We start from the raw sequence: 72,089 nt of genomic DNA on the forward strand, positions 1-72,089 counted from the left end.
TGCCCTCCAACAGGTCAGTCCCCATCCTACACTGGTACCTGAGGTTGTTCTTGCCCAGATGCAGGATTTTACACTTGTCTTTGTTAAATAGATGTAGAAACATCGTTTATTAATTAAGATCTCCCTACTTAAAACATACTCGCTATCTTTAAAACCATCATGCTGTGAGCCTGCAGTCCCTACAGACTTGGAACTTTCTCTTGGGAGAAGCCTTCACACCACAGTGTTATTCTAAACTGTCTTTGAAATGCCATAAAAAGCATCTCTGTTTTGTGTCTTTATTTTCCTCTGAAGATTCAAAATCAGTACTTCTTTGAATAAGCAGCTTGCTAATACTGGTGCTGCCTGAACCTTGAGTATTCAACTCCTAACTCAAACAGTAGTTAGTTTCAACTAGAACTGTGAACTGTGAATGTGTATTTTCTAGTTAGGAAAATATCACTTCCTTCTCTGCAGGGATCAGGAAAAATGTTTCCTTTCCTTTCCCTTTCTCTCTTCCCTCCCCCACCAATATTTATATTCATCAGAAAAATTCCTGTTTAGTTTAGTTCACACCGGCTGAGTTTTGACAGTCTTGAAGCTGTTAACATTTCAACCAGCCTTTCTAACTGCTAGATAATAGTGATTTTCTTTGGAATGTGGGGATGTGATAACCAGAACTGCACTACAATTTTAAAATTATTTATAAAATGGAATCTGTAGAGTTTGTCTGTTGTGGCTGGAGTTAACAGCAGCATGATTTTGACTCCAACTTATCAATATTAGACTATACCTTGTAAATACAGTGGTGGGTGAAGGCTCTTTAAGACTTCCATGCTGTGCCTTAAGACAAATTATTTTACCACTATCTAAAGATTTGAGTCTAGATCATATTACTATTAACACCTTGGCAAAAGCACATGCCTATGAAAATGAAGAACGGTGACTCTGGCCATTTGTAATTTCCTTTGAAAACAAACATGATTAGTAATAAATCAGTAATTGCTAATCAATAATTCATTAAAATGTAATTTCATTGAGCATGTGGTAAGAAACCAGGGGTGAATCATGTTAGTCATGTCTAGGCCTAACTCAGAAATACCAGTTTCTTTTCTGTTTTCCTATCAGGTGTGCTTGGTAGCCCATACCAGATTTTGCAGCACCATTTTAATTGTTTCTGAGTATTATTCCTTGCTTTCACGTCACTACTTGCAAAGTTTGGATGCAAACAAAAATCCTGGCAACACCATGAGTTGTTGTGTTGCCAGTACTGCTCGAACTTGAGACTCCTACTGAAGAGCAAACACAATTGTTCAGTGCCTCTCAAGCACCACTTTATTTGATTTGTCTTCTGGGAGTGGTCCTTGGAGTCAGCCCTCTTTCTGATTGTGTCCAAGCCTTGCTTGGGAGGGAGCTGGCTGGGGGAGACCTGAGCTGAGCCAGTGGTTAATCAGTGCAGACAATCAGTCCGCCAGTGCTCAGACTCACTCCTGGCCTTCTTCTTTTTGGCGGACAGGCATAGCCTTTGACTCATCTTCTAAAGATGCCCTAGGGCTTATGTGGATTGTTTCTGCTGCTCTGATACTTAAAACTAGGTTAATGAGATTAAGTCTTTGTATTTCCATTCAGACTGAACCCTTCACAAATTGTTGAGTTGTAAATGATACTGGCTGCAGGCCAGAACACCTTAAGAGGCTACACCTGGAGTGCTGTGTCCCTAGGCACAAGAAATCAAGCATCTACTGCACCAGGCCCATCAAAAGGCCATGAAAATGATGGAGTGAGAGCAGCTGAAGTTAAAAGAGAGGCTGACAGAGTGGACAGGTCTACAGCTTAATCAACCTATATCACACACTGGAAGTACATCCACAAGCCTGTTAGATGTAGAAGCGTCTGATAACTAACATATAAGTGTAACTGACAAGTAATGAACAATCTGGCTGTAATACTCTGCTGTAAGTTCTGCAAGACTTTATTCTCCATTCCTCTTTCTGACAGAATTTCCCTCCACAGACAGCATGTTCAACCATGCAGAAATGAGGAAGTAACTGTCATAAATACTAGGCCCCGTAAGGAGGAATGAAGAGAAGCCATATCTGCTCTGATGTCCCAGGTGGTGCAACAAGCCCTGCCAGACTTCCTCTCCCATGCTCAGGATCTGTCTGCTTCCAGCAGCCAGAAAGTTGTGCTCTCAGCTGTAAGGGGAAGCCTGTGTGAGGTTTGTACAGGGTAGCTTTTGAAACTGGAAGCAGCAACTGACTGTACTGCTACTTCTTTTCTCTGAAGTTCTCCTGGACAGAAATTTTTGAAGGATTTATTGTGTAAGGATTTAATGTGTATGCATGCATTTCAAAAAGTTAAAAGGCTGAGAACTGAAGCTGACTGAAGCCTTCACAGGCTGACTGCAAGGTCAGTTCTGAAGGTCATAAACCGTAGATATGTTTTGCCCAGAAGTGATGGACAACAGGAACAGGAAATGTCAGACCCAGAGAGACAGTCAAAAGGAAAATAATGAATGATTTTCAGAAAAATACAAGGTGTAGGAACTAGGAAGGCTGATTCTGATACTAAAAACAATGTGGTCTTGTGTAGGAAAACGTCAGGGATAGAAAATCTTTCTAATTACAGTCATGTGCTTTTTCTGTGTTTTCCCTAATGGCAGTGGAGTATTTTCATAAACCTATGACTAATTTTTGAGCTCTGGATTTCAAGCCAATTCTACAATTAGCTAAACCTTTCTCTATTTTTAGTAAGAGTACTACAGTATGCTTTCTGCCAAGTTAGTCACACACGATTACATTTTTTTCTACTAAAAGCTCTATCATTTATGAAAGGTTAATAAACATATTTGAGAGATATAGAAAAAATTAATTCTTCTTACTGTAGTAGCAGTGATCATATACTTGATATGATAAGTCAAAACATACTCCAAACTAGGGCAAAAAAAAAAAAAAATTGTTTGCAAACATATCTGTTGTCAGATGTGAAAGACTTGTCTTATCCCACAGCAGCACTGCAGAAGATGGCATATGTGGTTATAGTAAAGCTTCAGATTTCTGTTTTCATATTCATATTTTCATAACTACTATGTGAAGACAACAGTGAAGATACTGCTGAAAGGAAGTGATGCAACACACAGGTAGGTTGCTGGCTGAATGTGAATCTGGTTAGGATGTTGGTCATTTTGGCAAAATGACTTCAATACTTGCTTTATCTGATTTCTGCAATGCTATTTTGTTCAATGTTTGTATTTTTGTACTTAATGATATATCTCACTTCTGATTTTTTTTCTCATCTTCAGCTTTTTCTAACACTGAATTTTCTTCTAAGTTTTTTTCAAATCTGTGGAAGTTCTATGAAGAACTTTTCCTCATACATGTGTTGAAGAGGCTGAATTATGTGTATCCTGAGAAGTTTTAGGAACTATTTCAATAAATGAAAGTCTTACCAGATGCACATCTTCCATTATGCTGAGAATCATTATGCTGTAAAATATATAACCTCATGGGTAAGCAGTGCAGTTCTCACGGTTAAGGCATTTAAAACATATTACAGGACAAAGCACTAACATTTTATGTTATGCTGTGTCTTGGCGAAGACAGCTTATGGATTTAGTTGCTATGTAGCTGTGATTTATTAATTTCATGTTTCTTGGGCTCCTTTGTTGATCTTTTTGGCATTTTATACTGTTACTAGCAACCCTATATCCCATTAAAAGCAATTGTTACAATGGTAGTTTCCTGATCAGAGTATTCAGAGGCACCTATTTCTGTGCTCCTAGTAGAAAAGCAACTAGGCTTGAGGGCTGTAAAATTTGAGCTTTAAGCCTTTTTTATCTGTATCATAATAAAAACATGATCCAGAGTTTGAGTTCTGTTTACATAGAGTTTCCAAATTTACTTTCTACCATTAGGATATCCTATATCCTCTTGCTTTATTCTTAGTTTGAAACTTACATTACAATATGGGAATTTAGAAAGCAGAAAACCTGTGGCGATGCTGATACCTGGCTATAAATTCAGAACCTTCAAGCAATTAATTAAAACTCTTCAGCAAACTGACATTCTGTCTAGAGAGGGTTTTTCCTACATAAGCAGGAAATCTGGCACCTAAAAGTAGAGCCTTGATATTCCACAAGCCTTGGGTAAGTACACTGTGCCCTTCTAGGGAAGACAATATAGGCACCATAACAAGGTCAACATGCTAAGTGGAAACATAATCAACAGCCATGCTTTTTGTAAATAAGTTCTTGAGCAAATGTGGGGCCTGGACTACAAAACACATGAACTTTTGCCTATATAACTCCTCCCAGTGGAACCCCACAACCACCAAAGTCCTCTTGCAAGCACTGAACATTAACACAGTGTGTGTAGTATTAGATTAGATTTTAATACATATACCAGTTCTTGTAATAAGTAGGCACTTTCTGGAAACTCTACGAATACTCACATGTTGAATGTATATTATCTTTGTGTTTTAACTCCAGGGTGTGCATGTCAGGAGGAGAGATCTCCCATGCATACAGTGCTGCAGTATAGTAATGTCACCTTTCAGTTCTGTAACTCATGTCAGTGAGTTTCATTCCTAGATTTTGGTGACAATGTATGGACTCTCATAGCAATTTAAGGGACTGTGCCATTACAGTCTTTGTTACTTTGGTCCTCTGTTGCCAAGTAGAGCTTGGGACTACCTCCTGACTTGTAGTTTCATGGACATCAGACTCTCCTCGAAACATAAATCCTAAGTGAAAGTGAATGGACAACTGAAGTCCTCTGTTACTCTCTCATGATGATTAAATTGAAAGACCAGACTTCAAATACAAAGACCATGGTATGTTTAACAGATGTAAATGAAACACAAAAGGTTCTTCACAGCAGGAAAAAGGTTTTTTTTTTTTTTCTATTGTTTTTGTTTTTCCTATTGACAGTATTTCCAGACCTACATGGTTGCTTTTCTCATGACCATGTTCTGATACTCTCAATTAATCCTTTGTTCACACTGATGAGGATGAGGAGAATGATGAGTTGACTTTAATAATTGTTATGTTCCCTCCGCTGCCAGCTGGGCTGGTCAGCCCGAGGCTGTGGTGTTAAGCTGATGATATAGCTGGCTGTATAGTTGGTTTTGCACATCCACAAAAAGTGATTTCTTGATCTAAGATGAAAGCTTGGCTAACATACCGCCTTAGTGTTGAAAGGTGCTTCCTGACATTTAAAGCACAATAGATTTATTATAATTTACAAATGGATTAAAGAAGAAAATATTGGTTTTACACACTGGTTTTACTCAGAAAGGAATTTGCGAGAGCATCTTTCTTAAGAAAAGTAATGAGATAATGTAAGCAGTTTTAAAAGTATTTATATGGAAATGACAACAAGCGTGGGACCTGTAAGAAATAAACCATGAGTCTGTCACCTTATCTTTAACAAATGTTATCCAAGTAATAATTACCCAGATATCAAATTCATTCTACTCAAACCACACGTTAATCTGTCACACTGTAGTGATTGTGTAGCATATTTTTCTGATCCATTACCCAAACAGACATTTTTTTTGGTCCACCAGTCTAGGCCTAGATGTTTCCTGGTGGATCTCTGCTGGACAAACCAGTGGAATAAAAATGCTGCCAACTAACTGGCATGAATAAGAATGACACTTTGTAAGAAAAACTCCATAAAAAGAATTAGTTTTAAAATATACTCTTTTACACACTTGCCAAATCTTTTAACTTATTTACAAAAAATCTCATCTTTCCTGAAAGCCTCTACTTTCCTGCAGATCCCAAAAGTTGTGTGTAAGGATGTGTTAGTCCCACTGCTATCCTGATTCAGTCCCATCTCCTGCTGAAGATGTGCGTGAATCACCAGCAGGTCCAGCTGGATACCTCCTTAATAGCATCAAGGACCTGACCTGCAATCTTGTCCTTCAGTTCTTGCCACAATGCTTCACAGTTCCAGGAGAGCATGGGCTGGAAGAGATCCTTTTGGGAAGTCAGTGGGAGAACTGGCTGAACTGGGGCAACTTGGTTGTAGGTAAGCATAAGTTGTCAACCAAGTATAGCATCTGTCTTGTCTTTATTTCTTATTCAGTGTAATTTTTATTCGTATTGTTAAATTTAATGTGTACTTTGTAAATTATTTCATTCCAAAACAGAAATCTTTAGAAACATCATGATTAATTATAATTATATATTTTTCATCTCATTTATGTTTTTTTGTTTGAAGTCAAAATATTCATAGACAATTGTTTAGGAGAAAATCTCCCCTCCTAAAATATTAGTTCTGGTGTAGAATCCCTACCTTAGATGAGATCTGTTTTCTATTGGTGTGGCAGCATTAGAAATGAATTGTGGAGCAAACATTTGAAGTCCAGAGGAGGGCTGGAAGCTCTGGTCTGTTCTTAACCTCAGTGATTTTAATGCAATACAGATGGGCACCCAGGCTTCCCTTGCTTTACCTGTCTAGTGCTACCAGCCAACACAGCTTCCACCAGACTGCAAACTGCTCGACTTTAACTCATTTTTCAAACTGTGGGAAGGAAGCTGTGTTTGGTGATAAGATTGTGTCCTCTTCGATCCCAAGTTCTTAGGAAAACCATTTGCCAACCATTTAGACTATTTCCTGATGAAAATAAATGTTTTAATGACTTCTACAAACATCACTAAAACCGTTACTAGACCAATGTAGTTTAGCTAAATCTATTACTACTGATGTTGAGCTTCTATTTTTTCTGCTCCCTAACATAACTCTAGCTCACCTTATTCGTTTTACGAATTAACTGAACTCATTAGTGGAACAGAGATCAGAGCCAGCTGGATTTCACTCCAGCTGGATTACTTCATGGGTACTTGCAATCCGTCAGATGGGCTAAAGTAAACACTCTGTTGGGTCAGAGTCTTCATGCAGCCCAGCCCATTTAAAATCCTCTGTGAGATCCCTGCAATGGCTAAGCAGATTATACGCTTACCATTGTAAAAGGGGGGACTGTGTCAGGAGCACAAGTATTGTATCCAGGAAATCTCACCCTGGGCAGCTCAGCTCCTCAGTGCTGCAGAATCCTGAGGCATTTAGATCATTCCCCATCTGATAGCATTGCATCTTTTAAATAGATGCAGGATATTCCTGTTTCAGTTTGTTGTTTATTTATTTAATATTGAAGTACTTTAAAGGATTAACCTGTTTCCTAATCTTCTGTCAATACAAGGCAAATCTCAAAAAGTGTATGACCAAATACCTGCTAATCAAACCCCAGTGGCAAATGGAAAGCGAACAGATCAGTAACTGCTGTGAACACTTTACTAGCAAAAAGTACTGTGATCAGTGAGGCTTGTCCTGCCATGTCAGGTGCTCCGGTCGGTATCTCCCCCTGCACTTGCAAGCCCTCTGGAGTCAGCGGAGCCTCTCTCAAGGCACTGTCTTGCATCACCAGCAACAGCTCTGAAGGGAAAGCCCCATTCTGGCCCTCCTGCCGCACCAACATTCATGTGCATCATTGGCCTAATTTGCTAAATTGTCCATAAATAATGCCTACCAGCTGCACATTGCTCAGCACCGCGCCCTGGTATCTATGGAGCTGCTGAAGGCTGCAGTGTGAACACGGTCTGTGTGGGGCCCTGACAGCCATGGTGGGAACTGCTCTACTGTCTGAGTATTGCACTGGAAAATACCATGCTGGCATTTAGTAAGAAAAGATTCTTCTTAAAAACATACTAAAATTATTGTAAAAATCAATTTCCTTCACTCCTCTTTCCACACTGTTGTAATTACAGAGAGCAACAACTTGGGGAAATCTGGAGCAATGAGACGTAAAAGATCTGCTTAGAACTCACTGGACAGACTGCAGAATAACGTTGCTCTGCAATGTGCAGCTGCAACAGAATACTTTATTAAGGAAAAAGGGTGCACAGGAATTGTTTAAAAATGGAAAAAATGTACTTGTTTTCACTGTCTTTTTGAAACAGCTTTTGAAAACTATATTACATCGAAACCAAGCAGCTTGGAAAATGCTCTGGCATTTTACTGGGAAGAAACTTGAATTTTTGGGCTTTCATCCAGTTTAAAGCAAAGTCAAACTTCAAGATGTGAAAAACTTTTCTAGTTAGAATTTCCGCTCTTCATAAAACTGTTGTATTTTTCGTGTCCTACTTATACTGCAAGAACAGAACATGAAGGCAGTTGCAAGCTAAGATTTTTCTAGCAGGAAACCCAGGAAAGTTTGTTCTTCCATACATTAAAATTGCCTAATTCTCTTCTTTAATTACTTTTTCCAGCTGATGAGAGATTTTCTACCGATTTCCTATTGGTAGGGAAATCCTGTTTGAATATGGAAAGAAGGAAAATTAGAATAGGAAGCCAATGTCAGATTAAAGAAAACATTTTGTCAGTATTATGCATGTGGCAAAGGAGCATAACCCTTTCTGAGCAGCAAGTCCAGGGGAGATGCCATGTCAAGCACATCTATTATGAAAGCTTCCATGTGAGATATCAAAAGGCAACACAAATCTAATTCAGAAATAGCCCTTTTAAAGGATCTTTTTTTAACTGAAGTCTCTGGAAACAAAAATTTGTATGTCTCTTTTATCAGGTTGACTACATGATAAGATAGCCTTCAATACACATTTATCTTTGCATCTGTTTTAATCACCTCCCTTGTCAGCTTAATGATCTTGTTAATTGCTTTACATTGTTCTTGTTTTTTATTGCTTATTGTCAGCCATTGCAATCAACACCGAATGCAAAGAGATGTGCAATATCGTAACTCCTTGCATAAACAATGTGGGCTCTGTGTCTTGGAGATGTCAAAACTCCCTGGGTACTTCCAGCAGCTGCAGTAGTTTATCGTAGCCCCAAAGGGACATTTAATCTCTAGAGATACTCCCGTGAGCGGTGACGAAGGGTGGGGTTACCACTCTATTGAACATCTGAGTTTGTGCAATCTGATTAAATTTAGGAGTAAAGTTGTATCCTAAATATGCTTGCAGGCCATTTGCACACTAGAGATGGCTCTGCTGAGTTGAACTTTTGTTCCGTATATGTAAATGCTTCTCTCTATAGACTCTCATTTGATAGAACACAGACAACTTGTCTTTTTAATCTGCTCTGAAAGTCCAGGACCCTTTGTTCTTGTTGGTGCTTTTCTTGCTGGTGTTGCTTCTCTAATGTTCATTCAATATATAGACTGAACGGCTTGGATGCCCTCCCTTCTCGGGACACTTCAAACATTTGACATATCCTGCACATTATCAACAAAGTATCATCCAGTTGCCAAAGATGTCTGTTCTTTTGCATGACAACATTCTCTGCATCTGCCTCTGGTCTAGGGCATGAACTTAAAAGACAGCAGTATCCTGACTCCTATTCAGTCATCTGGAGCATTGTGCAAGCCAAATGAACAATTACATAAATCATCCTTTGTTTAACATTAAATGATAATCTTTATTGATCTTTTTGATTCCAATCTTTCTTTGAATAGTCTGTATTCATTTCTGTACTTAATATCTCTTTTGGACACTATTATAGAAATCTGCCTAATAAAGGTCCTGTAATAATCTCATTTTATGATGTCCGTCCTCAAAACTCAGCTCAATCCATTCACTGCTAAAACCACAAAGGAACATTCTTAAAATCAGTGTAAATCAGATGAATGTGGGGGTTTTATTTAGTTCTTGACTACCTCTCTATCCTCTGGTATTGCTGTTGTTACCAGCTGAACCTTCCCATCACAAGGACTGCCTCGATCCCCACTGGTGAGCGTGTTTGGTCTGTGTGGACCCCACCTAGTTAGGTCATTGTTACAGCTGTAATTCACTGCAGTTTCATTGTGTGGGCAAAACAAACACAGCAGGATTTAGATCACAAACCTCACCTCAGCTGTCCAGAGTCAGCTGTGGATCCCTGAGTCAGCAGCATCCCTGATTACAGGGAACAAGCTGCCCTACCACCTACCAATATGCTGCCCCACAGCAGCTAAACCCACAAGCTCCAAATGTGCCTCACCTCCTTAGAGTTGTCCTGCCTCTCCTGTACCTGCTGAGCATCCAGCTGCAGGGTCTGATGCACTGTCAACAAAGTGAGCTCATTGCAACCAGCCATTGTTGAAAAAGGACCTTCACCATCTGTAGGGAGATGGATCCCATCTGTCTCCGAGCAGCATCATGTTTGGCCTTTGCTTAGAAGTTGGATGCATTCTGATGCCAGATGTTTTGTTAGCTGGACTGGTGAGCTGGAAAAAATTTACTGGATTCATGGGGACTGTGATAGTTCTTCCATCAGCTGGGTCTGTTTGCATACCACAGGCAGAATTTAATCAGTGTCAGTGGCACTGAAGAAGAGCCTAGGAAATACTACCTACTTTCTGGTCTACCTATTCTGGTTCTACAGGTTCAATCTGATATGCATGGAGTCTACTGAATTGCTTTAATGAGGTAGCATTTGTATTTCAAATTTGACCTCAGGTGCTCTTGATATACTGACTTTAAATTCCTTGCCAACAGCCAACTCATAAAGTAGTTGAGCTCTAGTTTATTGTGAACTAGGAATGAAATGAACTCCCTCCATTACACTGCCTCATTTATTCCATCACTCATCTCTTGCAGAGTAGTTAGTGTCAAGACTCTTTTGACATATTTCATGTCTCTGGCCACGGCACATAAAATTTGTTTTGAAATAGTTATCGTAAATATATTCAGCTCTATCCTTGCTGTATACATTCCTGAGAACATTCATTTCCAGTGTCCTGCATTAATATTTTCAAGAAGTGTTTCTGAATGGCTAGAATCTTCCTATTATCTTTCTGAATTAGTTCTCAAGTAGGGAAGGCATTCAGATAAGATGAACTTACGTAAAAACTGAATATGCTTGATCTGTATGGGTGGCACAAACTGAAGTTGGACCTTGTCACCTCTTAGCACATCGTAGTTTTCTATATGAGAAGAGTTCTCAGGATAAGATATTGAAACAAATGGAATAATTTGGTAAATGGTGGTAGTCTTGGAGAATACTTATTATAGCAGTAATTTCAGGTGCCTGGCAGTGCTTTCATGCAGCAGTGAACCAGACATGGAAGAAGCAGTTCAGAGAGCAGAATGAGACTTGTCAGCTGCTTGGGGCTTCAAAGCTGCAGTTTGCTAAGAAAAAGTGTTTCTAACCTCTACATGTATACGACTCTTCACAGGCCAGCAAGGGGGTTCTTGCACTTTCTCGGCTTTCTTTTCCTTCTCCATTGCAGGGGAGCACTCTCGTTGCAGATACTGCTGGAAGGATAAAGGATCATAAGAAAATCACAAGAAATAGAGATTGAGGCCTAGACCTCACATGCTCTTTCTGGTGTATGACTGCATACATCTTCATTCTCTACGCATATTAACCAGGCTCAGTTTGAATGGTGAGATAAATATTAATAAACATGAAGTACTCCCACCTAAGGGGCAATGTGATTACATCTGCAGCACAAGGTGGAGCAGGGCTGCTCTGGCTCCTGAAGTCAGCCAAATTGTCTTGCACTTAGGTCTGCACTGGAGGTGAGCTCCCACTCTTAAAAGGCCCTGTTTGAATGTAATATGTAGTTGATTTCCCTCACCTTTGCTTCCTCTTCTTCTTCTTCTTCTTTTTTTTTTTTTTCCGGTTCATTTAATTGTCTTTAAGTTTGAAATCTCTCTCATATATATTTGAAATTCTAACCCTACCCATATCTCAAGTTACATGCCCTATAATTTTCCAGATACTTGGTTTCATCCGTCATGTTCCAAAATATAAATAAGATATATGGAAATGTATTTAAATTCCTGTAATGTGGAGTTAGCATTAAATTGTGACTAATCCAGTAGATTGTGTATTTTAACCTAATGGATCAACTTCAAGGAGAGGATCTTCCAGATGCTGTATATTCATTAATGTTACTTTAGAAACACATAGAGGTAATAGTGTTATGCATTAATGTTGAAGAAAAGATTAAAATACATCATTAGTTTTTATTTCTCTGGGATAAAGAGAGCTGAAGTTGGAAATCTGTCCTGTGTATCAGAGGCTTTTGCAACTTGCTGAAACATGGTAGTTTTGGAGATAGAAAACTGGTCATTTTCCTTATCAACTGGTAAAACTAAGAAACTGCTTCTAGGTGAAGCAATTACTTACTCACAGTATTTACTAGTCCTGTGCTGAGGAACTGTGTCTCCTCTTTTTGTGCAGAATGTGCTGCTTTCTTCTACTTCTCCTCAGAGGACTTAGATATCTCTGTGGCACTAAGTGGCACCTACAGAGGCAGGAGGGCAGGAAAGAAAAGTTAAGAGCATCCCTGCCTGCAGGGGCAAAAATTATTGGACTTAGCACAGGGTGGGTTTTTCATTTCACCCAGTTAACATAGCAGCAGCCAAAATATTTTCTTCTTATGTCAACTTATGCACATCAAAATGCTGTTTAGTGCACTGCCTGAGTTTGGTTGGAGTCTGGTTTGGTTTCTGCTTAGTAACACTTCTTACAAATACTTCCCAAAGTATTCAGTTTTCCACTTAGAACTTCAGAACTAGTGCTATGACCTTACTGAGCAAACATCAAGTTTTAAAACCTGTAAGGAAAGTGTTCGCAATTAGTTTCGAATTAGCCACTGGTCCTCTGATATTTACAGCAGCACTACAGCATTTCTTAAATTTGAACTCATTCTAACATATAAACACATATTTTCCCAAATGGAACCACAGCTCGTTCACCTATGGACAAAATTTCTTTTTAATTACCTTGTTGTGACTTCAGCATCTTATTTTTTCGTGATAAAAGAAAGTTGGTTTTTTGACCTGGAGGTATTTACATGGATGATGGCTCTCATTGCAGAACTGTGGAAGTGACAAAACCTTTTGTCTTCCAAAGATCCAGACAGGCAGCTCCTTGTGCTGTTCAGTGCATATCTTCTCTTTCCTGAAGAAAAGTGTTGATAGGATTATTATAGGAATATCTGCTGGCTGTGGTCTCACACTAGCCAAAATACCAAAGATAAATGCCTTTCTTTCTGCATCCTGCCCCCAAACACCCCAGCAGCCATAGCTTTTCAGGGCAGCTCACAACTGGAAATACTGAGCTCTGACACAGCCGTGCAGTGTCTTCCTTAGCACTGGCATTCTTGCAAAACACCAATAAAACTTTCACTTTCTGTCCATAAATAACAAATCATTATGCTCAAAGCCTTGTTTGTGGGCAAAGGGGAAGCATGTCATATATCTAAGTAGAGCCAAGAACATATTTTTGTTATAATGTAAATCATAGTATCATGGAATCAGCAAGGTTGGAAAAGACCTGCAAGACCATCCAGTCCAACCATCCACTGATCACCACTAGTTCTCTGTAAACCATATCCCTCAACACAATGTCTAAATGTTCCTTGAACACCTCCAGGGTCGGTGACTCCACCACCGCCCTGTGCAGCCCGTTCCAGTGCCTGCCCACTCTTTAGGAAAAGTAGTATTTCTTAACATCCAGTCTGAATCTCCCCGGCACAATTTGAAGTAAGTCATTCCCTCTATTCCTTGCATTAGTTACAAGAGAGAAGAGGCTGACCCCCAGCTCACTACAACCTCCCTTCAGGTAGTTATAGAGAGCAATAACATCTCTCCCGAGCCTCCCCTTCTCCAGACTGTAACACACATATGTAGCTTCTGTTCCATTTCCTGCAGGTGCACTCACTCTTCCACATTCCTCCAGATCCTCAGGTCAGGAGCAGCTCAGAAGAAGTTCAGACAGAACAACCTTGACAAACTGCAAAGTTTGTGGCCTCTTACTAGGAGACAGTACTACATTGCAAGGCTATACAAAGTACAGTCACACAAAAACTAAACCAAATACAGTTGTCCCTGGAGGTACTTTTGTTTCCATAGTAATTCTCTAATAGCAATAGGTTCCCTCAATATGTGAAACATTTCAGAGTGTTATTATCCAGCTGTGATGCATGTGCAGGAATGGGGAAAGCTCACTCAGATGTTGCCAGCACCCAAATCCTGAAATGCAAAAGCAGAACTTACCCTCTGAAACCATGACTTGGGAAGAACTCAACATGAATGGAGTGTCCTCCATCCAGAAGCAATGGCACAGTGTGGCAGGGATGTACTCTGAAGTGGAGCAGCTGCACTGGGAGGGAAGTGGAGGCAGGTCCATAGCATTGAACAAAGCTATCTCTAATAAAGACCTGCTTTACTTTTTTTTTTTTGCTTTTCATGTGCTTGAATGCTGCCCTTTGCTCCAACTTAATAATGATAGTAATAATAATAATAAAAAGGCCTTCAATAATTGGTGTATTTTCTTTTTTTTAACTGATAATTCATACAGAAATCCATACAGTGAATTTCACTTCTTTATCCCTAAAAGATTAAACTTAGATCTTGCTGATAAAATGACTGTGGGCTAAGATGACCCTAAGATATGCCATGGTGGATTTTGCATGGTCTGGGATAGTCTGGCAGTACCTCCTGCAGAATCTGCTGCCCTCTGTTTTCATCACAGGACGTTCCTTGCATTTCTCAGTCACACCTTCAGCATGTTGTCTGTGTCACTTCTAGAGAAGTCTTTTGTAGTTAAATATAATTATGCTAAGGCCCTTTCCTGTTGTTTTTATCCCTCACGAGGTCAAGTAAGAATATTTTCTAATAGCGGTGGTTTTTTACATGTAAGAAAATCTATGACTTACTCAGAAAGTACTAAGATTTTGGAGAAAGATTTTTTCCAAGATCACTCGGCTTGCCCTCTCCAGCACATTTTGGACTTTTCATGGGAAAAATACTCAAATCCTTCATCTGTATTTGCTGGCACTGCTGTAGGAGGGCAGATCTGTGCCCCCCAGCTCTGGCTGTGCTCCTAGACATGGCCTCCCCAGCGATCTGCTCCAGTCTTGTTTTGGGGAGGATAGGAGAGGGAAAATCATTGTGGAAGGGCATTACCTGCCCTGGTACCACCAAAATGGCATTGAGAGTGTCACTGAAGTGCTTTCCAAAATAATCCTCACTTCTGTTCATCCATTTGACTCTTCTGAATTTTTTGTTAAACAGAGAACCTATGCCTTCAGCTCTTGTTTGTATGTCTTTATTATTTTCCCACAAGCTTAAAATGAATACAAACTCCATCCATACTTAGAACTAGCTTAAATCGCTCTTTCGTAACAAACATGCTGGAGTCTGTGCTACTTCACATCATATTTGAACTTCAAGTTGTCTTATTTATTTATCATATTATTCAATTTCTCTGGATATATTTAATACATAACCTTTTAAGATGTAGAACTCTGCTCTCTACTGCTGAGAAGATCCTCGTAATTAACAGCTAGAGGAAAGAGAAAAAAACCATAAAATATTTAAATGTGTTGACTTCTAATGAGGATGCAATATGTGAAAGGACCTCTGAAAGAAACATGCAACAGTCTTGAATGTGTTCAAACATAAATCACTTGAAAAATGGTAAATCTGTTACTTCTTATTCCACTGCAGATGTCTCTGAAGACATTTCTCATGTTATAGTTGCCACATAATCACATGCCTCCAAAAAATTTCAAGGGAGGAAATGTAATTTATTACCCCAGAGTAATACATAACGTGCTGATTCATCTCATCTAGAAGCAGCTGCTTGCTTTGTGATCCATGTAAGTCATATTCATTTTCCTGGCATGGGCACAATTTACGAATTCATCCCTATCCCTCCCAGATTCAGATTGCACCATTAGCATGTAGTTAGCAGCAGCAGCAGAGCAGCAGGTACAAGCAGCTTGATGAGCTCGTACTCTGGGCAGTTTTCCAGCTTGTATGATAAGAGGAAAATGTACCACTTCAAAGCCTGCCAGCAGCAAATCAATCAACAGAAATGAGTAATAAAGTGACCTAAAATTTCAGGTCTGAATGAGGGATATATATATATGGAGATGTTATCAAATGCATAGGATCTAGCCAAGACAAGAACCTTCCACCTGAGTGAGGAGATGTTTTATCACATTTTCTTTTCATGTAGCCTTTTTGTCTTTCTTTTCAGTGAGCTGTCAGTAATAGAAACATACTATGCATATGCTGCCTGCTGTCACTCTGAGCAATAAATATCCAACAAACCAAGCTGGCAGACCCTGCAGTCAGTGTGGATTGGCTATTTTTATTTTAGCAAAGGACTTCACATTGTAACATATGCTGAAAAATAACAGTACAAGATGTAAGCAAGTGTGCCCCTCCTGTTTGTTCTCCTTAAAGATTAAAGCAGAGGTGATGCCTGCTGTTGAAGGACAAAATCCCTTTTTCAACAAAGAGAACTTCAGTGAGGAGCTCGGAGACCTACTGATCCACACAGCTCTGGCACAGCAGCAGACTCCATATAAAATTGTGTTGATAGAGTTAACCCTCTGGAGTCTCAAGAAATGCACCTACAGTGTGCGTTTTACTCTAATCCATTTTCTAATGACTGTGACATGCTGGCCAATAAAACATTTGGTGCCCAATGCTTATTAGATTTGTTCAGTCTGTGCATTTCACTTCCATACCAGTGAGCATCTCCTGACCAAGCAGGACCTAACACCAGTGACCAAGCAGGGAAGTCTGAACAGGAGTTGGAGTTTGTTTTGCACCTGATTTTTTTTCTTTCTTCTTTCTTTTTTTTTTTTTTTCTATCTTTTTTTTTTTTTTACTGTAAGAACATTTCAAATATATATACTGCCCTCAGGTAGCTGGAAGTCTTCTTTCTAGAGGAGATTACTTTTTGGAAAAACTTGAAACTCTGCTCACTGGTTTCAGATGTATCTGCTGTCAGCATGAGGCAAGATCACCACACTGCATGCACGTAATACTGGGTGTGACTGTAGCTACCACACCGTGCTTGGCAGCTCTAATCATTACTTGACAGTAACAGATGCTAATGACTTCATTTTATTTTTTCTTCTTTGCTTTGAGAGATGATTTCAAAAAGTCTTCATCTAAGTCTTACCCTGGACAAGGTGAAGTGAAAATTTGGTACAAGCACTTGCCTTCTTGGAACAAAGGAGTGGACACTAACCTGACATAATCAAGGCTCTTACACCAATCTCCAAATTGGTACACTGCTTCAGATACCCACAGGCATTTCTATGTCACATTCATGCTCTTCCTGTTCATCAGATTACCTCTCGAGAAGAAAGAAATCTTACCAGCATTGTTTCCACCTTTAATAAATGGTCAATCTGAAGCAAAATAAATAAACAGCATAAATAACAGTAAACAGTCTTCATCTAGCTGACTGAGTTCAAACGCACCCTCCATTTTGAATCCCTTGGAGAGAAGCTCTATGCTCAACGCATGGCCCTCAGGGCTCTTTATCCCAGGGGAAAGCTTACAGCAAGTCTGTAGTCATGGCACCCAGGGACCACATGCTTAAAACAGAGTATCAGCATTCCCATCCTAACTCGAAGGACTTTGGCACAGAAATGCCCTGCACAGAGCCTCAGAAGCATGCAAGGCAGGGAGCTGTGTGGCCATGCAAGGCCTGAACAGCCTCTGGGGAGGTGCACTGTGTCCCTGCAGCAGCCTGAAGAACACTCAGACCCTGAATATGCAGGTGGCTATAGATGAGGTGCTTCCAGGACTGAGCGTTGGCTGATGAGGGTTTTTGAAGTACATAATTTAGGAATTAGATGCCTAATTGCCTCCTTGAATGTTGTTCCAAACATTCTAGTTCTGCAGCTCACCCCTGTGCACTGGCTTTGCTGCATCATTGCTCTGTGATCTGGGACACACCTCACTCTGGGGTGTCTGGTGCACATTAGTGCCTTGAAATAGGGAATAAAGCTTCAGGTGTGCTACCTTCCTCTTTACTGATAGGAATTAGGTTCTGCTCATTGCCAGACTGCTTTCAAATTACAAATCAACAAGCAGGAATTAAAAACGAACTACAAAAGATTTCACACTCACTGCTGCAACAATATCTCAATGATGGTTATTTGTGAGAGAGAAAATACTATCTGACAGAAAATAGGTTTCATGAATGCTTAATGTTAGTTTTAAGACTGTTGCCTGCCAAACCAGAGGAAAAAAAAAAAAAAAAGCAAAAGAGATACTGATAGAATAAATCACATGAAAACATGCCACAGCCAGAACTTATACACCAATAATAGGGAAAAATCTGACACCTCTACCCAAAAAAGAGTAGGCAGCTTTGCCAGATGCTACAGACACATATCCTGTAGGGATGGTGATTGCTCTGTGGGAACACAGGGGTTGTACCAGCAGTGTGAAGTTGTGGTAGGAAGAGCAGAATGTGTATCATGGCTTAGATATGAGGCAGTGCTGTATAGAGGAATGTTAGCCTGAAATTCCAGTTCAGGAAAAGTGCTCAGGTTTTGTATAAATCACAGAATACATGGCAAAATACTTGTGGGCTTTTCAGTGCAGGGATTTTTAGAATACAGCTTTCTACTAGCAGTATGAGTTCATACTAGCAGTATGAGTTTAGAAGCTGCAGTATGAATTGGAGCTGCATAGCTCCCTATGGAAACACTGGAAGTTCTTGTTCAGAATTAATGTAAACTTGATTTGATTTACTTCAGTTCATTAGACAAGTAAATGAAGCCAAATGAAAATAACATTAATTCTGAATGAGAACATGAACACAAGGCCCTAACATGGTTTAGCTAATCTACTTAAGATCTAATATGGACAAAATTTCTCAAGTCTCCAAGTAGACAACTTGGTAAGGCTAGAGCCCCTAAGGAATGCAGACCCTGTAAGCCTGTTTGTCTGTTGGTGGAGGGGACCTCTGTGTCAGGAGGCTTGGCTCCCCACACAGTTCACATACACAGTCCCCAAGAAGACAAGCAAAGGGACAGATAGAAGCAGCCAGCAATGGAACAAGCGCTGAGATCATGGCCTCAGCACCTCTGAGGGCCCGTGGCCATTTGTGGCTTCAGTGGATATTTCTGTTACCTCATGACATCACCTGGAGTTCTCTTAGGTGGGTGGGCACCTCCAGTGATTCCTTTTGAAAAACAGTAACCCCGAGTCCATGGTGAGAGCTCCATTGCACTGCATGGCAGTGAAGCAGCTTTGCATTGGAGGGGAAGCCCAGACCCACCTCTCTGAGAGGCTCAACCATGTATACATCCCAGGAGAAAATAGCTGTGCTGAAACTGTAGTGATGGTTCCTCCTTCCCTTTTTGCCTCACTGTGAAGTGTGCAAAGGAGGCTGTCAGGTGAGAACATGGCATTGAGGCCTACTGTGCTGTGCTTTTACTGCCACTGATGCCTGCTCCAAGGGCTGCTCCTCTACTTTACATCAGGCTAAAGGATTTTAAAGAGGTGTCTACATCTGCCTTTTTCAGGAGGCTTCATCCTATGGGTCTCAGAGCAGTCCATGTGGAAACCTACCTTGTACTCAGCTTCCACCTGGACCATCAACACAACTTTCCAGCCTACTGCCTGCTCAGAAAAGAACACTGCATTCTCCTTCCCATCCTCCTGCCCTAACCAGTTCCAGCCATTTCTTGCCACAGCAGTATATTGCACAGTGCTCCAAGAGGTACAGCCCCACATCTGGCCGCCAGTGGAGCTTTCCTCCCCACCCACAGGCATGGGACGCATGCTGCACAACCCTGCTGCTGACCAGACACATTCTATAGCTATGCTTCAAAGCGTGAGTGACCAGTTCATGGTCCATGAGTGCTTCTTCATTGTCAGGGACTGCCAAGGCTGGAAAACCACCTTTGTCAGACACTGTGAGACTCCATTCATCCAGGGGGGAGACCAGCAGAGCAGGGTGACAGTGCTGCCCATGAGTGCCACAGGTAGATGTACAAGCACTGCTTTGTTCAGGGTTCATCTCAATTGGTGGCAAATGGAAAAACAAAAAAGAGAAAATGCATATGCTGAATTTGTCATATTAAAGACTTCAAAGAAGGCGCTTGAGCTAGTAGCCAGGCTTACAGTTCTTCATCAGCACTGCTAGACTTGTCAGGGCAAATCCAGAAGATGCACTGTGTTTCTGGACTGTAGCTTTGCAGTACAGCACAGCACAGCACCTAGCTGGGATAACATCACAGCATACTTTTCCCTGAATGCAGATTCCTTCATAGGTGCTGAGCAAAAAGCAGCTGTGCTGCATCCCCAGGGCATGCTCCTGGGACAATTAGGAGATCCTCAGCTGCAGAGGAGGGTCAAAACTTTTCTTATTGTCGAGTTGGTAACCAAAAGAAGATTTTTAGTGAAAAAAATATTTTTTTTAAATTCCTTTTTTTTGAAGAAGAAAAACCTTAAAAACCAACATGGAGGAATCCATACCAACCCTGAGAAGTACAGTCACCCTAACTCACTACAAATAATACCCTATACTACTTCACCACTGCCTTTTTTGTGTGTTTATGTTTCCTCAAATATAGTGTTATTTCATCAGTAAAAGGCTAGTTGTTAGGATCAATTATATGAATCAAGAAAGAAAATTACTGACTCTAAAATTCCTGATTTTTGTCTTCTAACAGAGAATGGTATCCTGTTCCTTGGAAATGCTTTTTAAAACTAAAAATAGTGGAAAAAAGCCCAGACAAGCTAAATTCCTCCAAATGCTTCATTTAAAATTGTAACTTCTTATTTTTCAGAACAGTCACAGGTTTTTATTTATTTATTAAGAAATGAATGAAAGTGCCTTGTAACAGGTAACTTCCTAAATTTCTGTAAAATTCTGTAGCTTAGATTAAGCAAAGGAGGGAACAACCTGGGCAGGAGACTACCTGGCTCAGCCTGGTGTTCTTCCCAGAAGAGTCAAGCAGAAAAAAACCTCCCCTGGATGTCAAAGTGAGACCACGTTAATTGTTCAGTTTTAAACAGAATTGCAGAGCAGTGAAGCTACTGGACACAGGATGGAAAATACCTTTAACTTTAGAAAATGAGAGCCTCTTTACTGTATCCAAAACTCTTTATGTATTATCTTCATGCATGCCTGAGCTCTGCTGTCAATTGAATAACTCTGAAGCAAAGTGAAATCACATTTCTTTTATTTCTTCAACACATACTACCAATTTATAATTTTATGTGTAGTGCCCACAACATCACATTGTGCTGCACTGAGAGATCACCAAAACTACAGAAGCAGTGTCTCAAAAACTAGGAAATGTCAAAGTAAGGCAACCATTGCACTTCAGTTGAGCTTGCCTGAGAATATGCGTCCACACTGCCCAGCAATGACACAACCACATAGGATTTTTCTGAAAACACCTTCCCTTCCTTCAGTTCACTGGATGAATAGCAACCAAGCGAGCTTCCATTGGTGTTCTCCACACATGGCCTTGTGTTTTACTTCCCCAGTAATACTTGCACCTCATACATATTTTTTACAAACGTAATAATTCAGTGTCTGAAAGCTATTTCAAGGAACTTGTCAGCAGCATTCCAAGCAACATGAGCTGGGTTTGTTTTTCTCCTTTTGCAGCTGATAGAAGAAAAGTCCCCTCTAAATTGTGGTTTGCTTAGAGGAACAAATTCCTTCGCATTTTGCTTTATTTTCTCTATTTGAGGAAGAATGTCTGCAACATGCCATGAAAATTGAATGCACAGCACTTCTTTGTGTTCTTGGCTATCAACTCAAGTCAATACAAAAATTGGTGTAAGTGGTACAAATTACTTTTGTGGGTTGTATTGCACAGGAGAACAGGGATAAAGGCAGGAATGGAGCCTGCCTGAGCACACACTGCAGACTGAAGGAGAGCCTCTTCATTCTTTCTCATTCTGCACTGTAGCACTGAAGCTGCAAGAGGTAATTATGATGAAGGCAACACCTTCCCTGACAGTCCCTAGCTGAGCAGCCTGCTGCTTCTCTCCTCCCATTTCCAGGTACTGAGCAGCTGTGCCAGAGTCTACAGGCAGCTTTTTGCTCAGCCTGTGCTCTGGGATGCTCAGCCCCCTCTGGATGAGGGGAAAACAGTTACAGAGGATCTCTGCTGCTAACCAAGGTTAGAAAAAAAAGACAGCCTGAAGTAAAAAGGAGCTACAGAAAAATATCTGTCAACCTTCAGCATAAACGGTTCTGAAGAAACTTTTTTAACTTGGAAATATTAGGGCAGATTTTCATAGGTAGTGCAGGACCCAAACAACAAGTCTGCCAAACATCAAGCGCTAGGTTCCAAATATAAGAGAACTAAACCAAACTGCTCAGAGGATCCAAGAGGACAAAACAAAAATCAAAACAAACCAACAAAAAAAACCCAAACAGAAAAACAGCTGTCAGCTTTTCTTTTAATTTAGTTGTACAATCTTCTTCTCAGAAATATCTTTCATTTAAGTTTCCCAGGCTGGAGCAGACAACCAGCAGAGAAGTTGTTAGGTACATCAGTGGAAATCTGACAAAACAATAAGGGAGTGCGAACAGGGTCTGTAATCATCAGAAAGACACCCTGTGCCTCACAAAATAATGCAGGTATTTTCTGTGTGGGCATTTCATGTCTTCTCAAAGCATTACCAATTCTATATGCAACATCTACTTCCACTCTGATCTTTTTTCTTCCAAATTTTGTTGGTGTTTGTCTTGAATGTTTCACCATCACAACTTTACTGCTCATCTCCAAGCTGGGTCATGCAACACTCCCAAATCAAAATGCAACACTCCCAATCAAACTCTGCCTTTGGACTCCGAAACTGGTAGGGAGAACCTAGAAAATGTGCACAAGCCACAAAACAGAGGCAACTGTTTTCTTTGCAAGAACCATGCAACTGAAGAGCTGAGACGCACCTATCTAATCACTTCAGCAGGCTGTTAATGTCTAAATCAAAAGCCTAAAACTTGAACAGAAACATTATTTACTTTCTGCTTGCAGGTTATTTTATGTACCTATCTTCCACTGGTGGGTTTAGTCTACATTTTTCATTGGATGGAGCACTTTCACCAAAAGCAATACCTCAGAGAATTTTCTTACAGCTTTCAGTTTATCTTCCCTAGCCCCCAGCAAATGTAATGTAGTACCATCAATGCAAAAATTGTGATGCATCAAATACAACTTATAGGAATAGAATAAAACAAATGCATTTGTCATCTTGATATGGAACTACCTTCCTCTCCTCCACATTTATTTATTTAAAAGGTTTTGTTAGATTTCCTTTGATGTTTCCGCAGCCCCATACAGTACACATTCACCTTCCTGCAGAATACATTCAGACCTCAGATCACACCACTCTGTCTGTCATGGGAGATCAATGTGACTCTTTTTCCAATTAAAACTAAAACTGCAGTTCTCACAGAGTGCAGTGAGCATGAATGGAGTTCAGGCTCTGCTACAGTTCAACCCCGGCTTTGTGTGAGAAGATGCCAATGTGGAAGTGAGTTATTTTTTCAGCCTACAACAATTCAGATCCAGGATTCCTGCCATGCTTTATTGGTACATCAGGTTTAACAATTACCACACTCCCATTCTCCTCAACCCCAAAAATAACAAGTGAGAAAGTAAGGTGAAGGCCATGACAGTTTATTTGGGAAAACTGTACCTGTCTGATAATGTTGTATACATATCACAGCTTAATATCCCCATGGACATGTACATTTTGTTAATACTAACCACCTATAATACTTCAACTGGACCAAGATCAATTCCTGATCAGGTCTTAATACCATCACACATAATTACTTTGATTGTAGTCTGATCTAATTACTGCAAAATCATTTAACAAAACAGTATCTGGCTTAAGCAACCGTAAGCCATGTAACAGCTCAAACCTGGCTCATTGCTGGCTCAGGTAATTGAACAACTCAGGAAGCTGGAGCTGTTACAGGAAGTTCTGAATGTAGAATGAAATACCATGAGAAAGATAAAGAGCAAGTCAGCCCTATGATTATGGTCCTTATGTTACAGTCAACACGGATGTTTGCAGCACTCTTCCTTTCAGTAGCCTGCAAATGGATTCGTTACTCACTGATTGTCCTTTCTTTTACAAACACTGTGATTTTTTCCTCTTCATCATTCTGTATTTTACTTCCTAGGGTACTACTAGGAGCACTGCCAAACACAAGTGGTCAATATAGCAACCTGCCAAACACTCTGGGGTGAATCTTAAAACCAAAATCACATTCGAATATGAAGGCTGCTTCAAAAGTAATGCCTCCTGTTTTATTATGTTGGCCCACAACATTGGAGGTGAGTGTTGGTGGTACGGCAGTAGAAACTGAACCAATATTCTCTTACATGTCGTTGCCATGCAAAGGATGGCAGCACAGGCCCAGTCTGACAGAATGACGTCTGATGTGGAAGTGTGGATGAAGCAAAGGTGTGTCACTGAATTCCTTCATGCAGAAAAATGGCACCCTGACATTCATTGATGGTTGCAGAATGTTTATAAAGCCTGAACAGTGGAATGAGCATAGAGAGGCAGTGGGTGCTGAGTTTCAGCAGTGGGAACAGTGACATTTGGTCATCCGTTTGTTCCAATGTATATGAGTGTAGTATGAAGGCTCCTATTCCTGGTCACCAAAAATGCATGGCAAGCCTTGGTGACCGTATTGAAAAGTAAGAGTTCTCTAGCTTGGAAATTCCTCTAACAAATAGTGTTATTGTGCTCTCTGTATTTGTTATAGTTTCAATGGAATAGAAGGCATTACTTTCAGAGCAACAAACATATTTATTCCTGTGAAACAGAGGTGTGGGGTTAAAGCTACAGAACCCAACACGATCAAATGAAATAAGTGGACATCTCTGCTGCATAGGTGAGAAATGATTTGTACTTTAAAGTAACTATTGCTTAACTTCCTCTTCCAGGTTTTTGTTTGTTTAATCTATCTGTGATTAATGTAATTAAAAAAAAAAAAAAAAGGAAAGAAACATTTTGCCTCCTTGGAAGGTTTTGTTATTTTTGTTTAGGAGAAAAAGAATAGGATAAATAAAAAAACCTTCTGATACTGACCTATAAGAAAGGAACCAATATGTTATAAACACAAACTTCAGACTTAATTCAAGGGAAATAAGCCAGAAAATTCTTTAAAATATAGTGTTTACATATATATAAATGCACCCTGCTTGTCAAAAATATTTATACAAAAATTAAGACAAGCGTTATAAACATAAACATGCCACCTGTTTTCCAGGTCAGTTCAGCCAAGACTTATTTCAGATCATTTATATTACTGAACATCCCTGAAAATTTGTAACCTTAAGACTAATGAATCACAGTGGAGTCCCAACTTAGACAACAGGCAATGTAGATGCAAGTCTGAAGTTAAACTGAATTAGCAACTGAACAATGAGCAAATAATTTTCTACTTACAAAAAAGTTCTATCAACATAGCCTGCGTTTATATCCCCATGATAAACATCACTGTTATTAGGCTAGTTCAAATTTCCACTCACAGTAATGCTTTATACTAAAATCCCCCTCAGTGTAATATTCATTTTTGAAAGGGGGTTCAGTGGTGTACTGTTGTGTATGTGCTTAACGTCCTAGTACATGTAACAAGTAGTCTCCACTTTCAGGGAAAGTCTGAATAGATTTAAGTTCTAAGTTTTGAGCCAACATTTGTTGTAAGACAGTACTTGCTGTGCAAACTGGATGGCAGCTCATTTCTTTCCAGTTAATATGAGGTTTCATAATCAGTTCTTGTCATAGGCATCAACCCTTCATTCATTCAATCATAAAAATGTGACTTACTAGAAAAGGAAAAATAGAGTCTAAAGGCACAGAATCACATAGCTGCTCTAGTAGGAGTCTGTAAACAGAGAATCGTTTGAATTCAGGAAATCCAAATCTAGGAAAGTAAAAAGGCAGCTGAAGCAGGCTTTTATCTTGCCAACTTCCTTAAAGACCCAAAGGGTTTTGAGGTCTACAAAGTATGCACTAAAATACCATGTTTCAAAAAGCAATAAGGCAAATAGTATACTCGTTATTTCAAAAAAGTTACAATGGTAGTGTAGGCATACACAGTATAACTTAGTTATAATGCGTGGTACTGTTTCTACTACATAGCCCTATAGCTGTTTCCTTTCTACATAATCAGAGATAAAATCCTGATCCTGAGTGAACACAAACCATTCTTGTACCACATCTACCACTGGTAATAGCTCTTCAAGAGCAGCAGAGTTTGTTCTGCCACTTAAGTCATGTTCATACTGAGCAAAGTCCACACATCAAAGTTCAGAGATTAAACGCTGTCATACTTGTGAAGAGCTTCTTCTAGCTTTTGTGTCACTTTTTGAAAAAAGAGTATCTGCTGTTGCAAGAAATGCTGCATCTGTGACTTAAAGTCCCTCACACGGATTTTGTGGAAATGATTAATTTCTGCTAGGGTTGCAAAAGAGATAATGTTACAGCGTTCTTGAATGCCCTCAGCTTTTTGGAGCTCCATCTTCCCCTCTTCCACATGCCGCTTACTTTCCTTCACTTTGGTGAGGGCTCCTGTGTAAAGAAGAGAACACAAGAGTTTAACCACAAGAACAGCGTACACTGTGCTGAACTTCAAAGCGATTTAATAACAAGAATGGGTATAAAGCCTATTCTGAGTGCATTTATGCGTATGAATGATGAACTTCTCCAGACTAAAAGATCACAGAATATTGTACCATTTTAAAAAAGCAAGGCTTTAGTTTGCAGAAGTCAATAAGTGAAAAACATGCCTATTTTGCAATCTTAAAACATCAGATCATGTCTTCCAGAGAGTAACTGATAACAGTGCGAAAAAAGGTAGAAAAGCTAGATTTAGACCTGCACTAACACCAGAAAAATAACATCATTCAGAAGTCTGTCTTTCTAAAACACTGAACCCTTCCACAGTCTTTGTGAAACATCAAAAGATCTCAATACACAAAATAACTGTGAATCGTTCTGCTTCTACAGTATAGGTACCCCAAAATTATTATTGATGACCAGAGAATCTAGAATTTTATTTCTGCATCTTTGAAGTCCAGGCAGAAATAACAGTCTTGTAAGAGGTACTAAAAGATAGAGCAAAAGAGCCTTCCTCTTCCAAACAGTTGATGTTAGTATCAAAAACTTCACCAAACGCAGCCACATAGAACACCAAGATTAATCTTAAATAGTAATTTTCATGAGCTCAATTTCCCAGAAAAGTAATTTATTTGCCTTAGTTATTATGTTCTTATTCATAAAACTAAGAGCAGTCAGACCAATACAGTTTTAGTCTTCTCCAAAAAGATGTTCATTATGGGTATTTGTCATAACTTTTATCCCTAGAGGTGTTCTAGAACAGGTTGGATGGGGCCCTGGCCAGCCTGATCTAGAGGCTGGCAAACCTGCCCAGAGCACAAGGGTCAGAGATGGATGATATTTAAAATTCCTTCTAACGTAAGCTGCTCTATGTCTCTATGATTCCAGCTGTAATGTTTCAAATGACTTCCTCTTTTGTACTACTCTTTATATCATACAAATGACTACAGTTCACGGACAGGACTCTCTTTACACTGCCTTGAAGAAACGCTTTTCTGTACTTCCTGCAGTGAAGGGAGTCAGCAAGCTTACATAGAAACCCCCTACCTCCGTATTTAAAGGAGGGTAACCTCAGTATTTCTACTGGGGGAGTAATTTTGTCTTCTTATCAGCCTGAATCCCTTTATGTTCTAAACACTATTCACCAATGAAGACATTCTTCTGTGGTAACACCATCTTCCATTCTTTCCTTCCTATGGCTATTAACTAGATATTTTGAACACCTATTGCTCCAGCATTTCTTACAGCCCAGTGCAGTTTGCTCCTTTTCCCATCCCTATGGTCACAGACACACAGAATCTTCTAGGTGGGAAAAGACTTTCTAGATCCCTAAGTTTAACCACTGTGTTCAGCACTAAACCATGCCCCTAAGTACCACGTCCATATGCCCCTTAAATATTGCCAGTGATGGGAACTCCATCACCTCCTTGGGCAGCCGGCTGCAATGCCTGACCACTGCGTACTCTTTCTAGAGGCAAGTTAAAATACCTGATGATATGGTGGACCCCAGAAAGAGTTTCAGACTTGGTATGTGCTTCAGGAGCTTCAGAAACTCCCTGGTTTGCAGTAAGACCACAGGAACCACTCCTGCCACTGTGACAGGAAAGTTATAAGCAAAGCAAGTTTAGATCAAAGACTGTATCACAGAACATGGAAGTATTTGACCAATGGCCTCCAGGATGCTGCAGGGTGGTTGGTAAAGCTTGACCTGCCTGCACCTTCCCTGATGCCATGGCCCTCAGGCATGATAGCTAAAATTTGGCACCAGCTGCTACAGCATGTGGACCTCACCATCTCCAGCCCCAAAAACAAGATCAAAAAACCCCTCCACAGGGAGCCAGCAGCTCATGAGACTATGCCAAAAGGTTGTGATTTCTCCTTCAAAGACAGTAATATGCGAGGCAGGACACAATGTAAAAAACATTGAACCCTCTCTTCTACAAAAAGGACGTTTCTTTCTGCTAACAAAAATCCACTTAGCAGGTTTTTTTTTTTTTTTCCTTCTGCATTCTGTCTGCATTGGAGGAATCTATGCAAGGCTGTGAAAAAAAATGAAATTTGGGACTTACTGGGAACCAGCTGGTTAAATAAATATGACAACTCCTTGGTTGTGATGTGGGAAACAACCTTGAGATGTTATTTCTAGAATGACTAAACTGGAAGAAAAAATACTGAAATTTACAGCATCAGCAGCTGAAAGTACAACTAAGTTCATGGGGTATGCATAATCTTCTGATTATTTTACATCAATAAGAACCATGCTAATCACCAAACAGTTCCTCCAGACTATAAATATTGTACATTATGACTTATTTTTTTTGCCAACTAAAAAAAATAATAATAATTTATAATTAGAGAAAGAAATCTGAAGGGAAAACTTGCTGCCATTAATACAGTTCTCATAACACAGACATTTTCATGCATTATTATAGCGGAGATGCCTTTAACATCTGTGCAGACCATAGCTAGAGATTATACATACACTCAAGCTGAGACTTCCTTTTGTTTCTTCTTCATATACCTCTAAATGACGTGCTGTATTATCAGTAAAATCTTAACCTTAAAAAATAAAAATTAACCTTAAGATAACTTCATAAAGAAATGTATTTATTTTTTGTTGAATCAGTGAATCTTCCCCAAACACAGAAAAAAAACCGTTTTATTTAAAAAGTAATCATAAAAAAATCAATAATAAAAACATTTAAAAATAGAATATTTCACTAATTCAGCATCTATTGAAGCTTGCAAACTTCAGTTCAGCAAATCTTACGAAAAAGGTGTTATTAGCTTGCACAGCTTTGCAAGCTGTACTAACAGTAACAACAGTGCTTTCGTTGGCCCAGCCAGCCACTCCTGACCCTCTCACCCACACCTGCACCTCCTGGTCCTGTGTCTGGGGCTGATCATGCTGGAAACAGACCCTGCATGCTGGTATGATGATCTCTGCAGGTCCCTTCCACACATTCCATTCTACTCTCCTGGTTTCTGGATTCAAAGATCTGAACATCAAGTGCTGGTTTGGATGATCCACAACAGAAAGGTATATTTAGAAAGAAACATACAAAATCATACAAACAGAATTCTGGCAGAACTAGAGAAGGCTTTTTCACACATTAGGGAAAAAGCACCGATGCACTCATTTATGAGTGCTGCTCTGAAAGTAATGCTTACTGCCTTATTCTGCTGGCTCACGACATCATCGGAGGGAGTCAGTGGTGGTATGGCAGTAGAGGCTGAACCTTCCCACCAATGTTCTGTTACATTTTGTTGCTGTGTGACAGATGGCAGCAGAGGGGCACTATGACAAAATGGCATCAGACGAGAAAGTGCCACTGAATTCCTCCATGAGAGGAAAAAATGGTACCCACTGACATTCATTGATGCTTACTGAAACTTGTATGTTTCCCTTTGCGTTAAAACCTTCTGGTCTGATTAAAAGCTTTTCTGTCAGGTTTCAGGGACCAGGGCTACTTCTCAATCAGCAAAAACAGCTTGGATTGCAGACACTGCAAAAAGCTGTGCTCCATCTATTAGTGTTCTTAAAGGTAGGGAAGAGCAGATATGAATGCTGTTTTTCATCACCGCAAAGCCTTACGTTAAGCAGACAGCAGTGCTTACTCAATGCTGCTAAGGGCTTTTAGAAACTCACAGGTTTCAGTACCTCCATTGAAGTATGAGATTAGACAAAGACAGATGATATGAACATGTTTAACAAGGAACATTCATAGCAACGTGCCAGCAGCCATGAAGACAGAGACTGTAACAAAGATTCTGCTAGAAATAAATATCCCAAGCTGTGAAACACACTATAAAAATAACAATTTAAAAAGGTGCAGAGGAGTTACTAGGCAAAAAAAGGAAGTGTATTGAGTAAGGAAGTTGGTCATACAAGCATGAGATTGCAATCAGGCAGAAAAAAATCGAACACATTCAGGAAAATCAAATAAAAAAAATAACCTTCAACCTGAGAGCACTTTGGTTCGAGTCAAACAACATAGTTTCCGATCAACTGCAGTTTTATCACACTCAAAAATGCAATGAGATTGAGTGAGCAGTCAACCAAGGTTTGGTTCAAGCCTATACATAAGCATGTACTCACTGTCCTGCATTCTGTAAGCATGTGCACCAAAGGCAAAATGTGGATCATATCACATGGAGGTATACAAATCTCTAAGCCCACGTTTATCCATTGGGAATGGGTAAGAACAAATGACATACGATCAGCTGCCAGCCAATGATCAGCCCTAGCCTGGCTCCTCACACTTAGCATACACAATGCTGGCCCAGGCTGCAGCCTGCACTGTCACCAGAATGCAGAAGTCTTCAGGACTCAGAGCTCATGAGAACAACTTCCCATGGCCCAGTTCCACCCACTGAAGCAGCACATGAATGTCAGCTTTGGAATCTGCATACAGCAGACAGCAGGGAAAATCCAACAACTGCACATGGAGTCACGAATCCAAACGAAGAGAAGCCTCAAGAAAGGGAATTCTCTGGGCAGGTGCCCCTTTTTGCTCTGTATTTCTACAGTGCTTAGTACAACTGATATCTGTTTCATGGCTGGGGTTACTCAATTCTTCACGAATAGAAGCAGTCATTACTGATACTGCTCAAAACTGTATCTCTCTTTTCTGAAAAAGATCTAAGAATCTGCAATCTAAATAGCAGTGATTTAAATTCATACAGCAGTACTGCCTATGGGCTTGCAATTTGAGATCAGATGGCTAAAACACAACATGTCCAGCAGCAGTGAGGATCTGTGAAGTTAGGGAAGCCTGCATCTCAGAGTCACGCTCTAGAACGTGCATCACCAATGTATCAATGCTTTCAGTGTTTCATTCCAAAATAATGAACTTAAAAATTTACCTAGACTGCATAAGAAAGGAAGATAACTTTTAAGATACTAGAATTGTAACTACATATATTCAAATATCTCCTTCACTTAGAGATGAATTATTTTCAAATTAAAGGAGGGGAGATTCAGATTGGATATATGGAAGAAGTTTTTCTTTTTACAATAAGGGTGGTGAAGAACTGGAATAGGTTATCCAGAGAGGTGATGGGTGCTCTGTCCCTGGAGATGCTCAAGGTCAGGCTGGACGGGCCTCTGAGCAACCTAATCTAACTATAGCTGCCCCTGTTCATTGCAGGGGAGTTGGATGAGATGATCTTTTAAAAGCCCCTTCTAACTCTAGGATTCTGTGATTCTATGCTAAACTGAGACAAACAGATTTATTTCACAAGCAACTGACATACATGTAAATTGTTATGATACTATCAAAGCTTCCTTCAAACACTACATTTCTGTCATTCTTTTCTTTATACCTCATGCCAGAGAATATATAAAAAACAAACACAAAAAAAAAAAAGCACGAAGATACAGGCGGAAAGAAGTTAGCTCTGTGCTTCTTTCTGATGCATTTCTGAGAAGACTGTTCTGAAATCTATCTTTAAAGTGGGTAGGGGGGAAAAGCCACGTGCTGCTCTGCTCTCACCACTTAGCCTTGGCATCATGGGAGCTTCTGGCCCTGCTGCAGGTGAGAAGCAGCAATGGGAATGTGGCACATAGACACCAGCTGCCCCAAACACAAATACACATTTACTCCATTCATAAATGGCACTGAGAAAGACAGTAGCCATAAAATTGGCAGAGTGAAAAAATCTGGGGAGCATGATTGTTCTGGCCTTTGTACCAGTGGTAAGTGTGGCACAAACAATGAGCAACAGGCTTCTGAATGCCTCCTTTGAGAAGTCCTCTGGCCAACAAGCTTTGGTGAGAAAGCCTCCCCCAAGAATTTATGTCAAAGTACAAAGGTTCCTCTGAAGGACGGCTCCTTCATGAGGGAAGAAAGCTGAAGTCAGAAAACACTGTGTTCTCTACAGAATCTCAGGGGTTTAACAAAGAGGATCATTCAGCAGTTTTATCTGAGAAATCCTGTAACAATGCAATGACCTGTGTAATACATTCAGTTTTGCTTTTTAATCTTCCAACTGTCTGCAAACAACAAAATAAGGTTAGAAGCATCACTTACTAGGAAGCAAAATAACTTGTGTTTCCATGCCATTCAAGTGCCCATCATATTAAATTGCCCAACACAGGCATTTACAGTTGTCTTTAAAGCACACTACTCACTACTGAATGGAGAGCTTCAAACACCAACTCCCTTTGCTTTACTTCAGTTATGAGACATGATCTGTAAAAAGAAGGGCAAAATGACGTATCTCACATTGCTTTCAGTGGCTTTCATAAAAGGATGCAAAGACAGAAAAACTAGAAATGAGTTTACTCTTTCCTTACTACGGAACCTGATAATAAAGGTTTTTTAACTACAGCTCTCTGCTGAAACACTGGCAGCAAAACCCAGGCAGCCCACATACATGTAGGTGCAGCTTTTACTCTCCTAAAACAAACAACCCTGAAAGGAACAGGTGTCCCAACACCAGGCTGACAGCTGCCAAGCTGAGCCACCATTCCACTTACACATTGCATGAGGACAAGAGCCATGAGCTAATTCACAGAGTTGCATTGGGCCTGGAGGGGAGCAAACCCCACTGGGCTTGGCATTACTGGTGGCTCAGCACTTCCAATCAGTTCAGCCCATGGCTACATGATGATGAACTCCAACACACAGAAAGGAGCAGCAGCACCAGATGGGATTGCATCTCACAAGGAATCCCACTCTCAAGCAAGCCCCAAAACTTCCCTCTCTTGGTTCAGATCAAAATGATGAAATAATGAGTAGCAGAATAGAGATTCTATTACACTGACAGAGTATTTGCTTACGAATGCTGTTAGCACAGATTAACAAAAGGAGCCCACACTAAATTGAGATTCTGCAAATTCTTCACATTTTCTGGCGAGATTTAGAATGAAAAGCAGTATAATGGGAGTTCCCCTGAAATTAAAAGCAGAAGCCTCCACCAGTACAGACTTAGCTGCATAAAAGAAGGTCACAGGAAAATGCAGCATTACTGTAACTAATGAAGGAACAACCCCCTAGTTTGAAATCTGGTTTTAAGAGTTTTAAACAGCAAAAAGCAAGCAATCTTCATCATCAAAGGCAAAATAAGGAAGTCACTTGTGTTTTCTGAAAGTGTCAACACAAGAGTTTTCAAAATCAAGCTTTCTAATTCAGTGATGACATTCTTCTCCTTGATGGAGGAAAACTCTTAAGGATGCTTTGATTTTTCATCCTGAAAGTTGGAAATATAAAAGCAAAATATTTAAAACGATGATTACTTTAGTACCAAAAGGGTTTGTACACATATGGGAAAGTGGCTTTAATGCTTTTAGAAAATGCAGCTTAACAACAGTTAAATGCAGCTTAACAACAGTTAAGGATAAGCAGGAATCACTTTTTATTACTTCTTTGCCCGTTGATTAAAAAAAAAAATCAGAGTTGAATAAGATTGTACCATAAATTTAGGCTCACAAATCACAAGGTTCTGCTAATGTCTAGGCTAACACTGACAGACCTCAGCATTATGTCAGACAGAACCATTTGCTCTTCCAGCTACCCTGCTGCAAAGCTCATTGAAAGCTGCCACTCACAGGTATTTTTCAGTTCATATAAAACCATGCTCTGGTTTACACAGTGCAGATACCATGCAAAAACAAAGCAGTCTTCTCCATTGATTTCAGAAACATGACAAATTCCAGTCTCTGGTAGTTTTAGCATGCACGTTGATTTAATTCCTACGTACTGATTAATGATGGTGTTAGAATGCACAGTGCTAATGGATACTATACATGCCTAAATGCAATCTTAAAAAAATAAAATAAATGCCATACTTAAGATCTGATTACATTATTCAGCATATAGCTGTGAACTGGTGTGCACATATTGGAAGAGTATGGCCCATCTATTTATGCAGTGAAACAAGGACTGTTATCACACTTGAGTATGTCCTGGGTCTCCAAAAGGTTGATGTGATCACACTGGCAAGGTGCTCACTGCCTCTGGATTTGCCTAGATAAATCTAGCAGTTCCAGCAAGGATGTTACACATGCCACAGTTTGCCTTTAAAAATGCTGATAGCAGGAGGTGAGAGCAAGATGGTGAAACAAAGGACACAAACACAATTAAATTGCAAGCATCTACCACTCTGCATAATCTCATTAACAGAACACACACTGCTACGTAAAAATTGTGCAAAACTTGTTGGAAGGTTATTTTTTTAAAGGTTTGATGTGGCAGTTTTAAAATATATTTATGGTACACAGACAGCATTTTCTGCAAACAACTAACCATATTCTAGCACTGCAGCACGTACTTGCAAGTGCTCCTTCTGACTATACATTACCTACAATGATACCTGTGAGAAGACCTGTCAGCAGAAATCTGATCCAGCTAAATGGTGTCCAGTGCTTTCCATTATCACAAACATAGCATTTTGCATCACAGTTGGAGAGGCAAACATTCCTTAACACAGGCTTTACCCAATTCAAACACGGAACTGCTGGAAAGTACAAGCTATCTCCAATTTAAGGAGGCTTGCTTCCACAGCACTTCAGCTGATGCTAACAGTATGGAAAGGCATGAACTGTAAAATCAAACTGGTTGTTAGAAATACAATACGTCTGCCCTTCAAAAAAGCAAGTAACACTATGTAAGTAACTGAACAGTTTCTGGACAGGCATTTAAAAACGAAAGCAATTGCAACTGGCACAAGTACTCAGACAAAACTTTTCAGTGACTTTAAGCATACCTTATGAGCTTATATTCAAGAATGGCAACAAGCACTCCAAATCTATACAGGATGAATATAAGGTATTGCCAAAGCTGATATAAGCCACACAATAATACACAGTAGCTTCAAAATGTTCTTGAATTTTACGGGATATGTATGGAAAGGAGAATGTAAGTTAAAAAGTATATCGATAACTGTATCACAAAACTATCAAGAAAAATATAAATGCAGATTTTACTTGTTCTCATATCTCTGCTTCAAAAGATCTGCTTTTGGATATTTTTCTCAAAAAAGGCAGGTGACGTTAAAAGTGAGCACAGTTCATGGTGTCTGATTGCCCACCATCATCTGCATAGTTCAACAACTGTCCTAGAATGAATAAATATAGCATGTATGGCTACTTCACATAACTTCATATGAGAAGAGTGAAGATGTAAATCAAATGCAGATCCTGCTCCATTTTTCCCTAGCGCATTTACATGTTCTCTCTTAGAAACCTGTATGCAGCATCTCTGTGAGGACAAAGTGAAGAAGACGCCTCCTTGCAATACAAACAACCAAGGGAAGCCAAAGCATTAGCCTGCTTTTCACAATACTTTCCACATTCCATGCAGACATGAAAAGAGCAGCTTAGCTCATCACAACTAGAGAAGTTGCCTACAAAGGCTGGACAGCCCAAAGACACCGAGAAAACCTGAGCAGACTGTTAAATTACATATATTATCACCAATTTCATGAGGCATTTCACTCAAAATTTTAAAATGCATTTTTAGTGTTTTTAAAATAAATTTTATTGCATTTCATCCTCATGGCCTTCATTAAGGATACATATAAGACTGCGCAGAAAGCATTTGCTATTTATTTGCTCTGGTCTGTTGATAAGGCAAATGCTTTGGGGGCTAAGCCAAATGTGATATCATTTTTTTTTTTTTAATTAAAATTTCCAATCTTTGCTATTTGAATGAGGCAATTCAAAAATAGTAAGGTACCATCTGGATGAGTTTATACAGTCTGCACACATTAACTTGGCATTTTAACTGTTCAAACAAAGTTGAACAATGAAGTCATGGAAAAGATGTTGGAAAGGCTGAAACATGTCCTTGTTTCAAAGGTGACTTACAGAACAGAAAAATCAGCCAGCTTGTTTGGTACTGATGTGATTAAAAAAACTTGGAAGAGCTCTAGGACTTGCTTTCTGTTTTATGTATACTAATTCTGGTAATCCCTGTCTTCACAGAAGTCCTTCTAGCATGACCTGAAAATTTCCCAGATGTAGGGGGACAACAAACCCTTCTTCACCATCTAGATTCTTAGAAACTTCAAGGTGAAAAGCTATTACACAATCTTTGAAATAAAGTTCCTTCCTTCTTTTACAAAGTAATTTCTACTTTAATTTCTGCATTGTCATGACACTCTCTACCTGTTCTCAAGGTCTTTCAAGTAGACAAAGCTCTAACGCTTATGGTTAGCAAGAACTCAAGGGAATCCACTGCCTGCAGTCAAAACTGAAAGTCTGAGCTCTGGTCAAGATTTTTCTAGCCTATTGGCTAGAAAAAGACACATGTAATTTTTTGGCAGATAGAACACAGAGGTCTGATTTCTGTTTAAGCCGCTAGAAATAAACGGCATTGCTCAATTTCAGTCTTGCCCATTGTTGGCCTCTGTGTCATTTTACAGACACCAAAGAAACTGTAACTTTACACTGGTACTAAACAAGAGGATTTTTTTTCAGTATTTAGCCACCTAAACATCTATTTCCTTTAGGATGTTTTCAAGCACTGGGAGGTTGAAACTGGTGACTCAGGCAGCAAGTATACAAATGTCACATATTTCTTGTAATAGCAAAGCTGAGAGAGATGGCAACAGTCATCCTAAGACAATTGATTATTGTATATCAAAGTCCTTAAGCACGTGAAACACTAGTATCAATCTTTTTTTCTGTTACAGGAGTCACCTGGCTAGGATTCCATGCCCAGCTTTCAGGCACTGAAGTTAACTGAGTTGAACCCCATGCAAGGTGTATGTGTCTGTGGGAGAAAAAGGTGGATAAAAGGGAAAATAGAGAAAAGAACAACTATCTACAACAAATTTAATGGGCTATTCAAGCACACAAAAGAGCACCGCTTTTACATTGTCTTATATAATATTGGGCATGAATTTAATATTAGGCCTTATTCACTCACTGACACACCAAGCCCTCCTCCTCCTCCCCTTCCCACAAGAATTGCTAAAAACACCACAGAGAATTCCAGGTTTCAGTGCTGTTTGGGGTTTTTCCATGCTTGAAATTCCAATGCATTAACAGCTGGAATGTTTTGGGGTTTCTTTTACCCCCAATTTTTTAACTTATTCTAAAACAACACCCATCACATTTTTAGAGCCAACATGCAGAATTAAATTTGCTTCAAGCCAATAAGGACATTTGCATTATTTTACTTCTCATTATCAGTGATCAAGAAGTAAATGTGTCATTCAGATATTCTTAAATTAATTACTTTAGATCTTGGTGTACCACTTACATCCTAAGAGAGTATGTAAACTACTTTTTCAAGTATGTTTAGCAAAAATTGTAACCAGAAATTTAATTAGTTTTAACAAAATTAAAAAAAAGATAAAGAAGGATTCTGGAAAGCAGAGATGAAATATAAAGTTAGCCACTGCTTCTTCTACTTTCAGAAATCAATTTAAAAAAAAAAGAGTCCAATTACAGTAATTCCTCAAAGATGACTGGAAACAAACAAACTCCCACAACTTCACTACTCTCACTAAGCAAGTATCATTCAAGAATGCACTACACCAACACAGTATACACACATACACCATTTCAAATTCTTACATGTGCATACATTTCCTGAACCTGAACTTGCAGCAGCCTGCAGCGAGCATTTATGCTGAAAATTATGGAAGTCAGGAGATCTCGTCAGTTGAGTGGAGCTGTAGCAATTACTGTTTAGGAATTATTTTGCCAAAACTGCCTAGGGAATTTCCACAAGTAGACCTTAAAAACATAGATATAAAGATGGCAGGATGCTTGTCTTCTCAAGGCTAAAGCAACTGAATGTATTATTTCTTGAAAGACACACTAGTTCCACAAAAAGAAAATGACAAGCAAAGGTGCAGATTAGTTTTCAAGCCTACCAAACTTAATACTTCTCTTTACAAATGTTTTGCTAGAGGCCGAAGAAAACTAAGTAAAAAAATATTCATCTAACAATTTGCATTTTCCATTAAAAAAAAACAAACAAAACACAGGTATGCCCAGGAATATTTCACATAAGCATGCTAGACAAACTTTCCTCTGAGGGGTTGGGCACTAGATTTTTAGAAGTATGGGTGGTTAGATGCTCAGAGACTGCACTTTTCCACCACGTACTCCTACAAGGGCCAGTTTTCCCATAAGTGCTTAGTTTTCAAAATAAAATCTATCTCAACAACTTGTTTGTAAGAAATTTGCGTCTTGGGATTGAAATGCTCTGCTTCCAGTCTCATTGGGAAGTTCTTCCTGAGCACATCCAGATAGAACTGTGGGATTTCCATCCCATTATGTCCTTCACTGTAGGGCTCGATCCAATGAACCTTCAGACCTGGACTGGAGCTCACACAAAACTGGATGAGGTTTCTCATAAAGCACAGCCAAGCTGGTCCTCAGCTGAGGTACAAGAGAGAGAAGTTCAAATCCCTCCTCTGTGTCTTTTGGAGCGAGAAATTTAACTCCTCCTTCCCCCACAAAAAAATTCCTTAATACTGGGTACTCAACAACAAGGAGAAAAAGAGGGATCTTTAAAAATATCCTACTGGAGTTACTGACACCTCACTGAATACTTAAAACATAATAATAAAAACTTTGAAAATATTCCAACAGTCCATTCATTTTCATGTTTACACCAAAATAACAATACCTTTCCATGCATTTCATATCATGCATGATGTTCTCAAGACAGGATGTAGAAATATCTGGATCCCTGAGCAGTTACAAGCACAGTGGCTAACATACTTACCTGATGACACACAGACAAAGCAACAGCGAGCTTATGTGGCTTTGGTTCTTAATTATAGAAGAACACATAAAGACCAAATGCAGGAAGACTCTTATATCTAGTTCAGGTTGTTTGGCCTTCTTGCCAAAGAAACTTTGCAGAAATTATTAAACACCCCACACATGCATAGTTCATGAAGTTCACAGCACAAAACACTTCCAAATCACATCAAGCAGCTGCTCATCTGCAGTAAATCAAATCCCTAACAAGAGGAGGGATTCTAATATTCTACTCACAGACAGGGTATGATTTGGGCACAGTAGCCTTTCTTTTTGGTCCTCCTTTGGTCCAAAGGAATCACAGAACTGTAGGGGTTGGAAGGGACCTCTAGAGATCATTGCATCCAACTCCCCAGCCAAAGCAGCTCCCTAGCCCAGGCTGCACAGGTAGGTGTCATTCTGACCTGAACCTCTACAGTTGGTAACCACTATTGCAAACAGAAACAGAATCTACAAATGGCCTCACTTTTCACCCAAAACAAATTTTCCTACAGTTGCACTATGTAGGAAAAAATGGAGGAGCAACTTCGTTCTACAGCCAAGCCGATGTTGCCAATGTATCCATCAAAAAAAGGCTGCTGCGTGTACCACCTCAGAGGTCACTTTTGGGTCATTTACTGCACAAATATTGTATAATAGAAAATAAAACACTGAAAGAAGGACACAACTCTGTTTTCAGCTCATCTATTATCACCAACAGATTTTTGTTTGGTCCATAAAAACAATAATAATTCTCAAATACTGGCAACTATCCCAGGTCATAAATTTAAAAGAAAGGTCTTATGTTGCAAGAAGACCAAATGGTTCATGTTTTCATCAGAGTTCACAATTTGGAAATGAAAACTATACCTTGTTAACTCTTTAGAGTAATGAAACAGCAACAAATTGGATAAAAAAAATTTTTACTCAAATTTCCTTTTGTTTATCTCTCACACGGGGAACAACAACATCTGCATATGCATAACCCAACTCTAAACCTATTCCTGTGGTGATTATTCCTGTGATTATTCCTGAGGTGACCCAGGAGACCAACCTTCCAAACTCAAACTATTTTCTAATCACAAATACGTACAAGGGATAACATTCTGTTGAAGGCAGTGTTGGCCCAGAGGCACAGGAGCACTAACACATGCACACAGATTGGCGGTATGTTCCTCCAACCAGCTCCAGGACAGTCTTCTGGCACAAATAACTCAACATATGTCACGCTCACGCACTGTACTAGTGGAAGCTCATTTCAATAAATCTTCCCCAGTTTAAGAAGGTAAACATAACCAGTGTGTTTAAATTCAAACAGAACTGAAAAAGAAACAGTGATGTGCAATCTGTAGGAAATGTGGGTTGAGTCAAGCATATATTATTCCCCATACTCTTCTCAAAGTAGAGCCTCCAAAAATACTACAACAGTGTGAACTTCTACATAGTCTAACAACTTCAGGATATAAATTTTGAATAGTATATACAATCTACTGCTTTATTCCACCCAGTAAATAATCTTTCCCTTTGATCCCTTCCAGAAACTTACACAGAATCCTACCATTATTTGAGATCTCACTTTAAAATAGTCTACTTCCAAATGTGAGGCATTGCCAAGGTCTCCCTTCTCTCCAAATTTAAAATATTTAAGAGCTGTTATCAGAGTACAATGACACACCAGCCAGCACAACAAATCGTGAAAGGTCAGATTGCACTCTTCCATTTTCGCCTCAAAACAATGTCAGGATTATTGAAGTTTCCACTCAACGATTTCAAGATTAAACAGGAGAATGAAAATCTAAACTTAATGCATTTGCTTTTAAATTAAACATTTACTTCCTTAAACAATAAACTGCATGCATTTATCAATTCTTCCTCCTGAGATTTCCCCAGCAATAATGCATTGTGATGCTGAAAAAACTCTTCTGATCATTTTACCATAAAACTCAAGTTTTCTAGCACTTCAGAAAGTCTCGTAAGGGCCGGACAGACTGATTCACCATGGGCCACAGATAAAGCTCTGCGTCTCAGGATAGAGACCAACACTTACAGATCTACAAAATAATTCCTGAAAAGAAGCTCTTACATTTTGTCAGATAACTATTAAGCACATCAATTTCTTTACATGACAGGTAATGTTCTTCTGTCTCTGTACCTATGATCTTTGAGTTGAAAGCCACAGGTCAAGAATGTAACAGCAAAAAGAATGAATGATGGGCTGTTCTTCTCGCAATGGTGACAAACATATGAATAACATTAAGCTCACAGCAGGGATATCATCTACACATGTTCAGAAAACAGAAGCTGAACAGAGCACTGAATAAGTGACCCTAGTTATCTAGCAGATGATTCTTTCACTCTTGGTGTTTCTTTCCTCCCAGTGATACACAAACAGCGACGTGACCTCCAGAAGCAAACTTCAGTCAGAAAGTTGCTGAAATGGTAACAGGTGAGCAACATTTTTTCCATTATAATTAGGACAAAGTATGAAAAACTCCAACTACGAGCAGCGATCATTATCCTCACAAAGGCATGAAGAGAGTTTTAATGCATGGCTAAACTCACAAATACCAACAGCTTTAAGCAGCTCATCTGAATGCCTGACACTGCAAAAAGCAAGTAGCACCATGCGCACTGCAAACTAGGTGGTCAACTGGAGTATCTGCATCTTCAGACTGATTCTGATTTATTATCTGTTAGACTGGAGATCTAAGATAACTAACTTACATCAAACAGAAAGAGATGTTTTCATACTGGGAGTTACAAACAAGCTCACTGATGTTTAATGTATCAGTCATGCAGGTAGATGTAGATTCTTTCAAGTGACCTGCTGCCAAACTAAGTAACCTCTGACAAATACAATTCTCACCAAAGCCTGCACCTCTGGCACAGAATGAAAGCTGCCATTGATGTGTTTTGGGTATTTTTAGCAACAGCTTACCTGAGTAAACATGGAAATGTTTAACCCAAGGCCAGAAAGCCAGACATAGCACATTTAGCTGCTGCTGCTTCCTGTATCTGTCTGCACAGCACCCATTTGTGAAACTACCATTTTATAAAATATATAATGATGTTACCTTTCTGGACATGGATGATGTCTGGAAAGTTGGCCAAATGCCCCTGATACAGCGCTAACAAATCCATCACGGGATCTAGGTCCTGTCGGGGCTGATCTGCAAACAGGTCCCCGATGGTGTCATAGGCTTCTGCAGTGAAGGCTATAGCTTGGTTGAGGCCAGCCGAGAAGGCCTGCTGGTCCAGCTCAAATGCCTGGCTGAGGCACTTGAAGGAGTGCCCCACTTTCTGGTATTCCTTCTTGAAACCAGTAACTTGTTTGCGGGCAAACTCATTGGCAGTGTGATTGAGCTGCAGGGCACTCTCATCCATCTTCTTTGTGAAGGCTTTGAAGCCATCTACCTGGCTTTCCACCTCCTGCAAGTCCAGGACAGCCCCAGGGCCGGTGGGGACACTGATGGTCAGGAAGAAGTTGGCACCCACCATCTCGTCTTTCTCAGCCTTGCGCTTGCCCTGCTTCCAGGCCTTCTCATCAGTGCTGGGACATGTGAGGAAGTGCTGGAAGGCATCGCACTGTGCCAGCACAGGATGGCTGCACATGTGGTCCATCCACCAGGCCAGGCCTTTGCGACGTTTGGAGATGAAGTCCTCCTCGAAGCGGCCGGTGGCCTGCTTCTCGGGCAGGTGGGGCACAGAGATGACGGGGAACTTCTCGGCCAGGCGCCCGTACAGCCAGTCAAAGTGCTTGTAGCGACGGTGCACCTGCTGCCCGGTGTGGCTGGGCACCAGCTTGTAGGCAATGTAGCTCTTCATGCCCTTGAACTTGGTCTGCTTAGTGGGGTCCTCAATGGAGCACTGGAAGGGGTAGGGGTTCTCCTGCCACTCGGGGCCGCGGGGGCCCAGCACCACACACAGCTTGTCCCCGTCCTTCACGAAGCCCGACGCCTCGCCCAGCACGAAGGCCTCCCCGCCCGACTTGACGAAGGTGGAGAAGCGGTTGAGGTTGCGGCTCACCGTGGCCGTGCTCTTGGCCCCGCCGCCGCCGCCGCTGGACGGGTGCGGGTGTCCCGCGGGATGGCCGCCGCCGCGGGAGCCCAGCGACAGGTCGGAGCGCGTGGACAGCCGGTATCGGCCCGGCGCCGCGCCGCCGCCCGCCGCCTCGTAGTCGGGGTAGGAGCTGCTCAGGGCCCCCGGCTCGTCCGCCACCGTGGAGCTGTCGTCCCAGTCGTCGTCCCAGTCGTCATCGCTGCCCTGGCTGGGCTGGTAGGAGCCGCCGTAGGGCGCCGGCGGGAACGGGTACCCGGCGGCGGCGGGCGGCAGCGGGAAGGGCTCGGGCTGCTGCGAGGCCGGCTTGAAGGCGGCGGGCGGCGGCAGCGGCTCGAAGCCGCCGGCGGGGACGTTGGCGTAGCGGGCGGGCGGCGGCGGCTCAGCGGCGGGGGCGCGGATCACCTGCACGTAGGAGGCCGGGAAGAGGCCGCGGTCGCCGCGGCTGTTTACGCCCTCCAGCCAGCCCTCGATGTCCTGCTCGCTGCACAGGCTCAGCACCTCATGCTCCCTCAGCGAGATCTCTCCCGGGTTCTCCGACCTGAAGTCGTACAGCGCCCGCGCGCGCAGCGCCATGGCCCCGCCGAGCGCCCGCCCGTCGCCCCCCGGACCCGGACCCGGACCCGGCTCTCACTGCTCCGCGCCCGCGGGGCTGCGGGAGGAGCGCGCCGTCACCGCCCGGCGCCGGCCCCGCCCGTAGGGACGGTGCGGCGGCACCCAGCTCCTCGGCGCCCTGCGGTGCGGTGCGGTGCGGACGCGGTCGGCGGGCAGCGAGTCCCGGCTTCACCCCGGCGGGCGAGGCAGGGCGCGGGGCCGGGCCGGGGACCGTCCCACGTCGCCAGTTTCGCTAATCCAGAGCCGAGAGGCAGGGCGGAGGAGCCGAGCGCAGAGCGGCCGCCCCCATCGATGGGCTCGGCCCGCCCCCTCCTGTCTGGCGGGCGTCGGGAGACGGGAGATGTGGGCGGTGCCGTGTCGGGCCCCGGGGCGCTGCCGGCCCCGCGGGAAGTGGCGTCTGCGGGGTTGCGTTGTGCCGCTGCGCGCAGAGCCGCGTGTCTTTGCTGATTCGGGGAGGTGTTTCTGGTCCTACCAGGGTTACCGGCGGAGGCTGAGAGCAGGAGATGCGATGTACGCACTTTTAAGTTATGAACATAATTAAAAGGGATGCTCTGAAAATAGTGTCTCCTAGTTTATTTTTTCGGTCTATGATGTCAGAGGTGGGTGGTGGTATGATGAAGACTGAACCTCTGCTGCCATAGCACAGCTGGAGGTGGTGGGGTCACCAACCCTGGCGCTGAGGGATATGGTGTGTATGATGGGGATGGGCTGACGGCTGGGTCTTGTTGATCTCAGAGGTCTTTTCTAATCTTCACAATTCTGTGATTCCTCAATTCTGTTATATTTTGTTGCCGTTTGACAGATGACAGCAGAAGGGCAGTCTGACAGAATGACATCTGATATGGAAGCGTGTTATGAATCACAGACCTGTGGAGTGGAGAGGTGGAGGTTGGTGGAAAGCAGGCAGTGGATGTGAGCACAGTGAGGTGGTTGGTGGTGCGTTTCAGCAGTGGCAACAGTGACCATGGGTCACCTCTGCTGGTACAGATTGTTGCAAGCATGGCATACAGGTTCTTCATTGCTGGTGAAAATGTACGACTAATGGTGACAGTGTTAAAAAATACTGTTTCACTGCTGAAAATCTGCTCTATTAAATAGTGTTATTATGCTCTTTGTTTCCTTTGTAGTTCCCATGGGAAAAAAATAGGAGGCCTTGATTCCAGAGCAACTTACAAAGATGGGAATACGGTTGTGATTTTCTAACATCTCCTTATTGATAAAACAAACCTCCATATTCTGAATGCCACCTGTATAGACTGTAGCACTCATAGCTTCACTCTGTTAAATCCCTCCAATGGCAATACTGCCTTTACATGCTGTGCTGGTTGCTCTTAACCTCCCACCAACACCTGGTCAGACACTGCATTTTAACTTACTTCTCTTAGTTTGAGGTCTGTGTCACTTCTCAGTGATTGTTGTGTTGGGGATTCATTGGGATGCTACAGACTCACTGCTTGCTTTCATTAGTGTTCTTAACGTTCTCTGGCGCCTGGGTTTTGCTTTTATCTTCTGACCTCCATTTTTCCCATTTGACTGCACATATTACCACAGTGCTTTCCTTTACCACCACTTAGCATCTTTTGAAACCTTCAAACTTGCTGCTTGCTCCAGCCAAGATGTGACCTCACATTTCTTCCCTGCCTAGCTGTCAAAGTTTGCTTTAATTTTACCCCATACTGATATTGATCAAAGAATTGCATCAGCAGTTCATGTTCCAGAAGGGCTGGTCATTGTAGTCCTACTTGCTGCTGCATTCAGTACCTGCTGTCAGAGTCAGGGTTTTCATCTGCTGAACACAGAAGTTTCATAGTATGTGTGAGGCCCAGCATGCTACCTTCAGCCCATGGCCAGCTCAGAGTGAGAATTGAACACGGTAGGAGGTTTGGATCAGTTTAACCTCTATCTCAGGTTTCATAGCTGGTTCTGATTGCAAATCAAGAGAAGTCATCAGGGTTTTATATTCCTTCAAAAACACTCTTAAAACCAATCATAGCTTGGTCTAGGCAAACTTTGCATTCAGAGGAATCCTCACAAGGTTGAACTACAAAAATTTAGTCTCTGATCTGCTCTTGCTGCACCTTTGTTTTGTATGTGTTTTACTGCATCTGATTCTACTCCTCTCCCAAACTTTATTTTAATCTTAATTTTCATTTCTCAGCTGTTTTTGTTGTTTTCTCTGAAATAGTATCTTTCTTTTTTTCTCTCCCCCACATATTTTGATCAGCACTGGAAATAATACTGGCATACTCGAGTTGTGTAGATAGACAGTTTTAAATTTGCGTTCATTCAGCAGCCTGGAGTGATAGAGAGATGTCTTTCTCCTGACGCAAAATCAGTTGGGGAATTGGATTTTGCTGCCTCAAGTGGCGAGGAGCTGTGCATTCAGTATCCAGCTGGCTGCCTCCGTCCTGGGAAGGGAAGTGGGAAAGGAAGGAGGAAAGGAAGGGAAGTGGGAAAGGAAAGATAAGAAATGGAGGAGGGAAGGGAAGGGAAGGGAAGGGAAGGGAAGGGAAGGGAAGGGAAGGGAAGGGAAGGGAAGGGAAGGGAAGGGAAGGGAAGGGAAGGGAAGGGAAGGGAAGGGAAGGGAAGGGAAGGGAAGGGAAGGGAAGGGAAGGGAAGGGAAGGGAAGGGAAGGGAAGGGAAGGGAAGGGAAGGGAAGGGAAGGGAAGGGAAGGGAAGGGAAGGGAAGGGAAGGGAAGGGAAGGGAAGGGAAGGGAAGGGAAGGGAAGGGAAGGGAAGGGAAGGGAAGGGGTGTCGAACTTTATTTCCTTGGGTCCAGCTGTGGAGAGGACAGATGTCCTGTTTTCTCTTACATCCACCTGCTGGAATTTTCCTAATGACTTCAGGCTCCTTATTTGTATCTAAAATGAACACAAGCAAAGCTATCAACTTCAAAAAGTGCCAAAACTGATACTGTTAGGTTTTAAAGGCATAAAATATGTAAAGCTAATAAAAATAACATTTTTTACATGTTATTCTCTAAAGATTTTCAGCTCTCTGACGTTAACAGAAACTAAGTCACATGAAATTTTCATGTACTTTCAGGCCCTTTAAGGCAAGAATGTGAAAGGAAAAAGTGTTTTATGTTATTTCCCTGGTAGACAGAAATGCAAGGAGAACTTGAAACAATAACTATCATGAAATTCCATTTTCCGTGTCTCCATCAGTGAGCCAGCTCTTATAACAATTGTGTACAGACACTCTGTTGTGGGTCTTAAAACCAATGCTAAAAATCAAAAATAAAAACAAAAGCAAAAGCCAGCAATAAAACAAAAATTGTTTTCCAGAAAACTAGTCTGCAAAATTAGAAACCACTCAACATAAGTATTTTTGAATGTTTGGAAATGCCAGCTTCTGAGGCCCTCAGTAACCACCTGAAATGCTAAGTAGAAAAGCTGGATTAATTGAGTTTTCTTTCTTGTTCAGATTGCCAGAGACAAGAGATTCTAAAGCAGAATCACACATATTTGTGGCATTTTATCTGCCTGAAACATGTATGTGAATGCTTTGCTTGGTAGGGAATTTCTACCATCTTCAGTGTGAATTAAATTTTCAGAGTCAAAGTGAATGTTACTGTGTTAATTCTGATCCAACTGAGCTCAAAACCCATAACTCAGCGAAGAGTACTACTTCTGCTAGGGGTCTGTAATTTGTGGAGTGAAAATGTGCAGATGTCTAAGCGTGGGTTAATTTGTTGCTTTCATTTGGAGTTGAGCATCTCAAGACTCCTGATAATCTGCTCTGAAAGAAGTGTTTGAAGCATTGTAATTCAATTTTTTCTCAGGTGCAGAAGCTTATAATCAAAAATTTGAGAACATGAAGGAGAATGTAAGTATATTAAGCTATCTTTCTTTAAAAAAGTGAGTGAATAGAGACCCTACAACAAATAAAATAATGTGTGTGTATTAACCCAAATATATTTTTTCCTCAAAACTCTCAAATATTTCTTCCTTTCTTTTATTAATTTTCCTCTGCGCTATCACTTTGTTCCTTTAGAAGGGAAAACAGTGATTTTCCAGGAGTGAAGACGAAGCTCTGGCAGTATTTATCCTTTTCACTTTTACTATTATGAGGATTCCACCCTGGAAAAAACATGTGTCTGTTTATTGTGTCTAGTAGGAAACACACAAGATAGTGCTTTGTGCTAGGAAATGGATGCAAATAGGCCAAATGTCATTTCTGAGAGCAAACTCAGTCAAATGCTTACTGAGTACATTTTTATCGTTGCTATTTATATTTCATCTTTAGATGATTTTGCTTTGCCAGCAGTACTATCTTGTCATAACTAGAAATGACTGTAGTTTTTTTGCAAGTGTAGAGATGGATAGTAAATTTCACTTAGAAAAAGGTGTATGAAATGTGTTTCTTCCATTTATACATATCTGCAACTGGAACGTCTAGCTAGAAATGGACAAGAACTGCTAGAGCAGCAGTTGCCTAACAGAGCTGCCACTAGAGGGCACGAAATTATTTTGAAGTTGTCCAAGAGAAATGACGCCTTATACCATGCTGTAGAATTTAGGAAAAAGACAAGGTGGAATTCGGGAGAAAAAATATTTTTTTCAAACACTAACATAAACTCATCAGAAATTGCATAACTTTTATTTATTTATTTATTTTTCTCAAACTGGGTTGTGTAAAATGAGAGATAATTGAGCTGAAAATTGTGGGTTTTTTTTGCAGTATGTGCTAGTTATCTCAGCTTCTGTTTGCTTAATAGATGACTTGTATGGGGAAATTCTTAGCCCAGCATTTGATTTTGCTTGTAATACATGTCTGTCTTTGCTCTCTGTCTGCAGAGGTAACATTTCACCACAATGCAAATATGCTTTCAAGATAAATCCACTGTGTATGTAGTCCCTTCATGCTGTGGCATTGGGGACTTTAGCCCAGACTGCACAAGTCTATGAGTAGTATGTCTGTCTTAGTATATTGCAATCTAATAACCATTATGTGACAAAGATTGTATAAAAAACAAGACATGAAATGGGTCACACAGATTCACAGAATCACGGAGGTAAGGAAATCTAGGTAAAGACAGCATTATGTTTCTGTATCATACAAATGTGACATGAAAATAGAATGACTTAAGCAACTGTTGCATAAAATGATTTTAGTATAGTAAGAATGAAGGATTAGGCATTCAGAGGATGGAGGATTTCCTGAGGATTCTGCACCTCTTCACCTCTGCAGCTGTGGACCTCTGCACTTCTGGGCACTCCTGACAGGCATTTATCTTGGGAAAATAAATGCCACTGAGTTCTGGAAATCTGTGAGATTTAGGTTCTTAGAGCTGAAGTTGCTCTGGTCCTGTGCAGGAAGGTGGCTGGCTGAGTCTGGCGTGAGAAAGTAGGGCTCGAGTCACCAGCAGCTCTTCAATTGTACCTCTCCATTAATAAGGATAGATGAGTTTAAATTTAACCTTATATGTTTGTGAGTTTTCCCTGTCCACTGTGGAACTTTGAGAATGATTTATCAATCTCAACCTGAAACCAGAGCAAGTTCTCACTAACTCAGACAACCAACAATGTAATGGCTCCTTGGTATCAAGCAGAGGTATTTTTCATTCCCTTAGCACTTGTTTTTAGTCTGGGAAAACATATTCTGCTAGCAGGAAGCAGTGATATTAAATTTAAGTGATATCTTGTCTTCAAAGGGATTTTAACTTGTATTTCTTCCCGAGGACATGTAGAATACAGAAAGACTGACTGATGGGATAGTTGTTCTTATTGTTTGTGCTAGCTTAAGAGATGAGGATTTCTTAGAAGCTCAGTGGCTGAAAACAACAGTAAGTTACTATTAGATAATGTTTTAGCTTCTGGGTTCTTCTCAGAGAGGGCTTTTTGTTTAATGGTCTTGGCAAATATAAAGGCCTGCACAGGATGAGATCATAGAATCATGGAGTCATAGAACGGTTGGGGTTGGAAAGGACATTTAAGATCATCTAGTTCCAGACATACTGCTATAGTCAGGAACATCTCACACCAGACCAGGTTGTTCAAAGCTCCGTCTGGCCTGGCCCTTAACACCTCTGGGGAGGGGACATACATAACCTCATTGGGCAACCTGTTCCAGTATCTCACCACCTTCACAGTAAATAATTTCTTTCTAATATCTAGTCTAAATCTACCCTCTTCCAGTTTTAAATTATTTTCCTTTATTCTGTCTCTACATGCCCTTATAAAAGTCCCTTCTCAGCTATGCTATAGGCTTTCTTCAGTTACTGGAAGGCTGCTATAAGGACCTACCAAAGCCTCCTCCTCCAGGCTGAAGAACCCCAACTCTGTCTCAGTTTCTCCACATAGGGAAGGTGCTCCAGCCTTCTGACCATCTTTATGGCCTTTCTCTGCACCTGCTTCAACAGCTTAATGTCCTTTTTGAGGTGGGACTCCAGTCTGGGGCACTCCTGGACGCAGTACTCCAGGTGACGTCTCACAAGAGCAGAGTACAGGGGCAGAACCATCTCCATCAACTTGCTGATCTTCTCTTGACGCAATCCAGGATGTGGTTGGCCTTTTGGCTTGCAAACACACATTGCTGGCTCATACCAAATTTCATCAACTGACACCCCCCAGAATTCTCCTCAGAGCTGCTCTCAAGCCATTCTCCACCCAGCCTGTATTTGTGTTTGGAATTGCCCCAGTCTGGGTACAGGATCTTGTACTTAGCCTTGTTGAACTTCATGAAATTGGCACGGGCCCACTTCTAAAGCCTATTCCTGTCTCTCTGGATTACATCCTTTCCCTCTAGAATGTCAACTGCACCACTCAACTTGGTGTCATCTGTAAGCTTGGTGAGAGTGCAGTTGATCCCACTGTCCACATTCACAACAAATATGTTAAATATCACCGGTCCCAGCACTGATCCCTGAGGAGTGCCACTCATCACGGGTCTCCACTTGAACACTGAACTGTTTACAGCAGTTCTTTGAGTGCCACTATCTAGGCAACTCCTTAACCAGCAAGTGTTCCATCCATCTAGTCCATTTTTCTCCAATTTGGTGTCATGGATGTCATGAGGGACAGTGCCAAACACTTTGCACAAGTCCAGGTACATGACATTAGTTGCTCTTCCTTTATCCACTGACACTGTAACTCCATCATAAAAGGCCACCAAGTTTGTCAGCCATGACTCGCCCTTGGTGAAGCCATCACCTCATCTTGGTGAACCAAGCACCTTATCATAATTTTCCATGTGCCTTAGTAGGTCCCTCAGGAGGATCTGCTCCATGATCTTGCTGGCACAGAGGTGAGACTGACTGGCCTGTAGTGCCCTGGACCTTCTTGTTTTCCCTCCTTGAAAATGGGGTTATGTTTCCCTTTTTCCAGTCAGTGGGAACTTCACCAGACTGCCAAGACCTTCCAAATATGATGGATAGAAGTTCATCTACCAGTTTCTTCAGAACCCATGGGTGGCTCTTGTTGGGTCCCATGGATTTGTGTACCTTCAAGTTCTTTAGATGGTCTTGAACCCGATCTTCACTTACAGTGGTCAGATCTTCTCCCAGGCCTTAGCTTTGTTTTCTGCAGTTTTGGGTGTACAGCTTGAGCCCTGTCTGATAAAGACTGAGGTGAAGAAATCATTGAGCACCTTCAGCTTTCTGTGTATGCTTGTGAGCAGGTCTCCAGTTTCTTCCTGGAGAGGGCCCACATCTTCCCTGACCTCTCTTTTATCGCTGATATACCTATAGAATTTCTTCTTGTTCCTGTCTGGATTTAATTCTGTCTGGATTTTAGCTTTCTTAACCTGATCCCTAGCTGTTTGCATAACTTCTCTGTAGTCTCCCAGCTAACCTGTTCCTGCTTCCACTGCCCGTAGACTGTCTTTTATGCACCTAAGAAAGTCCAGGAGCTCTTTGTGGATCCACTGAGGCCTCCTGGTATTCTTGTCTGCCTTCTTGGGATGCACTGCTTCTGGTTTTGGAGACGGTCCTCAAATAATAACCAGCAGATAGTGAAGAAGGCTCCTGTTGTACTTGATCTGTTGGTGTGTGTTGGTGAGAAGGAGAATGTTATGAATTCCTTAGAGTATATCCTGTTCCTTTCATTGTTAAATCCTTATTTTAGGAGGGATTTTGTTGATGAAGACATACCAGGCATCCCATCCCATTAGAGAAACTTTAGGGATCATTATTTTCTAACAGAAACAGTATCACAACCTGGTTATGGTCAGTAAGAATTTAGAAGGTTTTACTAGCTTCCCATAAATACATAACTGTATTCATGTAAATTGAATATTTAAAATATTTTATTTTAAAAGGACAGGTGAGGGTGGGAGTGGAAAGATTAGAAAACTGATAAAAAGACATAAAAATTGTTATGAGAAAAAACTAACAGTACAAAAAATTTCTATGGCTGGGGACCATAGACAAGACTGTATCAGGAATAAACAAAACCCTAGCAGTAGTTTGGATGAGTATGAAGACAGGACTTGATGGATCAGGTTAATGGTTAGACTTCATGATCCACAAAACTCTCAGTTGTGATACAGGAGATATATATATATATATGTACCTAAAGGTATTCAATAAATATTTATGTTCTTTGTCTGGAAAAGCAGCATTTATGCCTCTTAATGAAAATGAACTCCTTTGTGTTCTGTTAGTAACTGAAGGACAAGTATTAATAAATATTTGTATCTTTTGTTACACAAAGTAAATCACAACATCAGGATTGTACAAACCTTGCCCCAAGAGCTATTTGGGCTAATAATTTTAGTTTTAGAGAAAATGTTTTTCTACTGAGAAAATCCCAGAGGTGTGGGGAAAATCAACTCTGTTCAACATGGTGATTATTAACACTTGAATAATTTAGGGAAGTATACGATGGGTTTTTAAAACTGAAGTCTTTAAATATATGTTCTTGCTCAAATGTTATGAGCAATGAGGAAATTAGAAGGAGATTTTGTGGTGTTGGGAATTCAGAGGATCATACTGGAGATCACCATTAATCATTTTGACCTTCAGTGTTTGAATTTGGAAACTTCGACTGTATTGACACTGTAACTGTTTCAGGCTGAAGTTTCAAGGTCTCAGCTAACATCTTTTTAAAATGAAAATAGGTAAAAAATGCCTTCATTTTTCCACAGCTTTTCATGAGCTCATCTGTGCATAAAAAAATGCATCTGTTCTGTGTGCACACAAGGAAGCTATTGTAAATGGTAGAACTAGTCTTCAGCATCAAAAGGTGCTATTTGACTGAATTCAGGACTGAAATTTTACTGATGTGATCATTTTACTACATTAGAGATATCTCAGAGTAAGTCTTAAATTGCTGAGGCAGGTTCACATTTTCAAAATGAAAAATTTAACAGAATCATGGAATATCAGGGACTGGAAGGGACCTCACAAGATCATCCAGTCCAATTCTCCTACTGAAGCAGGAACACCTGGATTAAGTCACACAGGCACATGTCCAGGTGTGCTTTGAGTGTCTCCAGAGAAGGAGACCCCACAACCTCCCTAGGCAGCCTGTTCCAGTGTTCCATTACCCTTACTGTGAAGAAGCTTTTTCTCATATTTATGTGGAACCTCCTATGTTCCACCTTGCACCCATTACTCCTTGTCCTGTTGTCAGATATCACTGAGAAGAGCCTGGCTCCTTCCTCCTGGCACTCACCCTTTACATATTTATAAACATTAATGAGGTCACCCCACAGTTTCCTCCAAGCTCAAGAGACCCAGCCCCCTCAGCCTTTCCTTGTAAGAGAGATGCTTCTCTCTGTTAATAGTCTTTGTGGCTCTGCGCTGAACCCTCTGAAGCAATTCCCTGTCCTTGAACTGGGCCCAGAACTGGACACAAAATTCCAGATTCACAGTTCTCACCGGGCTTTCAGTTAAGACATAGATTTATTTAAACCAACAAAAGCTACATGTGCTTTTAGTGCTTGCATTACTGCACTGCTGCTGAATCTGCAGAGCACTTATTTCTAAGGATCTAGGCAAAGAAGAGGGCAAGATCATCTCCCAGAAAGTGGTGATTGTAAAAATATTAAAGGAATTATTGCCAGTGAACCTCAAAATATCTTCTGATCCTGTCTTGCCTCTTGGTTAGCGTCACACAAATATGGGGCATAATGAACACTGAACACTGTGGTGCATCACCTGTTTCCAAATGGCACCAGCCAGCTGATTTGGTGTCGTGTTTCCCCAACTCTTCCATCTGCAGAAGCCTGTTGGGATATCTCAACTAGCTGCCTGAGCAGTGGTATGGTGTGAGAGCTAGACACTAGATGGCCCTGGAGGCTATACAGTGCACCTATGTGAGCACATCCCTCTGGATCAAAGCTTTTCTAAGCAAAGCTGGGAAGGACAACTGCATACATTTTCTGCTTTACTGTGAGCTGGCAAACCAGCTTGCAATAGTGGAGTTATGTCTGTAGTAATAACTCTGGAGTGGCTTGTTTAGATAGGACACTCACACTGTATCCCCAGTGCCATCCAGCTCTACTTCAGTGTAACCTTTGGCGATTATGCAGTGGTATCCATGATTACCTGATGGAGTGGAGAATTAATGGATGGAAAAATTACCAGTGTGCAATTGGAAAGAAACATAGCTGAAGATAGTGGATGTCTTATTCTCTCACTCCTGTTCTATTAATAACCTAAATTTCTTAATGCTATTTCAAAATGGTTCCCTTAGCCATTTGAAGATGCTCAGTTTTTAAAAACTGTCAAATCTTTCTCACAGAAGATTGAAACATTATAACTTAAAATACTAAAATATGTAAACAAATATTTCAAATTAATTGGAGAGTTTATCCTGCTCCCCATCCTTGCCTGAACACACCTCTAGTGAACTTCCCAAGCCACCAAGTCCTACAATTTTCTGTATGCTCTGTGTGCAGAGTTCCCCACTGCTGTTTCTGTAGTAGCTTGGAGGGCTGAGGAATGGCATGCTTCATCAGCAGAGCGGGTCTGCTCATCAGCGTCAACCCAAAGTACAATAAACAAACTGAAGAACTCAGGAATAAATGTAAATGATTCTCTCCTTGTATCAATGATTCTATCCTTGTTCTGCTTGTAGAAGTGGCTAGTGGACATATTTCCCCATGAAAATATGATATTACTATCTGGTTGGGGATTTGAGAAGTACCTGACTTCTTTATAAAATTAACATTTTAAAGGCCTGAGGAAGACATTTCAAAGATTGATGGAACTTGTGGTGAGGCTGCAACCCATAGTGGAGCAGGGAGATAAGATCACTGACCTAGCACCAACCTAAACGAGGGTCCTAGGCTGTACTCCCATGATTCTCCTTTCTCTTCATCCATGAAAATATTTTAAACGAGAGATTGTATTTGTTTGTTTGTTTGCAGTCTGTGCACAGTAATGGATAATTCAGGCTTTCTGGACCTGGGTTGGCAAAGAGAGATGGTATTTTTGGCTCCAAAGTTAGCATCAGTGCATCCAGTTCAGTTTTCTCACATGTAATACACAGCTTTAAGCCCTCAGACCACCCCCCTTCCTTCAGAGTAAGGCTGCTGAGATGCTGTCCTCTGGATGACCACAGCCACTGTCCATGGCAGACAGTAAGACTAAAGTGAATGTCTCTTTCAAATGAGAAGGCACACCTAATATTTTCAGAAATTCTTCCACTCCTCTTAAAAATAAATCTTGTGTTACTCAGATAAAAAACATATTTTGATTTCCAGCTCTGAACTGAGTAAGGAATGAAAGACCTGTTCCTCTTAAAGAGAATTTAGTTACCATTTACCACTGTGGTTTCTTTTCCTCTCTTCCAATATAGAGAGCTGTAGCTGAGTTGTTATTGAGTGGATGATGAGTACCATGTCAGCCCCAGTTCCCTGCACTGCAAGTACTGGGCTGTGCAGCGTTGTCTCAAATGCCTTGGATAAGGCAGATTCTATAAAAAGGGAAGGTGATTCCTCAAAGTTGAAGGCATGTGGGCTTTCTGCTCACAGGGGTCACTCAGAAATGTGTTTGTGACCTTGGTTTTGGCAACTTATGCTGATACTGAGACATTTTCTTCCTCTATGGAAGCATTTCTCACAGTGATTAGATTCAGGCATGAAATAATCTTGACTCAATTTGGAAGAACAGCCCAGTCATTTACAAAAATAATCCTTCACTGATGGGAGCAGAGAAGGCTCAATAACTTGCTCTGCATTGCTTGCATATATTGGTTATTCTGGGCCAGGATTTTGCATATAGTCAATATCAGGGTCCTTAATTTAATTAAATCAGTATGCCTTAAACCTGCCTTAAGCTGTAACTGTTCTGCAGTCCTTTTACTGTGTACAAATTTCTCATTCCCCTGTCCATGAACTACAGTATTTACAGCTCTCTCCTTGATGTTTGCATTCAGTTGCAATCAAATTATAAAAATCAAACATCCCATATGATGAATGGAAACAGCTCCTTGCAGACAATTCAGAAGAGCTCTGTCAGGTACTTCAAGGCTGTTCTGGCACAAACATATAAAATTATTCATCTCATAGCTTTCAATAAACTAAACAAATGACAGAAACACTTCCCTCTGCTTTGCATTATGGGAGTTAGGGTCAGATCCGTATTACAGCACAGTCTCAGTTTGCCATCATTCTGCTGCTTTTCCCACCCATGAGGGAGAGTGGACTTGGGCTTTCATGAAGATAAAATATGGCTGTGCACCTTCGTGCATTTGGTTCAGTACATTCCTCTGGGTCTGTATGGTCACTGTCATCAGCAAGTATAGAATTGGACACAGAGTGATGTGAAGAGACAACAGAGGCAGCCAAATGTCAAAAGTTCTCTCGTTTTGTAAGGCAGACAGACATGGGCAGGGCTGTGTGTAACCGTTTACACACACAGAACAGACAGTGTGGTTTTGGCTGTCTCTCATCCAACTCCTTGCCAAGTTTCCAGAAGTTTAATCATATCTAATTTAAAATAATTAACTCAGTTATGTGTTTTCTGTTTCTTTTAAAAATGCCTTTTTTTTTTTTTTTTAAATCTCTAGGGCTATAAATACCAGCACCATAAGCCAAGTCATTTTTATATTTATATGTCATTTTAAATGGTCAAATTTACAAAATTCTCTGTAAACAAAAGCCACCAAAGCAATTTATTCAACAAGTAACTCGTCACTCTGACCTGTATCACTGCAGTTATGCCATAAAGGTGATATAGAAACCATGACTCTGAACTTGAGAGCTTTTACAAAGTTAGTGTGCAAAGTTTAAATCCAGACCTGCATTTAGAATTCACAATCTTTAATCTGAGTTATGTGTTCCGTAAGATTCCTGGCTTGACTTGAAAGTATTTAAATGTAGACATAATTTTCTAATATGATTGTCCTTTTGTTACCTTAATGCACAAATTAAACACAGGCGATATAAGGTAGAATTGCAGATCGAATGAAAATACAGGAAAATATGATTTTATTTGGCCAGGTTTTGTAGGAAATATCTGTTTCTGACTTCTGATCAATTAAAAAAATAGAAAACAAAAAACACAGCCACAAAATAATTGCTCACATGGAAATTTGCAATCCAGGAAATTCTGTATAAATCCATTATTTTGTATGAATTTCATGTTCATGCAAATATGAAATAGAATACAAGAATGGGATTCTTCACTTTTCTAAGTGAACTGCTTTCAAATGCCTTCAAGTCTGAACAATCATGACATAAATCTTTCCAATGAATGGACGTGTGCTGAAGTACGAGCTTTGGTCTTTTGCTTAAAACTGAAAGAACTCTGGCTTCAGCTGTCGAGAGCCAGAGTTTTGTTCATCAGAGTTTTTTTTCCTAGCCTTAGAATCATACTGGTATTCAGTTTCATTTGAGTATGTTTTTCATTTGGCCATATAGCAGATGGCCAAATAAAGAGTCTGTATTTAACTTGGCACTTTCCATTCCACATTCCTCTACTATTCATAGCACAGCAGTCAAACTTATCTCCACTGTATGTGAAAGGAGACAGTTCAATTTGCAACTGTATATATTCTGAAATGTTCACTTGGAGCATTTTTTTAAAGGTTGAGAAGTTCAGATACCAGGTATATTGGGAAGATGATTTTCAATTTCTGCCACTCTTTTTAGATGAGAGAAACTGGGAGAGTAATTAGACCTGTGTCTGAAGTAAGGACTCCTTCCACCTCTTTCCCTTATAAGTGGATCTATGTAGAGCCCACAGGGAGAGAGAGAGAAAAAAAATCAGCAGAAACGTGTTTAAGATACAGTTGGGGTATGTCAGTCTACATTGCCAATCAGCAAAAAGAATAAAGTATTCATCTGATTGATCAATAGAACAGTGAATAATAAGACATCCATACCCCAGTAGTGCCTTTTTATTAGCAGGGCTTCACAAATAATTGTTTGGTCCTTTGGAGGCCATTGTAAGCAATGTATTTTTTCTTCAGTTGCTAACAGATATCTCAATACATTAAAAAACAAACAAACAAAAAAACCCCAGCAGATTTCTAAGTCCTTTGCAATATTTCCTTTGTCTCTTACTGAAAATATAATTTCTACCCAGTGTATTTTCAAGCAAAGGTAGTCAGTGATTATTTTCTTTTTATGTACTTTCAAATTCACAACACATCTAAAATGTACATAAATTTGTATAAATTTGAACAGTGATTTTTTTTCTTGATAGTTTTCTTCATTTTGTGTGCTTTTCCAGCAGAAAATAATTTAATCTAAAAAAATTATAAGACACATTTTTGGTATGTAAACGAGATCTACATAAAACTCACAACCTGTTTATTGCTTCTTTAATGATTATGAATATATATCTTATGAACATTTACTGCTGAGAAGTACAAATTCTTAGATGAACCCTTAGGTCTGCTTTATTTTCAGTATTATCAAATATATCCTTCTTTCTCTTTCTGTGATTAGCCTAACTTTTCAATCGTTCAAAAAGTCTGGCTTTCCAGCATATGCTTAGCTAGAGGCAAGTGATCTAACGTTTCACATCACACAACAAATACAGCATACTGAAAAATATATGTGATTATTTCCCTTTCCCGTAATATGAACACAGCCACATGCTTTCTACATTCTACAGCATTACTTGAATGATACCACTTGTTGTATTAAGAATAAATTTATCTCACCGATAAACTACGGACAGAACTCTAATTAATTCCCACTGAGTTCTTCATTTCAACAACCAGAATGCCATCATGGCAGAAGAGAGCAGACAGATCTTTGTTCTCCACTCCATCGGGCAGTTTGTACTGTCTGGTAAAGCTTCTGGATATGAAGCCATGCTCGTCCATCCTGGGTCCGTGTTGAGCTTTGATCAGGAGCCAGCCTTCAAAAGTCTGAATAATGATATCTTCAGGGCGAAACTGCACAACATCCAGCAAGACCTGAAAGCCTGTCTTTCCTTCTTCCTGGCTGCTTGTCTTGGCCCCATCTGTACTTTCTTCAATTTGCCCTCTTCTTTTTGGTGCAGTTGTAAAAGGTCCAGGCAAAGCATAAAGAGAATGATTCAGTTTGTGTTCTTCCAGCTCCTCGTCAGCAAATTGGTCTTGATAGCGTACAGGAGTTTCCACCCAGTGTCTTATAACAGCTTCTGCCATTGCTGAGGCAGAAAGACAAATTGCTGTGTGTGTTGCCTAAGGGAACTAACAGTTAGACCAAACTCTCCCCACTTGTGTGCCTTACTCGCAGGCTAGCTGATCACTTGATGTCACCTCTCAGTTTTAACACAGGCAGAGCACAGGCACTTGATAGGACGTACTGTGCTCCAGTGCCACAAGACCTTTTTCATCTCCTATCCTCTAACAACAGAGAACTATTTATAGTGCTTCAGTCTTGAGTGGCATCGACAGTTTTCATGTGTGCTCCCATGCATAAGTAGTAAAAGTGACAAAGCAGTGCTTCTTCTGTGCAACAGTGCTCTTTGTTGTTGTAAATAATGAGTAGACACAAAATGTGAAAGAAATGAAAAAAGAGAATTTAATTATTCCATTTTTCTGAAGTATACCTTGCAATAGACATTAACTCTGCATTTCTTCTAATGAAAATACAAGGATATAGCATTGTACAAAGAGAAGAAGTTTAATTAACTTAACAGCAGTAACTGTAAATTTTTGGTCAGGCAAGCTATAAATTAAAGTGCTGATGTTACTGCATCTACTGTATCTACTGTATAGATGTTACTGCAGAGGTTGTACATAGGTGAAATATAGGCTCTGTGCACAACTTCATTGGAAGAAGGAGGGAAACAAAACCAACTCTGCCTGAGAGACCTAACGATAGACTGCAGTCGCAGTAACCTGCAAACACAGCAGTCTTCCACAGCATGCCAGGGAATCAGACTCAAGAGTGCCAGGAACTTCCTGTGAAGCCTTATGTTTTACAGCTTTCAGGAGAAGGCAGTTACTTTTCCCTAGTAAAATAAAAAGAAAACTTCAAATCCTTAATGCTATCATATTGTCTCAGTAGCTTTAATTTTCTGTGACTTGCCAACTTGAACCTTCCAAATTTATTGTTTGCTAGAAAATTTATTATTTTCCTAAATTGCACTGATGCTAAAAAATATCAGACAAGATACATTCATTCCTTCTTGTTTGACTTATGTTCTTCAGAACTCTCTCTCTTGATCTTATATGTTTCATTATCACGAAAATGGTAAGCCAATTAAATGCCATCTTTGTTTGCTGATGGATTCTAGGCTTATGCAGAAATAGGCAATTGAATATCAATAGTAATCACAAATAAACTTATCTACTGAGTTGATAACAGAGCAGGAATACTGGATACATCAATAATTAAAGTTCTGAGGTTGCAATTATATTTTAGACTCGTGAAGGCTGCATTGCAATGTAAGGAAATTTTCAAAGGTAGATCACATCTTCAAGATAACTTTTCTTAATGTTCACTCATTTATCAATATTGTGAGAAAGAAGAGGGACATGCTGCTTTATGCAGCTATTGGCTTTTGTCTTGTCAAACTGTCTTGTAGAAATCATTTAAAAATGCAATTCTGAATGTATGGTTTCCTAAATAGGGATAAAAATAACATGGGATGTTGTCCATTATCTGTGCAGCAGATGTTTTCTGTTTTGCAAGCTGACGATTCACTTGATGAAGAAAATTTAATCCTCAAGTGTAGTGGTGTGCCTGGTTGGTTGTGGCATAAAGCTTTCAGAATCTGCTGAAAGTCATTACTGCCCCTACTGAATTCTCTGATGATAGACTTATTTTACTTAGGTTTTACACTTCATTAATAAATGCACTATGCAGGAATACTGCATTCTGTTTAACTTTTTAATTATTATTTTTATTTTTCCCATCTTTACCAGAGGAAAAAAGTTAAGATTTATTCACACTACAACTGCAAAGAGAAACAACTGTAGTACAGCTCTCTATGGGACAGCTACATTTATTTCCAGAAACAGTTGTGTTCATCTTTCAAATGTCTATGTTTCTGGTCTAATTATCGTGAAAGATGCTTTGAATACCCCACTAAATTGATGTCTTATACAAAGCTGTAGAAATGTTTATAGGATCCTTTTCTACTCTATGGGACTGAGAAAGATTTTGGTAATGTAGCTGTGTAGCCTCACTTCTTTGTGCTCTCTCATTCTTGTTTCTCCTAGATTCCAGTCCAGTCTCTATTTCTTTCTGGTTTACGATGAAAGCCTCAGGAATTAGCTCCATCCTTCTCACCTCCTCATTGGTAACAAGGAGAGTCCATCAGCCAGAACATTCTTGCCTAAAATATAATCATCCCATTAACGTGGAATAAATTTCCAGCCATTCAGTTTTGAATACATACATGGTAGAACAACACCGAAGGACTTCCGATGTTTAGGCCAAACTGCAAATATTGTACACACCAGTCCAGCAATGTATTCCATATCAGCTGACTCCTGAGGTGATTCTGGGGAGGAACATTTTACAAGGGCATGTGGTGAAGTGACAAGGTGTAATAGTTTTAAACAGAAAGAGAGTAAATTATCTTAGGCAGATTTTCAGGGAGAAGTGATACACAGGCACAGCTGCCCAGAGAAGCTGTGGGTGCCCATCCCTGGAGCCACTCAAGGCCAAGCTGGTTGGGCCCTGGGCAGCCTGAGCTGATGAGGGGCGACCCTGCCCATAAAGGTGAGAATTCAAACTTCGTACCTAAACCATTCTGTTATTCTGTGCTTCTGTGATCATTTGATTTTAAATCCTCATCCTGAAGAGTACATTCCTGCTCTCTTGTGTGTGAGGCTGGTACTGCATGCTCAGTGAGCTAGCCACCTCAGTGCAGGATCCCATCTTGCTCACTTCCCTGATAGGGCTGAAGTGGCCAAGTAGGACCAGAAAGGAGCCAAGGCAGACTACGTGGGCTTCCTGTGGGGCAGGGACAGGCCATGATGTGGGCCAACAAGCACTACCCATGTCTGTGGGGGCCTACAGGTGACACTGGGGCATGGGCCAAAGGCCTTAAATGGGGCTGGAGAGAAGACACAGCACACTTCTCTTGGAAAGAGCAAGTGCACAAAAGTGAGGGGAAAAGCAGAAATCAGCAGGATATTGCAGGGAGTGAGCAGTTGCAACAAGAGGAGGATGGATGTCCTTCATTGCCAGGTCAGTAACACACCTCTCTGGTCTTCTTTCCCAGGTGTGGCAGACAGCACAGAAATGCATCTGAACAGCTTGCTCAGTGTCACTCACCACACTGAGCACTTTATGCCTGATTTACAGCACACACAGGAAGCCACAGAATGACTTGGGAAGTACTGCAGAACTGCGCTATGCAAGACCGGTTTGAAGTGATGTAAGTAGTTATGTATGCCTTGAACTTGTCACACGTTTTCTTTTGCTAATAGCACATGTTCATAGCTTCAGTATCTTTTTTGTTTGTTTGTTTGTTTGTTTGTTTTCCTTCTGGACTTTTAAAACAGAAAAATCCTTTGAAAATATTGGCAATTCGCACCAGCTATGCACGAGAAAAAGTTTAAGTGTGTCACACCGACATCTTGTGGTGAAATAGGAAAACAGCTTCACAGACTCCCTTCAGTCTGTGAAATACTTGTATGGGAAAACAATACATAAAGGGAACCTCCAAGATTTAAACTTACAACAGTGCTTTTACGCGCTAATATAATCTTCTTTCTTAGTAATTTGGAAGGGGTAATGAATATTTGATTGATGTTGAACTCATAGAAAATACAGAAAGCAGAAATTGTGATAGAGATGTATTATAAACAGAAAAACAATGTGCTTGAAGTAACGAGAACAACATTTTTTTTTCTTTTTGGCATACTTTAAATAAACAGAGATAATGACAACAACTTCAATATAATAGATTGTTACAATTCTCTGCATGTTCAATTTCTCAAAAAGATGTACTTCAAATATGTTGAAATTCAATAATTAAAGGGGAAAAAAGAGGAGAGCCTTGCAGGATGAAGTGAACAAGAATTCTTTTAGTGAAAGTTAACAGGCTAACTTCAAATGCAATAATTATTCAAGTGGATTTAGATAGAGTAATGTATTTAATTTTACCAAAATGGATCAAGGATGCCCCTTGTGATCTTCTTCGTGTGTCATTCACGAACCTTGGCAATGCATAAGAACTCTAAGAAGGAGTAGAACTGTCCAGCTTTCATTATTGCTGGCTCTCTTATATCCAATATGAGAGTTCAAAGTGTATGTGAGAAAGGAACTTCGAGTGGCACACATGGAAACTATATAGCAAAGACAAATTTTCTTCATGCTATTTATTCATTTCAGTAGAGTGAGAGTCTCTTTTTTGTGTCACTTTTAGTCCAATACTTCTCAGACCTGCAAGTTGTCCTTTTGACTGGATTAGATCTGGATATAATTAAGCTCTGGAGCTTTCAAAAACTCGATCACAACTACAGCAATTGTGTCATCACCATATATCAAGCGTTCAATTTTGAAGAAACACTGAAGAATTATTTTCATTGCTTGTAATCACTCTTTGTTTATGTTGGGCAGTGAATCACAACATAATTTTCTGCAGCAGAGCTTCATGCTCTGTTGTAAAACTACTGGCAGGTTATAAGGGCTATGTCATTACAAGGTCAACTTAACTGAAAGAAAGCTACAGCCTGTAAGTCATGTCCTTCAAAATCTGGAAAAGGCAGGGTCTGTCCAATGTCTTGGAAAATCTCTTCAGGGCACCGATGTCACTTGTAACTGTAAACTCCACCTCCTGATTTTAGGGGCTTGTTAAGAAGTAGAAAGCTAATCTCAGTTCTTGCACTAGGAATCAAGTTCAAGAACCAAGAATCAAGCTTATTTATTAGGAAACTATGTAACAAATATTATTCAAATGGAAAGGACTATAATTTTACAAATTACATCCACTAAGACAAGACACTGGTTTGATGTGTTAAGACGAAAAAGGGGCAGATGAAGGATAAGGATGAAAGACAAAAGGACAACAGCTGCTTTTGTTGGAACAGATTCTGTGTGGAACAATGAAGGAATAAAAATGCAACTTGTATAATAACTATTTTTAAATTTCAAGTTACAATGAAATTTATTTTAAAGTGAATTAATGGAGATCTTTACAAGTATTTGCTCTCTCATTCACGTGGCTTACTTTCTGTACGTTTTTTATGTATCTTAGGGGCAAATGCATCTCAGTGTCAAAAATTCTTGAGGAAGTGCAATGATAACATTTTATACAGAAAAACAGATGAGAGGAACTGAAGAGTTAAAAGAGAATAATGCACTTTAAGGATTGAAAGCTCTGTTTTGACAGAAAGGTGAGATCTAATGCACTCTTGCTAGAGAAACATTATCACCACTTAAATATTAACTAGTGTTCCAAGAAGAATGCTAATTCTCAGAATTCCTGCTCCTCTCTCTTAGTGAAGTCTTGCCTTGAGACTTAATAGGAATCATAGAACCATGGAATGGCTTGAGGCAGAAAGGACTTTAAAGATCATCTAGTTCCACCCTGCTTGCCGCAGACAGAGATGCCAACCATTACATAACTCTAGAGCAAAAAGGCTGGTTTATTTATTTTGTATCTGTTTAAACTTCACAGCGAGTGCTCACTTGCTTCAATGGAATGTGAAGCTCCTGTCCCAAGGATCAGTTCTTCAACTTTTCATATTTTGAAGTTGACCACTTTATTACAAGTAATACAGTATTACCTATGAAGTCCTGGGAGTAGGAACATTTCTGTTACTTACAATTAGGTACTGTCTAGGAATTCTAGGGATAAGAATTGGAAAATCTAAAAGCTGTATTACACACAAAATATCCTAACCTATAAATAGCAGAGAGAAAAATGGATCTCAAGTTTTAGGGCTTTTCCAAAGAACTAAGTTAATGCTGAAGTTAAATAGCTGTAGTGAATTGAATAGATATGATGTTCCTAAGCTCTAGATATGTTTGTCAAAACATTTATTTGGAAGATGGTAATTCAGCTTGTTAAGTGAACTTAGAGATTTAAAAATTTTAGCACTGGAAGGGACCAAAGGTAGGAGTGAGCACTTCACTGTGCAGATAGAATTAAAATATTATATTATGATCTGACTGCTGAAGTAAAAACTAAAAAGCTGTGATATGGAATGAAAATTCCTATGTATGCAGAAAATTTTAGAGCTATAAGCAATACCAGCTGAATGGCACTTGATACAAAGGCAACTTGTGGCTTTAGATAATGTCTCTGCTTTTGGCACTAGATGTTAAATGAAGACACTGATATAAAGCATTGTGCATTGCTGCATCCTGCATCCACTACGAATGTGCCTTATAGGCACAACTGAGATCAGTCCCATGAATTTATTTTTTAGCATCAAATTTCATGAAAATTTCTCCAAAAAGTTACCTCCACCGTGTATCATCAAGATAGGTTATTGTGCTAGGGCCAAGCCAAGTATCTCCAAGTCTAGAATTTGACAAGTTTGATAGTTGATACATTGCTCTGGAAGCTACTGATTCCAGGGTAGAAGTGTCTCATCCGGAAATTCCTTATAGAGCAACTGCTGCTATGTGTGAGGGATTTACATGAAGAGTTTGCTGTGGTTAGTGAACAATTCCTTTCTGATGTGATACAAATGTACTGTTTTATGTTAATATATTTTGGCTATTAACTTAAACTATAAAAATCTGTAATCGATAAGGAGTCAGTTGCTGGAGGCTGATGAGGTATAAAGTGAGAGCTGAAGGTTTGTCCCAGAACCACCATTTTATAGTGACTGATAGTAGATTGATGGTGACCCAGCTCTGCTGTCTTCATATGCTGACTCAGTGGATGACATGAAATTCAGTAGTAGTCAAGTATCAATTCTGTGTGCCAACTATTTTTATCACAGTCAGCTCCTGCAGTTTTTCAGTTTCAGAAAGAAAGCCAGTAATAATTCATCAGCATATTAACTACTTTCCGTGTCCACATGGAGAAAGCCATCCTAAACTTGGCTTCCATGTCAGAATTGTTACTTCATTCAGTATTGAAAGTAGAACAAAATTCTCACTTTCTTAATTTTCTGACTTTAGAGGTAATCTGAAAGGTTGCAGAGGGTGTAAGTTTTCGCATGCTAAAATTTTTGTAGAGAGATTTTCAGTTATGTCTGAGCAACAAATTCTGATACATGAACCACACAATCCTTTTATCTTCATTGGGATGGTACCATGTGTACACCAATGCAGAATTTTTGTTGTTAACTTTGAATTTATCGTCCATATGAGTTCTGAAATTGCATGTTCTTTTATAGTACAGGCTTAGCTCAGAAGACAGTACCTGGCCACACATTAATACCACAGGTTATTGTGGGTTTTACTTTACAAGACTCAGTTAAAATACTTCATAGACATGAGTAGTCTACACCTTCAGAAGTGTGGTATTTCTGAAAACATCAGAACTGATAATATATTCTGATATTTTAAAAATCTGAAAATATGTTTTCAGTCCTGCTTTGTACACTCACACATATGCAAAGATCCCATCAGTGTAAAACAGTGCCACAGAGGTTGGAAAAAAAGGGTGGGAGACTAGTTTTTCTTTTCAGAAAAATCATCATATCATGCAACAATACTGGCAGAATCTCACTCAGTCTTTGTCTCTTCCTGTAGGCAGTGATCTATGTACATATAAACAATATAAAATTCAACCAGATGCCTCACTGTTAGGTGTGTTAACACTTTCCATTACTAAATACTTTCCTTCCAACAAATATATATCAATACACCTATTTTTATATTATTATAAAGCAGAATAGCTGTTCAAGATCTGTAAGATCTACTGCTTGTGTGTTGTTCTACTGAAGGTCAGAAAAATCTTAAACTTCATTGTGCCAAGGTTTATGTTTAGATAACATGTTGTGCAAGAAATAAAATATTTGTAGAGAGATCATGAGAGCACTCTAATGTTTATAAAGTCAGATTTAACTCCCATGATATAGGAACTATTCTAATTTCACAACGGAAGCCCTTTTTTCCATATTAAGCTTTGCCATACTGACCAGCTGAATTAGGTCTGTGAGGCTAAGAGGATAGTTCGTAAGTCATATTTGTAATACTGGATTTCTAAGTGATTTACTATTCTTGGAGAGAAGTTATCAAAAATAATTCAGATCTTTACTTGTCATTTATAAGTGTGCTAGCTATTTCATATTCACTGCAGCTTTTTTGTGGCCAATCAAAGCTGCTTAGAGACAGACAAAAAGATGGAGTCAGTCTGTTGTTATAGAGTGAGATGGGGCTTCTCTGTGTGAGGCATGAATGAAGACAGAGGAAAACTGTTCAAAGAGTTAACTATAAGCAGAACTACAGCTACAGAGGGGACTCTGACACAGGGTCAAATGAGTTAGTGTTGTTGGCATTTTTTATCAATTCAAAATATTTTCACTTACACAAGGAATGTCTGATGGATGGTAAATAAGTTTGAGGCAGAAGGTGGGAGTGAAATGGATAGATTAATGTTCTAAAACAGAAGATACACAATTATTTGTGTACAAACAAGCTTTGAGTTGGCAAAATATACTGGATGATAGCAGCCAAAGACAGCTGTTTATTGAGTAATGAGTGACTGGGTTCATCTGCTTGCTACACTTTACTATCCCTGTAGCATTCAGTGAGGACGGGAAAAGAGAAGGTTGCAGGAATTAGGGTTATTCTAGCAACAAGCCAGGAGAGAGAGAATGACCAGGCAGTTTTGGGTGGACTCCACAGTCCCTCATTGCTATTCATTTTATATCACTGTTGAACTTTTGCTCTGGAAACAAATAACAAAGAAAACAATAACAGGATTAAGAACAATGAGAGAATATTAAGTCACATGCCAGTGGTTTACAGCCTATGACATTTTTTTCCAGTGGTGCAATGTTAGGTTTTGTTTTGGCAATGGTTTTGTGCTTTTTATTTATAATAATTTAGAGTTAAGCACATGACTTTAGTGAAAAGAAGATGATTCCCAATTGCTCCCTGGGAAGTAAAGTAGCAGGGTCCACTTTGTTACCATCTGTTTGTTGCTTTTGATTTCGTTCTCCTGCCTGAATCTGTGTAATTTGGAGAGAGGCCCCTTTTCTGCTCTGGAACAAGAATTAATGCCTTTGTTGCCAAACCATGCTTCAGGCTTTCTGGGTATACAAACTCACAGAGAAACAGAGCTAACAATAGTAGTGAGCTGAGCTCTTTTATGAACCATAGTTCTGGGAGAGCTAATGTGGCAATAAGATATTTGGGAGCACCTTGTGATTGACTGGTAATCCTGCAATCCTAAAATGACTCTTGCACCGTAGAAAGGCAGCAGTCTCTAAGGTTAGCTACTTAAATTATGCAAGAGGACTTTCACATGTTTTCAGAGATCACATTCAGTTTCCTGTTCTTATTTTTTCACTTGTTCTTCAAATCACTGAAGTATCTTGACAGTATTATGTAAAGACAGATGTAAAACCTATTCTGTCAGCTGGGGAGTTTATTTATAGTTGTTCTTCTACTGTGGTTCTATAGTGTGGTTACCTAAGTCAGCAGACGTTTAATTTCTTTCAGCCTTTGAAGTCACTTTGCATACACGGATAATAATTTTGATGTACTGACCTAAAATGTCCACCTTTGATTTCACATTTTTTAGGCTTATTTTCATCTACATCAATGTGTGATATATGCATTTAGACACCGTTGTAATGTGATTAAAAAGATGCTGGCCACCAATTACTCTTATGTATAAAAAAACTCTGTGTAAAATTCAGCCTCATTTGCATATGCAAAAGGTATTAATGGTCTCCAAAATGTAGTGCTGTCAGTTGTCTTTCAGAGCCTGTTACCCCTTATGCCCACATCTCACATGTATGTCACATCATTAAGGGGAGGCTTTTTGCCTCTAAATTGACTGTCATAGGAGACTGCTAAAAGTCAGCTCTACCCTTTGTACAAACTAATATGGAGTTAATTGTCCCCATGTACAGACTGACTAGACTGATCCCTTGTGCTATCAGATAAAATTCCCCTGCGGTCATTGCCTCCAAATGAGAGGAGACAGACAAGGAGAAGTACCTGAATCTATCATCTGAAAGGATTACAACATCCTATAGGGAGTTTGCTCTAGGAGAGGATTGGACTTGGTGATCCCCAAAGGTCTCTTGCAACAGTATGATTCTGTGATTCTGTAATTGTGTGATTGTTGTGAAAATGGACTAATAATAACTGTGAAGATATAGGTAGAATCAAAATATGTGCCAAAGTGATGAATAATTCTGTTCTCAGACAGAATTTGACAAGTGGTGAGTCAATAATACATGAGGCCACACACAGAAATAATAATAGTAAAGAAAAAGGAAAATGGAATACTGATTAAGATAGCAATCAAATGGAAAATATATTGTAGTTGTATAATTAGACAGCAAGTCATAGCAGATGGGCATATACAGACTGAATTATAGCTCCACAATAAATCTTAAATCTGTCATTTTTTAAAGTGCCTAATTTCAGCTGTGATTTAGTGTTGTGTTTTGACCATTTACTGTACTACAGCTCTAAAGCTAGAACTGTTTTCTTTCAGCAGGATACATAATTAGCTATGAGGATGTGAGATGTGCAAACAGACATTTGGAAAATAATTCAGATAGTAACGTAATGTTATCTGAAATGAAATTAGAACTGACAACACTGTAGTTCCCAGCTATCCCTTCTCCACGGGAATTATGAGTCATCTGCTGTGGTATACTGAAAACAACAGCTCCCTGTCTGGAGACTGAATCCATAGGGTATGTTCTGCCCATTGTCACAGCTTCCTGATCTCTAGCAGGGGCGATATCAGGAATGGTAGATCTACTTCAAATTATTCTCCCAGTCTCTGATTATTTTAGTACCATTACTTATGATTTTTCACATGTTCAGGCTAAAGTTAATCCTTGCCCTTAAATCTCTCAGCAGGTATTAACAGTTACACATTGATGAATTAACATACCTTTGTTTTTATTCTTACACTCTACACACAGAAGCAAGTGATAAAATTTCACATTACTTATAAAGAGGGCCTTATTTTTTTAGTCAAGACTGCAAAAATCAGACATGAGTTAAATCTGTTCTTCATGTTGAAGTAAAATGGAAAAAAGACAGAGCAAGAATACCTTCCACATATTGTTTGGATGAGTTAAAGAGTAGAAGCCTATACTTTGGCTGCTTACCCTCTTCCCCAAAGGAATAAAAGAAAAACACTTTAGGTGGCATCAGAGGACCCTATAGAGCATACTTTTGGGACCTGCTCCCATAGCTGAATTCTATGGACTAGCACACAGAGTACCTAGATCTCAATGAGTTTTCAAAAAATGTTTACCTGATCTGAGACTCCGTTTGACTGAGGGATCTCTCACTGGCTGCTGAACTATTATTCCCTTCATTCCTTTGCAGGTCAGCTAATTGCCATTTTTTCAACATCCTAATAATTAAATGAAAGATCATCAAAGGAGAAATGCATTTTATTCCGAACTAAGGATACTCCCAGATGGACTCAGAATATTCACATCCTTGTCCTGCTTTTCCTTTGTAGCCCTTGTTACATGTAGAATAGAGAAATGAACAGCAATGGCTGAATCTATATTGTAAAGCATTTACAAATGTGAAAATCTTTGAGAGTATTTGTGGATAACTGCCAGCACACAAATATGACGGTAAATTTATTGATGAGGCTAATGTTTTTTTCAAACTGTCTCGGAACATCAGATGATAGCCCTCAGCTATCCTGCACGGTTGAGGTACAAGAAGTACTGACAGGGGCAAGAAAATCTCTTCTGTTGCATACTATATACACTGCTCCTTTCACAGATATTATAACACACACACAGGTATGGTAGCTGCTAATAAGGTAAGTAATGAAGGTTTAATAAATTCAGATGTGAGACTTTCAGTGTACAAACTGTAAGAAAAGTCAAAGCTATTTGTATGAATGTACCAACTATGATTTTTATTATTACCGCTCAGGTGACAAAAATGGCTTTGCTGTTTCAGTCAATCTCCAAAAGCTGAATTTCAGACAAGCAATCCTATCCAAGAAAAATCTATGTTAATAAGTACATCACTGAACATAACTTGCATACTTTTTTCCTTACATCTCAGATTTTGTCTCTTTATTAATTTTCTAATTTGTTGGCTTTTTTTTTTTTTTGTCACAGAAGATATGAAGATATTCCTGTTCTACTCCAGTTGTTTCCATTGCGCTGATATTTAGTCATGCTTGGAAACCCTGATTATCTCCCAAAACATCTTTGATGATTTTAAGAACTCCATTTATTTATTAAGTCAAATTTGAAAAGGTAGGGTGTTTTAAATTTATTCATTAATAACTTTCTTAAAAATTAGAGTTCAAAACATAGATTCTCTTGGTTTACATAGGTTCCTCATAAAAAAGTTACTCATAAATGAGACTGTAAGCACTGGAAAATCCCTAACTCCACCTCATTAGCCAGTAAGAAGCTACTACTGTTCAGGACTTAATCCAAGGTTAATGAAAGTCAATGGGAGTCTGTTTATGTCTTTTTAAGTAGTATACTACTTTTTTATATTCCAATCTCTTCAAGCAGCATGCATAGCATAAAAAAGCACGTTCCTTCCTGCCTTCTTGTAACTTTCCAGATTGCCCTGATGCTTTTTTCTGGATTACATGCAAAGGAATTAAAATAGCTGACTGATAATACAAAATTTCCACACTAATTTAAATAAAAAATCTCAAAATGCTTCTTTTTGCTGGTAATTGTGGCTCTTCCTATAGCATTTACTCCCTGATAGAAATTTTCAAGTTCTTCAAAAAGAGAGACCTGCATTACTTAGTATCAGACCAGGCAAATGTCCCAGATGTCTATGAAATATGTAGATCTATGCTTTTTTGTTATTTCCAAGAAATATGTTGGCACTTACATTTAAGGGCAACCAAATAGAGAAAAATAGCAAACAGAAGTACAGGTGTTGTGATTAGGTATGACA

The 72,089-nt window shown here is 40.0% G+C and overlaps 2 protein-coding genes across 2 annotated transcripts; both read right to left on the minus strand.

The window, feature by feature from the left end:
- Nucleotides 1-24,728: 24,728 nt before the first annotated feature.
- SNX18 (sorting nexin 18) lies at nt 24,729-43,745 on the minus strand. Its single transcript, XM_065739865.1, has 2 exons — nt 42,143-43,745; nt 24,729-26,314 (listed from the first exon to the last, which is right to left on the minus strand). The coding sequence occupies exons 1-2, from the start codon at nt 43,698-43,700 to the stop codon at nt 26,061-26,063; spliced, it is 1,812 nt and encodes a 603-aa protein (XP_065595937.1). The 5' UTR covers nt 43,701-43,745; the 3' UTR covers nt 24,729-26,060.
- Nucleotides 43,746-54,783: 11,038 nt separating this feature from the next.
- HSPB3 (heat shock protein family B (small) member 3) lies at nt 54,784-59,352 on the minus strand. Its single transcript, XM_065739710.1, has 2 exons — nt 58,802-59,352; nt 54,784-55,337 (listed from the first exon to the last, which is right to left on the minus strand). The coding sequence occupies exon 1, from the start codon at nt 59,270-59,272 to the stop codon at nt 58,823-58,825; it is 450 nt and encodes a 149-aa protein (XP_065595782.1). The 5' UTR covers nt 59,273-59,352; the 3' UTR covers nt 54,784-55,337; nt 58,802-58,822.
- Between the last annotated feature and the right edge of the window lie 12,737 nt (nt 59,353-72,089).

The sequence above is a fragment of the Cyrtonyx montezumae genome, unplaced genomic scaffold (assembly GCF_038088225.1).
Source record: "Cyrtonyx montezumae isolate F1298 unplaced genomic scaffold, pur_monq_1.0 scaffold_25, whole genome shotgun sequence".
Lineage (NCBI taxonomy): Eukaryota > Metazoa > Chordata > Aves > Galliformes > Odontophoridae > Cyrtonyx > Cyrtonyx montezumae.

Bases quoted from the DNA above. Each gene is read 5' to 3' on its own strand.
- SNX18 (XM_065739865.1), bottom strand. From the start codon at position 43,700: ATGGCGCTGCGCGCGCGGGCGCTGTACGACTTCAGGTCGGAGAACCCG. The intron at 26,315-42,142 runs GTAACATCATTA...TTCTTTACACAG, and splicing joins CATCATCCATGTCCAGAAAG to GAGCCCTCACCAAAGTGAAG.
- HSPB3 (XM_065739710.1), bottom strand. From the start codon at position 59,272: ATGGCAGAAGCTGTTATAAGACACTGGGTGGAAACTCCTGTACGCTAT.